Genomic DNA, 72,089 nt, shown 5'->3' with positions numbered 1-72,089 from the left:
TAATATGGTCCTCACCCCCATTTTCTCTCCATATCCCTTCAACTCATTACCAATAAAAAAAATCTGTCTAACTCCTCCTTAAATTTATTTACTGTCCCAGCATCCACCGCACTTTGGTGTAGCAAATTCCAAAGATTCACAACCCTTAGGGAGAAGTAGTTTCTCCTTAACTCTGTTTTAAATTTGCTACCCATTAAACCCAAAATTATGACCTCTCATTCTAGACTGCCCCACAAGAGGAAGCATACCCTCTACATCTATTTCATTCACACCTTTTATTATTTTGAATACCTCAAATGCATCTCCTCCCATTCTTCTAAATTCCAGACAGTGTGGGCCTACACTGTTCAATGTCCCTTCGTACGACAAACCCCTCATCTCTGGGATCAATCTCGTGAACCTCCTCTGAACTGCCTCCAATGCCACCACATCTTTCCTCAAATAAGGGAACCAAAATGGTGCACATTTCCATTGCGGTCTAACCAACGCCTTGTATAATTGCTATAGTACTTCCTTACCTTTATATTATATTCCTTAATCTATAAAAGCCATCATTCCATTCAATTTCTGGACTTGCTGCTGTATCTGCATGGTAGTTTTCTGTGACTCATGAATGAGTATACCTAGATCCATTTGCATTGGAGCACACCAAAGTCTCTCCCCATTAAGATAATAGGTCACCTTCCCATTTTTTTCAACCCAAATGCATGACCTTGCACTCATCCACATTAAACTCCATGTGCCACATTTTAGCCCACTCTCCTAATCTATCTATATCCATTTGTAAGGTTCTTATTTTCTCATTGCAATTTACGGTCCTGCATATTTTACTGTTGTCGGCAATTTTGGCTATAGTGTCTTCTATCCCTGCATCCAAGTTGTTAATGTAGATTGTAAATAGCTGGGATCCAAGGACCAAGCCCTGTGGCACCCCACTAGATACATCTTGCTATCCAAAAACAAACTTATCCTGACTCTGTCTTCTGACCATCAGCCAGTCATCTGTCTAGGCTATTAAATTACCCCTAATCCCATATGATCCAACCTAGTGAATTAACATTTAGTGTGGCATCTTATCAAATGCCAACTGGAGGTCCAGATAAATTACATCTGCAGCACCCCCATCGTTCGCTTCACTTTTACATCTTTGAAGAACTCCAGCAAATTAGTTAAACATGATTTGTCCTTCATAGAACCCTGCTGATTCTGATGGATAGCGTTTTGGCTTTCCAAATGTTCTGATATTACTTCCTTGATAACTGATTTTAACACTTTCTTAACAACAGATGTTAAACTAACTGGTCTGTAACTTCCCACATTTTGTTTCCTTCCCTCTTTGAATAAGGGCATTAAATTAGCCATTTTCCAATCCACTGGAACCTTTCCCATGTCCAGGGAATTTTGGAATACTGTAACTTTTGGATCTACTATCTCCACCACCACTTCCTTTTAAAACCAAGAATGTAGGCCATCAGGCCTGGGGTGTTGTCTGTCCACAATCCTGATAGTTTGATGAGTACCTTTTCTCTATTGATGGGATTGTTCTAAGTTCTACCTTATCTATTGTCTCTGACTTAACCGGTTCCAGTAGGAATGGTGCTACTGTCCTCTATCTTGAAAACTGAGACAAAGTATTGATTTTGCATCCTTGCCATATTCGTGTTCTCCACTACTAACTGTCCGGTTTCTTTTTCCAAGGGACCAACATCCACCTTAGTGACTCTCTTTCCTTTTATATACCCATAGCTTTTGCTATCCTTTTTGGTATCTTGTGCTAGTTTTCTTTCATAATTTACCTTTGGTCTTTTAATTTTTTTTATTATCCTTTTGTTTATGTTTGAACATTTTCCAATCACTGGTCTTTGTAATATGGTATACCTTAGTTTTTGACCTTATGTTTCCTTGTTTAGCTATGGATTTTTTTTTAACTGCCTTGTCATCTTCTTTTCTCACTGGGATATATTTTAGTTGTGAGGAACTGAGTACTTCCTCTGCCAGTACTCATCTGTTGTCTTACCATTTCTGCTTCCTGCCCAATCTACGTGGGCCAAATGTGTCCTCATGCCTATTTAGTTTCCTTTGTTTAATTCCAAAATACTACTCTGGGACTCTACTTTCTCACTCCCAAACTGAATTTGGATTCTATTGTACTGCAATCACTACTTCATAGAGGATCCTTAGCTATGATGTCATCAATTAATTTCTCCTCATTCCACAATACCAAATCCAGAGTAGTCTGCTCTCTGGGTGTTTCTTGGAGCAGTACGTTGTGGAACTAATCTCTAACACATTCAATGAACTCTGTCTCCAGGCAATTTGATTCTTCCATCTATGTGCATGTTAAAATCACCCATGATTATTGCAGTACCTTCCTTGCAAGCCTTTAATATTTCCTGGGTTTATACTGTGCCCCACTGTAGAACAACTGTTTGGGGACCTATAGATTACTCCTAACAAGTACCTCTTCCCTTTGTTATTTCTTATTTCTACCCAGACTGATTCCATATCTTGATCTCCCATGCTTATGTCATTTCTCATTACAACACTGACCTCTTCCTTCACCAACAAAGCCACATCACTTCCATTTCCTTTCAGTCTAGGATGTAGGTTTGCTCGCTAAGCTGTAGGTTTGATATCCAGACGTTTCATTACCTGACTAGGTAACATCATCAGTGGCGATCTCCAAGTGAAGCAAAGCTGTTGTCTCCTGCTTTCTATTTAAATCTTTCTCCTGGATGGGGTTCCTGGGGTTTGTGGTGATGTCATTTCCTGTTACTTTTCTGAGGGGTTGATAGATGGCGTCTAGATCTATGTATTTGTTTATGGCGTTGTGGTTGGAGTGCCAGGCCTCTAGGAATTCTCTGGCATGTCTTTGCTTAGCCTGTCCCAGGATAGATGTGTTGTCCCAGTCAAAATGGTGTTTTTTTTCATCCATGTGTAGGGCTACAAGGGAGAGAGGGTCGTGTCTTTTTGTGGCTAGCTGGTGTTCATGTTTCTTGGTGGCTAACTTTCTTCCTGTTTTTCCTATGTAATGTTTGTGGCAGTCCTTGCATGGAATTTTGTAGATGACGTTGGTTTTATCCATGGGTTGTACTGGGTCTTTTAAGTTTGTTAGTTTTTGTTTGAGAGTGTTGGTGGGTATGTGTGCTACTAGGATTCCGAGGGGTCTTAGTAGAGTGGCTGTCATTTCTGAAACTTCTTTGATGTATGGTGAGGTGGTTAGGGTTTCTGGCTGTGTTTGGTTTGCTTGTCATGGTTTGTTCTTGAGGAATCTGTGCACTGTATTTTTTGAGTATCTGTTCTTCACGAATACGTTGCATAGGTGGTTTTCCTTTGTTTTCTGAAGTTCGTCTGGGCTGCAGTGTGTGGTGGCTCATTGGAATAGTGTTCTGACACAGCTTCATTTGTGTGTGTTGTGGTTGCTGGTGTAGTTAAGTATTTGGTCAGTGTTTGTCGGTTTTCTGTATACGCAGGTTTGTAGTTCTCCGTTGTCCGTTCTTTCGACTGTGACATCCAGGACTGCGTGTTTGTTGTCAGTTTCTTCCTCCTTGGTGAACTTTATGCCTGTGAGGGTGTTGTTGATGATGTTAAATGTCTCTTCTATCTTGTTTTGTTTTGTGATGACAAAGGTGTCACCTACATAGCGGACCCAGATTTTTGGTTTGATGGTTGGTAGGGCTGTTTGTTCTAGTCATGTGCATTACTGCTTCTGCTATGAATCCTGATAACGGAGATCCCATGGGTGTGCCGTTGGTTTGATTGTAGACTATGTTGTTGAAAGTGAAGTGGGTGGTGAGACACAGGTCCACTAGCTTCATGATGTTTTCGTTGGTAATGTGATTGATGGTGGTTGGGGTGTGTGTGATGGTCTCTTCTAAAAGTATGGTGAGTATTTCCTTTGCTAGTTCGATAATGATGGAGGTGAACAGTGCTGTTACGTCGAATGAGTTCATTGCTTCATCTTCCTCTATTTTGGTGTTTTTGATGATTTTTAGGAATTCCTGAGTGGAGTGGATGGAGTGCTGTGACTCGTCTACTAGGTATTTCAGTCTTTCATTCTGAAATGCTAAGTACCCCTGGATATGCAATTCTCTGACCTAGTCTCCTTATAACCATGTCTTAATAATCGCTACCAAATTGTACCGTTTTATTTCTACTTGCGCAATTAATTAATTAATTTTGTTTTGAATGCTTCATGCATTAATAGAAAAAGCTTTTAAACTTGTTAAATTTCCCTACTTTTTTATAATTCCTTTGTGCATAAAGATATTAATCTGTTCTGTCCCTCACCTTTATTGTCTGGTAAGCATCTGCCACATCTGAAACCTGCACTCTTACCTCCTCCTTTAAGTTAAGCTTTCTAATTTCCCCAATGACTGAACCCTCCCCATCCACATCCAACCCATCTCACCACCACCCTCACAGCCTTCGCCCCCACACCCCCACCCCACCCCAACTCACATTTACTTTAAGGCCCTCTCTTCAGCCCTAGTTATGCAATTCACTCAGACTCTGGTACCAGCATGATTCAGATGAAGACCATCCCATCAGAACAGGTCCTCTCTTCCCCAGTACTGGTACCAATGTTCCATGAATTCAAATCCATCTCTCACTTTTGCTCTTGCATGCTATGGCTTCAAGTTATAATAACACCCTTTATAGCTTGGTGCCATACTTTGTTTTATATTGCCCTTGTGAAGTATCTTGGGACAACTAATTACATTAGAGGTGCTTTATAAAATATAAACTGCTGCGGCATTAATTCCTTTTATTCATGAAAGGGATCAATGTATGGTTAATGTCGCCCAAAAATAACAACAGACAGTAACAAATAAATGTCTGCCTTAATTTACAAAGCAAAAAAATAGAAATGCTGAAAAATTAAGTTCAATATATTGCTTTAATTATTATATGTACATCCATAGAATTCATGTATATTTTGTTTTAACTTTATTGGGCTTTTTACAGTTGGTTTGGTCAAAAGGATAAGGGGACATGCAGTAACGAGTTATTTATAACTTTGATTTCAGCTTTCTTGGAACTCAGTGTTGCATTAACTGCATTTAATAATCCTCATACATCATTGTAAACAAAACAGTCATGCCCTCACACGTTAACATTAGTCTTGTTTTCACACTTCATCATTTTCTAGGTGTTAGATGAATGTTAGAAAAATACTACGTAGAAATCTAACATCAAAAACAGTGTAAAATGAACTGATAAGCAGTTTATAGCTATTAATTTTGGGCTTGATGTTATTCTTCTGATCTTCAGTCCAGGTCATCTTATTTATAGCTTCCTGCAAGACGGGACTGATGTAACCTAAAAGATTTTTTAAAATGTAACTGCTGTCTATTGCAAAAGTATAGAAAATCTTGCTGTGCTTTATAGCCTTGAAGAAAGCCATGTGTTGCTTTACACAACTCAAAATGATGTCTTGGAAAAATTTAAGTGAGGGTCACCAAACCGGAAATGCTCACTCCAATTTCTCTCCATAGATGCTGCCAAAGCAGCGGAGCTTTTCCAGCAATTTCTGCTTTTGTTTCTGATTTACAGCATCCGCGATTCCTTCAGTTTTTGTCTTGGAAAAATTGCCTGGCTTCTCAATCTACTAAGTGGGAACCTCCAAATTAGGCACTGTGTAAAAAAAAAATCCTCAGTATACATCTCAGTTGGAATGTAAATTTGGTTGCTAAATTATGGGCATTGGTATTCCAGTTATAATTATGCATAAATTGCAAGATTACTTACCATCGCATCAATAAATTACAATTCAAAATCAGCAAGTAAAAATAATTGAAGCTTCAAACATTTGTTTTAATTGTATACCACTGTGAAATGGGATCTCTTGCCATTTGAATCCTCAGAATTGCTTCTTTTATTTCTTTGAAGTTGTGCATTAAATTGCACAAATTTATTTTACTGTGCAAGTAAAGACAAAAGACATACTTACATAAATCTGCAATCATTGTTTTGGTTAGGAGAAAATTACTACCCTTAACAATTTCTGTAACACTTTGCCTGCACATTATCTTCTCTATTTATGCATACACAATAGCATCTTGAGATTTTGAAATTATTTTTCCAAGCATTGTATATTTCAAAGCCTTTTAAAAATCAAAATATATGTTATCATGCCCAAGTTACATAACGTAAATGAGAATAAGCAGAAAAGTTGCAGATAATTAGGTAAGTGGCAACTTTTGCATTCAAGTAATTTTCTGAATGCTTGCAAGCACCAATATTTTCACATTCAAGGTCAAAAATATTGGTGCTGGCGAACATTCATAAAACATACTTGAATGCAGTCATCACCCAATTAATTATGTAAACATTTCTGCTCATTGTTGAAATAAAGGGAAACAAGAAACCAAAAGTAAAATTTCAAATAAAAATAATTTAAATAAAAGCTATTTTTGGAATCATTTCTGATTATGCATAAAATATAAACTTTACATTGGGAAATTATAATACAGACAATGCTCCAGTTTAGGAATGGTTCCTGAATGTGAATAAAAATTCTGTTTATTTATGGTTCAGCTAAGAATCAAACTGATGCAAGAAAGAAAAATGGAGAAGAGCTTGTGTAAGTTTGCTCGCTGGGCTGGAAGGCTCGTTTTCAGATGTTTCATCACCATACTAGGTAACATCATCACGGAGCCTTCAGTAAGCAGGACGTAACACCAGTGAAGCGCTGGTTTTATGTCCTGTTAATATTTATGCGTTTGGGTTTCCTTGGATTGGTGGATGTCATTTCCTGTGTTGGTGATAGCTTTTCCTGTTTGTTTTTTTAGAGGTGGTAGATGGAGTCCAGATCGATGTGTTTGTTGATAGAGTTCCGGTTGGAATGCCAGGCTTCATAGAATCCTCACGTGTGTCTCTGTTTGGCTTGTCTTAGGATGGATGCATTGTCCCAGTCAAAGTGGTATCCTTCCACATCTTAAAGGATACTAATGATCATGGGTTATGTCTTTTTGTGGGTAGTTAATGTTCATGTATCCTGGTGGTTAGTTTTCTACCCGTTTGTCCAATGTAGTGATGTTACAGTTCTTGCAAGGTATTTTGTAAATTATGATTGTTTTGCTTGTTGTTTGTATGGGTCTTTTAAGTTCATAAGCTGCTGTTTTAGCGTGTTGGTGGATCTGTGGGTTACCACGATGCCAAGAGGTCTGAGTACTCTAGCAGTCATTTCAGAGACGTCCTTGATGTATGGGAGAGTGGCTAGGTTCCTGGGCATGTTCTGTCTGCTTGTTTGGGTTTGTTGCTGAGAAATCAGTGGACTGTGTTCGTTGGGTACCTGTTCTTTTTGAATATGCTGTATAGGTGATCTTCCTCTGCTCTTTGTAGTTCTTCTGTGCTGCAGGGGTACTGGCTCATTGAAATAATGTTGTAATGCAGCTTTGTTTGTGGGGGTTGGGATGATCGCTTCTGAAGTCAGTAGTCAGTCTGTAAGCATTGTTTTCCTATAGGTTTGAAGTTCCCCATTGTTCTACTGTGTCATCTAGGAATGACATTTTTAGATTAGATTCCCAACAGTATGGAAACAGGCCCTTGGACCCAACAAGTCCATACCGACCTTCCGAAGAGTAACCCACCCAGACCCATTCCCCTATCTTATATTTACCCCTGACTAATGCACCCAAAACTATGGGACAATTTAGCAAGGCTAACCTGCACATCGTTGGATTGTAGGAGGAAACCGGAGCACTTGGAGGAAACCCACACAGTGAAGGGGAGAATGTACAAACTCCATACAGACAGTTGCCCAAGGTGGGAATCAAACCCGGGTCCCTGGCTCTGTGAGACAGCAGTGTTAACCACTGAGCCACCGTGCCACCCTAAATTTTGGGGTTGTTTACCTCCTCTTTTGTGAAGTTTATGCCAGTAAGAGTATTATTGATGGTCTTGAAGGTTTCCTCTAATTTGTTTCATTTAGCGATGATGAAGGTGTCATCCACATAGCGGGCCCAGGTTGGCATATCTGTTGTTCGAGTCTCTGTATGACTGCCTCTGCTAAGAACCTGATATCAGAGATCCCATGGGGATTCAGTTGGTTCGTCTGTAGGTTTTGTTGTTGAAGATGAAGTGGGTGGTAAGGCATAGGTCTACTAGCTTGACAATGCTGTCCTTGCTGATTAAGTTGGTAGTGTTTGGTGTCTGTGTCTTTGGCTCTTCTAACAGTGTAGTTGATGTTTCTTTGGCCAGGTTGATGTTGATGGATGTGATCAGGGTTGTTACGTCAAAGGAGATATTATTTCATCTTCTTCTATCTTGGTGTCTTTGATGGTGCTCAGGAATTCTCGAGTGGAGTGAATGGAGAGGCGAGAGTCTTCTACTAAGTGTTTTAGTTTTTGGTATAGTTCTTTGGCTTATCTATACATTAGTGTTCCAGGCAGTGAGACTATGGGCCTGAAGGGTCTCCTGGTTTGTGAATTTTGGGTAATCTGTAGACACATGGTATGTTGGATCCATCTGGTTTCATTTTTTAGAGAATTTAGAGAAACAGAGAACAGCCAGGGAATTCCTAGTGGCATGGCAGTCATCCACAAATTCTATCAACAAACACATCGACCTAGACCCAATATACCGGCCACTGCAGCAGACAGCAACTGACAACCGGAAGCGGCAGAGACAAATCACTATAAATGCCGGAGGAATCAGCACAGAAGCGCTTCACAGAAGGCTCCCAAGCACTGAGGATGTCACCTAGAAAGGGGACGAAACGTTTGCAACAAAAACTCCCAGCTCGGTGAACAGAGCCATAACAAGAAGCCTGTCTTATTTAGATCTCCAGATTTCTGAAGTTTTTTGAGTAATGCTGTGACTCGGTTCTCTAGTTGTGTGGTCACCAACTGATAGTAATATTGACATCTGCAAGTGGTGCGTTTGCTTTCTCAATGTAATCTGTTCAATTTAAAATGACTGTCAGGCATTCTATGTATGCAGTTGGGATAACAATGTGTTTTTTACATTTTTTGGAGTCCTTCTAGTGCTTTCCCTTCTTGTGTATTGAGTGTATTTCCTTCATTTCTCCTGCTTAATGTTGGTACGATTGTCTGTCTGATGGTTTGCTGAGTTTCTTCTGTGAATTCTACCTTGCAAGAATGTAATGAATACTGCATTGGACAAATAGGCAGAAAACGAGCCACCAGGATAAATGAACATCAGCTAGCCACAATAAGACATGATCCACCATTAGTAGTATCCTTACGCACAGATGAGGAAGGACACCATTTTGACTAGGACAACATATCCATCCCAAGACAAACCAAATAGAGATTCACACGAGAATTCCTGGAAGCATGGCATTCCAACCGGAACTCTATCAACAAACACATCAATTTGGACTCCATCTATCACCCTCTGAGAAAAAGAACAGGAAAAAAACATCACCAACACAGGAAATGATATCACCAACTCAAGGAAACCTAAACATATAAATACAAAGCGGACCATAACACCAGCTCTTCACCAAAGGCTCACTGGTGATGTTATCTAGTATGGTGATGAAATGTCTGAAAACGAACCATCCTGAAACTCAATCTCAGCTACAAATCTTCTCAAAACCTGCTAATAGCTTGAGTGTTGAACAAAGATTCTTAGAACCTCAAAATCAAAATTTGTTTCAGAAAGGATTGAAGCAACCTAAAAGGTTTAATGATAGTTAATGCTGAATTAAGTGACCCCATAAGTGCTGGGACACCCTCTGTTGAGTAGACTGCTAAGCCAACTTAGAAGACCTGTCCTGGTTTTAATTAATATTTAATGCAATTTATAGTCTGCATCTATTCACAACTTGTCAGTGAATAGATGTTCAACTAATGCTTATTCTGGATCTTGGAATACAAAGAAATAACATTTACTTTTACTTTCCTGAAATACATAAGATCTAAAATGCATAAACAATCTTTCTGTTGTAAACCATAAATCACTGCAATTTCTGATTTATTCCATATTTACTTAAAAGGTACCATTGATGATTGGGATTACAACAAGGTAAAGGCTGTATCTTTCAACTTACTGCTTCAGCTTTGGTTTTAAACAAAGATGAACTAAAAATTGCTACAGTTGCCTAGGTATTGCTTACAACTGCAAAACAACAGAAGACATTTACAACTGCAAAACAACAAAAGATTCTCCTGCTCCTTGGATGCTGCCTGACCGGCTGCGCTTTTCCAGCAACACATTTTCAAAACTATAGGTTAACATCGATTATTTCATTTTTATTCATTTCAAAGAGAGTTTTGTGACAGGTATGATGGTAGGTAGCAATTTAGCTATTTTGATTAAAGTAAGGAAGTTAATGATAGCATCAAGCTGAAAAGCAGGAAAACATACCACATGCCAAACATTACTGGTAATCCAAAGGATTGGGAACGTTCTAATAATCAACAAAAGGTAACCAAAAAAAAAGCAAGAAGATAAACTGAGGGTAAGTTTGCAAGAAAGGTCAGAAAGGACAGCAATAGCTTCTTTAAACATAAACAAGGAAGAGGGAGGATAAAATTAACACAAGCCCCTTAAAGAACAAGATTATGGAAATAACAATGGGGAACCAGAAAATGGCATGGGGATAAATACATATTTTACATCAGTTTTCACAGTAGAAGACAAGAATAGTACTCAAATTTATTAAATAGTTAAAATGGGAAGAGAAGAGAGGAAATAAATACAATAACTATCAGAGAAAAAGTGCAAGAGAAACTAATATGTTTAATTACTGATAAGTCCTTTGAACCTGATGGGATGCATCATAAGATAATAAAAGGAAGTAGTTACAGAGTTAATGGATGCACTGGTAGGAATCTTTCAAGAATTCTCAGATTCTGGAAAACTGTCCTTGTTATACCTTTATTTAAAAAAACAACAAAACTATAACTATAGGCAAGTTAGGTTAACATCGATTAATGAGAAGATGGTAAAGAATATATCATAAAGGAGTCAATACCATTATATTTATAAAAAATCATGATATGATCAAGCAGAGTCAGTATGGCTTCACAAAGAGGAAATCATGCCTGACAAATTTATTACAATTCTTTGAGGAGAAAACAAACAGGATAAAGAGAAAGCACTATGAAGTGTTTATAGTTGGGCAGATATTTAGATTTTCAGAAGGCATTTGATCAGGTATCACACACATTAGGCTGGTTAATAAGATAGAGGTAGTATAACAGTATGTCTAGAGGGTTAATTTGTTTTGCTATCATGCACCGCCCGCGCAGCAATAATCTGCTGAGTGACACCCAGTTTGGGCTCCACCAGGGCCACTCAGCTGCTGACCTCATTACAACCTTGGTTCAAACATGGACAAAAGAGCTAAATTCCAGAGATGAGGTGAGAGTGACAGCCCTTGACATCAAGACATTTTATTGAGTGTGGCATCAAAGCGACCTAGCAAAACTGGAATCAATGGGAAACACGGGACAAACCCTCCACTGAGTGGAGTCAAACCTGGCACACAGAAAGATGGTTGTGGTTTTTGGAGATCAATCATCACAGCTCGAGGACATCTCTTCAGGAGTGCCTAGGGCAAACCATCTTCAGCTGCTTCATCAATTAACTTCCTGCCTTATGGTCAGAAGTGTTTATGCTTGCTGATGATTGAACAATGTTCAAAAACTTTTGTGACTTCTCAAATACTGAAGCAGTCCATGTTCAAATACAACAAGAACTGGATAATTTTGAGGCCTGGGTTGACGAGTGGCAAGTGACATTCATGCCATACAAAGACCAAATCACGACTATCTCCAATAAGAGACAATCTAACCACCAACCTTTGACATTCAATGGCGTTGCCAACACTGAATCCCACTGCCAACATCCTTGGGGTTACCATTGACAGAAGCTCAACCGGACCAATCACAAACACATAGTGACTACAAGAACAGGTTAAAGGCTAGGAATATTGTGATGAGTGACTCATTTCCTGACTCCCCAAAGAATGTCCATCATTTACAAGGCTCAGATCAGGAGTGTGATGGAATATTCTCCACTTCCTGGATGGATGCAACTTCAACAACACCCAAGAAGCTTGACACCAAACAGAACAAAGCAGTCCACTTGACTGGTACCACGTCCCCAACCATTCACTCCCACCACCACCCATGCTCAGGAGCAGCAGTGTGTACTAACTACAACATTGCAAATTTGTCAAAGAACCTTAGACAGGACCTTCCAAACCCACAATTACTTTTGTCTTGAAGGATAAGGGTAGCAGAATACATGTCAACACCACCACCTGCAAGTTCCCTTCTAAGCCACTCACCAACCTGACTTGGAAATGTATTACTCTTCCTTTATGGTTGCTGTGTCAAAACTCTGGAATTCATTCCTTAATAGCATTATGGATTAATCTACAGCAGGTGAACTGCTGTGGTTCAAGATGGGAGCTCTCCACTAGCTACTAAACAGCAATAAATGCTGGCCAGTCAGCAATGCCCACATCCCATGAGTAAATAAAACACAAAGATTAGAAGACAAAGTTGGGACAAGTGCGTATTTTCAGCAAGGCAACTTGTAACTACTGGAGTGCAACATGGAACAGTGCTGGGTCCACAATTAGTATTTATTAATGACTTGGATGAAGAAAGTAAATGTACCATCGCCAAGTCTGCATTTAGCAAAAATAGGTGGGAAGGCAATGCGGAAAATGACAAAGAGTCTGCAGAGGGATAAAGACAGGTTAAGGGGAATAGACAAAAACTTGGCAAATGCAACATGAGAGAAAATTAGATTATGCCCTTTGGCAAAATGAATAGAGGAGTTGAGTGTTATTTAATTGGAGAAAACCACAGACAGCTCCAGACCAAAGGAAGTTGTAGTCCTCCTCCATAATTCACAAAATGATAGCATATAAATTGGAGAAGGAAACTGTGAAAGCAAATTAAAAAATGTCATTTATTTCAAAGAGAATGGAGTATAAAAATAGGGATGTCTTAACAAAACCCTAAAGTGAGGATTGCAGATGCTGGAGAGTGAGAGTCGAAAAGTATAGCACTGGAAAAGCACAACAGTTCAGGCAGCATCTGAGGAGCAGGAGAGTCGACATTTCGGGCATAAGAACTTCATCCGGAATGGGGCGGGGGGAGGGGGCTGAGAGGTAAATATGAGGGTGAGGGTGGGAGTGGGGTGTGGGGAAGGTAACTGGGGAGGTGATAGGTAGATGCAGGTGATAGCGATAGGTGGGGGCGGAGATAGCAGGGAAGGAAGATGGACAGGTAGGACAGTTCAAGAGGTGGTGCTGAGTTGGAGGGTTGGACGTGGGATGAGGTGGGGGGGAATCTTCTCTCCCCTCCCCCCACTGCCACCACCTCATCCCAGATCCAACTCTCCAAATGCACCTTCCAGAAACTCTTACCACTTTCCTTTGCATCAAGGACATCTTGGAAATGACTGTCAGACTACTCAGACCTCTTGGCAACATGGTAGCCACCAATACACTAAAACAGCAGCTAATGAACTTAAAAGACCCTATACAGACAACAAGCAAAATGAACGTTATTTACAAAATACCTTACCAGAACTGTAACAAACACTACATTGAACTAGCAGGCAGAAAACTAGCCACCAGGATATATGAACATCAATTAGCCACAAAAAGACATGACCCACTATCATTGGTATCCTTACATACAGATGAGGAAGGACACCACTTTGACTGGGACAACATCCTAGGACAAGCCAAACAAAGACACGCATGAAAATTCCTGGAAGCATAGCATTCCAACCTGAACTCTATCAACAAACACATCGATTTGGATTTCATCTATCATCCTCTGAGAAAAAGAACAGGAAAAGACATCAGCACAGGAAATGACATCACCAACCCAAGTAAACCTAAACACATAAATAGAAAGCAGGCCAGAACACCAGTGTTTCACCGGAAACTCACTGATGATGTTACCGAGTAGGATGACAAAACTTCTGAAAATGAACCTTTCTGCTCAGCAGCAAACTTACATCCAGAACCTCAACCTGAACTACAAATCTTCTCCAATCCAAGTTACTCACCTTCTCGTGGTACTTGCAATAGACAGCCCTGGATTCTGATTAGCCAGAGGGCCCTGGAGATGGTTTTTTCCACTCCGAAGGTGATTGGCTTTGAGCAAGGTCCACCAAGAGTCACTTAAATTGTTGGGCAATTAGTTTCGAGTAGACAGGCAGGAGGTTTGAAGAACACAGCGAGCCAGACAGCATCAGGAGGTGCAGAAGTCGACGTTTTGGATGCAACCCTTCTTTAGGACTCCTGATGCTGCCTGGCTTGCTGTGTTCTTCCAGCTTCCTGCTTGTCAATCTTGGATTTCAGCATCTGCAGTTTATTTGTCTCTAATTAATTTTGAGTGACTTTCCCAAAGGACATGACTCGCGGTTTCCACTGACTTTCCATTATGTGTGGGAGACTCCTACAACCCTCACATAATACTAATCTAGGAGTGATTTGTGTCCAGTTTTCTTAGGTAGGGCAGGAAGTGGACAAATATTCAAAACTAAGTGTTCTATTATAATTTAACTTTCATCAGGGGTACTAACAAGCTAAACTCAAAGGTTCGAACTAAGCGTTGGCATAATAGATCTGTTTAATCATTGAGATAGGCGATGTACTGGCTTTAGTAATAGAAGAAAGATAATCAAGTCAGCAATTTGAGCTGTATTAACACCTATTTCTTAAGGAATAACACACTGTGGAATTGTAAATGTCAAATACTTAGAGAAAAATATCTTTAAGTACAAAGCCAAACTCACCTTAACTAACGAAAAAGTGTGTTGGAATGATGTTTGTGAAAAACTCACTGTGATAAAAATAACTAACAGATTTAAACCTGCTTTAAAATTCAAGCAATGTGTTTAACATTATACAAATCTACCAGATTTGCCTAAAATCACAATTTTAATTACTGAGATGGTTGAAATAGTTGGACTTAACACATGGATCGATCAGACAGCACTGAAACTAACCACATGGGTGAACATCCTCTCTATTGTACAGTAACTATAATTCAAGGATTCTCACAATCAACTATAAAATACATTTCGAATAAGGGTTGAATGAAAATAATGGAGTAATGTTTAGACAATATAACAAAACTAAAAAGAGTGACATCTTTAAATTATTCTTTTGTGAATACAGATGAGAAATGTTCATTTAAGACCTCACCCACATCCTTTGGTTCCATGCACAGATTGCTCCTTCATCTCTAATGGACCCCACCCTTTCCCTTGTAATTCTCTTACTCTTAAAGTACTTATAAAATACCTTGGGCTGTTTCTTAATCGTTTCTGCCAAGGATATTTTGTGGCTCCTCTTTGCCCTCTAACTTTGTTTTTAAGGACCTCATTGCCCTCTAACATTTGAAGAATTTCCCCTGTTTTTAATGTGCAGTACCTAATGCATGTTTCCTTCTTTGTCTTTATCAACTCCCTCTTTTCTTGAATCTGTTGTCCTGATGATCCATCCTGTTCCAATGAGTACCGCTATTGTCAAAGTCGGGTCTGGAATTTGATGCAACGTAGGCTTATTACTTGCTGTTAGGGGCAAAGCTCAACCAAAATGCCTGTAGTGAGGTATGTTTTTAATTTCTGACTGGAATTTTGGAATATTAGAAAATGAGTATGCTACTTATCCCTTCTTCCAATAAACTATTAGACCATGATTCTTCTTGCTGCACGTTCCAAATAAAAGTCTGTCAATCTGAGTCTAGAAAATTTAACACTTAATTGATTTTTTAAGCTATTTTCCCAATTCACTAATCTGTCAAAAGTTGTCTTAATGTCTTGTCCAGTCCTGATCCCTGTTGTGGAAGCACCTACTCCTGTGACATAGCACTTTTTCCTCATTCTTCATGGGGTGTAGGCATTACTGGCTGGAACAGTATTTATTCACATCCCTGACTGCCAAAGATATAGCGATGGTAAACCATCTTCTGGAACCACTGTAGTCCTTGGGGTGGAAGTACACTCATTGTGCTGTTTGCGAGGAAATTCTGGGATTTTTACTGGCTGACATTGAAGGAAGGGCTGAATAGTTTCAGGCCAGGAAGGCATACGAGTTGCAGAGAATCTTGCAGTTGGAGGTGCTCACATATATCTGCTGTTCTTGTCCTTCTTGATGGTCAAGGTCATGGGACTGGAAAGTAAAGTGGTGTCTTTGATCAAACTCCACAGCCAGTATGATTCAGAACAGCTGGAGAGAGCAGTAATTTGCCAGGTTAAGTTGGTTCAGTTGTTAGTTTAAAGATACCACTGAGTAAAAAATGAGGTCTGCAGATGCTGGAGATCACAGCTGCAAATGTGTTGCTGGTCAAAGCACAGCAGGCCAGGCAGCATCTCAGGAATAGAGAATTCGACGTTTTGAGCATAAGCCCTTCATCAGGAATAAGAGAGAGAGAGCCAAGCAGGCTAAGATAAAAGGTAGGGAGGAGGGACTAGGGGGAGGGGCGATGGAGGTGGGATAGGTGGAAGGAGGTCAAGGTGAGGGTGATAGAGGGAGGAAGAGAGCTTCTTCAAGGAAGGCATCCTTGTAAGAGGATTCGCAGTAGGTTAAAATCTTCGAGTAAAAAATGAGGTCTGCAGATGCTGGAGATCACAGCTGCAAATGTGTTGCTGGTCAAAGCACAGCAGGCCAGGCAGAGATGCTGCCTGGCCTGCTGTGCTTTGACCAGCAACACATTTGCAGCTAAAGGTACCACTGAGCATTTTTCTAAATTACAGTTACAATATTGGGTGCAGAATTTGCTGTACTTGAACAGCTGTACTTGAGCTTGCTAGTTCTGTAACACAGGTCTACAGTACTATTGACCATAAGAGACATGAGCAGAATTAGACCATTCAGTCCATTGTGCCTGCTCCACTACTCTATGGGATGAATACAGACCTGATCATTCTCAACTGCACTTTACTGCCTTTCCCCGCTAAACATTGATCCCTTACAGACTGGAATAACTCAGTTTTGAATATATTTAATGACCAAACATTGCAGCCCTCTGTGGTAAAGAATGTTGAGGACTATTTGGGTAACTCCTTCCATTGGTGTCACATCTGGTGGGTTCATCCTGCTGGTGAGATAGGACAGGGCAGGACAATATCAGTTAAGTGGCATTGCCACTATGTGGCCAGGTCTTCCACATTTGAGGTTTGCAGCATTGCTGAGTTTATCCACTTGGAAGCATCCCTCTGATGGGGAGTTGTACTGATGTGGTTCAGTATATCTTGGTTCCTCCAGCCCCAGGCCTGCACTGGCAAAATTCCTCTTATAGATTATAAAAGAATTTCAAAAATTTTTTCCAAGTTGCTTTGGATTCATCGTCACTCAAACATTGGAAACATTATTGCCTTGATGGCTGATCATAGAGTCATAAAGTTATAAAAATATACAACACGGAAACAGATCCTTCGGTCTAACTTGTCCATGCTGACCTAAATCTAGTCCTATTTGCCAGCATTGGGCCCATGTTCCTCTAAACCCTTCCTATTCATGTACCCATCCACGTGCCTTTTAAATGTTGTTGTCATACCAACCGCCACCACTCCCTCTGACAGCTCATTCTGAACATGCACCACACTCTATGCCCATTAGGTCCCATTTATATCTTTCCCCTCTCAAGTTAAACTTATGCTCTCTGGCTTTGGAGCCCCTACCCCAGGGAAAATACACTATCCATGCTCCTTATTATTTTTTAAATCACTATAGGTCACTCCTCAGCTTTTGATGCTCCAGAGAAAACAGCTGAGCGTATTCAGCCGAGCTTTGCAAAGACAGATGATCTGGAAATTCAAAACCTAAATTAATCAAATATCAAAGCCTGGTTCACAGCCCAAACACAGAAAATTCATTCATCTTGCATTAAATACTGTAATTTTTCTTAAGAGCAAACATTTGTTTCTGAAAACATTCATCTGATAGGCAATTTATTATTGTAATACATTGAAATGATAAATTAACAAACAAACTATGCTCCATCAACATATAGAAAGCAATGCCTTCATTCTATATTATAATAAGATGTCAAGGAATTTACTCATGCAACATGTTAGGAATGCTGGGATTAAAAATAGTTAGCTGTTCAATCCAACCGACTGTTCTTTTTAGAAAAATGCCCAGACATAGAAAGTGGAGATAAATACAAATTTTGAAGCCAAAGATGATATGGTAATATGGTGGTAATGTCACTGAATTGATCATACAAAGGCCAGGCTTTCATGTTCTCAAACTTAAATTCAAGTTATAAATCTGGAACATAATGGTGACCGTGACAGAATTGTCAATTGTTGTAAAAACCCATTTAACTTAACAATGTCATTTAAATAAGAAAACTTGGTTGACTTTTAAATGCTCACGTAAAACATCCAGCAAGCCTTTCAGTTTGGTCAAACTACTTTATAAAGGAATGAAACTAATGGACCATCCAGCAACAAACTTAAGTAGCAGAAACAACAACACACTCAGCCTTGTTGGCTCTGCAAATTACTCCTTTTTACAACTATGACAGTGTTTCTGCGAAAATTAGGACAACTGTCCCTCAATCCAATACTCTTAGAATCATTCCTCCTAGACACCATCATCACAATTTCACTTGCAAGGCTTTCCAACTGGTGGTTTGCAGTTGGGAGGAGAAAATGACCCTTGAAGTCCTTCACATTAACTCCAAATTCATGAAATCTTGCAGCATCAATTAAAGAAAAACAAGCAAAATATTACAAATTACCACCTATTGCACTCAGTTGCTAAATGGCTTTGAAACTTGGACTGCACATAGACATACCTCGAGGCACATGAAAAATATTGTCGGCACTATTTCCGATGAATCTGTGCATTAGGTGGGAGGACAGGTTTATTAACATTAACATCAGTATCATTAAAGGAACCAATAAGTCAGCCTCCAAGCCACGATCAATAAAAGCCAACTCCACTGGACCAGTCAGATGTTTCGGACACCTAGATGCCGACTGCCCAAAGCAAATGTACTTTGTCCAACTCAAAGAATGCACCATAATGAAATGAGGCCAAAGGAAGCTTTTCAACAACTCGTTGAAGATTTTACTCAAGAAATGCAACATTGATGTCAACACATAGGAGACCCTCATTCAGAAGAAATCAAATTGGAGGAAGGTCCTGCATGAAAGGACACAACTTTTTGAGAATATCCATCAGCAAGAGGAAGCACAGAAAATGACGAGACAAAGGAATTCCAGCAATCTCATGGCTAAGGGCCAATTCCACCTCCCAGAAACACTGGCCAGAAGCATAGCCACAGATAATTAACCACACAAGAAACCACAGAGCCCAGGATCAGTGACGCAGAATTTTCTAGGTGGACAATGATATATTGATCATCAAATTGTCAACTTATGTAATGGGTGATTAAAGGTTGCTATTTAAATATGCTGTCTCTTTCTTTGCAGGGCTTAACCATTGCTCATTACACAGTCATATGACCTGAGCTGGACACAATAGCATAGCAACTTTCTGTAAACCCTTGTTATAAATGTCTCAAACTCTTATGTTTTGGCCTGATTCACAATTGTCACAATTGTCTGCATCCTCATTGATCACACTATTATCCTATTTTCTCCCTTCTTTCCAATAATGTGACATGCACACGTGGTTGTGTCGTGATAGTGTGGGAGAGAAAAACTCGAGATCTGTCTCCCAAATGTGAGATCTGCCTGTGTGGGTAAAGTGATAGCTGGAGTAATAACAAGCCAACTTAACTTAGTTATGTAGAAATCTTGCAGTGTTCCCTCATATTCACTGATCCCGAATTCCATAGGTCAAACAGTGCATTCTGAGAGACATTTTGATTGACAGTGGTGAAGAGAAGAGACTGTTTGTTAAAACCCTCATTTCCTGCAAATCCTGGTGGGGTGCATGAGGGTATTGCACACTGTTGTTGAACACAAATTAGTTAGGTTTAAACCAAACATACTGAAACTGATGGCTACACTGTTAACTGTCTTTAATTTGTCTCACAAAGAGAGAGTTTGGTGAAATAGAATATTAATTGTGTTTCAGGCATTGGAAAGTAACTTTCTTTTTGTAGCAAGGGTTTGAGCTATTCACCATTTTTTTGAAGTATCCATGTTTCATGCAAACATGAACTCAAGCCAATGCATCATGGAATTAACAGAAACTACATGTCGATATTTTAAAATCTGAAATATTCTGGTGTTGGTTTCAAATATTGAAGGCTCATATAAGTAGGTGGCATTCACACCATAAAAATACTTGTTTTTATTTTGATGCTATTTTTAGAAAAAAGAAAATGATGGAATTAACCAATGCCCAAAAACATGTAAGCCCTCTTTAGATGGAAAACGTCTTTTCCATTTTTTGAAAACACTTTGTGGCAGGATAATTTTCTTATCTTTAAACCAACCTTCAGCACTGTCAAACTTGTTTTTAATATAAAGCTGTCCTTGGTCTCTTGTATACTGCCTTTTTTTTTCAGAAAGAGAGAGTTAGAATGATCATTGAGCTGCAGTATAGCTTTGTAGCCTTTAGTCTTGCTGCAGTTTTAACTTTAGCTCTCAACACCAACAAATTTTTAGATGACTAATAGGATAAAATCTTTTCACAATTATCACATTGCTTTTATCTTTTCAGCCTTTAATGCCCACTTACTGCCATTAGTTTTTATTACCCATATAATGTCACTATAATGTGTTGACTGGTTCTGCATGTTAGCCCATGCAATAGATACAAGAGTTAGGTTCTTATTGACAAAATGTCACAAACTTCCATAAATAGATTGAGTTCTGTGCTGACTAAAATTACAAACATTGCATACACAAATTTGAAGAAACTATATTGATTTTGTTACACAGTGACTGCAAGTGAACTGGCACATAAAGACTGAATGTCACTGGCTTAAAGGTACAGAATTATCTGGAAGCTATACTACACCATTTCATTATTGATGCAAGTAGATTTTGCAGGAGTGACTTAGCAAAACATATGGGGAACATGAACAGATAATGCTCACTCCAGGGTACAATACCTTCCAGGATCTTTGGTTCTGGCATCATATTTAATGGTCAGCTGGACACCACTGGACTTGTTGCAAACCAGACGCTTCTATACAGCATATGGAGATTGCCTCCCCCCTCATTGAAGATGTTGCACATGAAGCAGAAGCTTGCCTTGTGCTTTAGCGACATCTCATTACAGGTGTTGTTGGATGGCTTAAGAGAAAATGTTAAGATCTTTTCCAAGGTAATGGCACCAGTAGCCCTTCCATCAAATCCCCTAACCAGAAGCATGACAGCTTTGAAGATCAATGCCACTCACTGACGCACAAGGCTTCACTGAAAGAAAACAAATATTTGCAGCACACAACAGTGGTAAGGGGCATCAACTTCTCTCTGTTTACTCGTGCTGTCAGACACTCAGTTTAACTACACCACTGCTCAGGCATCTCATAAAGACTGATTGGCTGCAATCATGAACAGTGAATACTAGAAGGCTCTTCTTCTCAAAGTATAACTCTTCCTGGTACTGTTTTATAAGGTGATAGCCCTGAAGGGGTTAGTACTCATGCTATAACTATCTTGGCTTTTACAGATTTATCTGCACAAGCGTTGGTCTTAGTTACTAAACCTGATCAAATATAGTTGTCTTTATTGCAATAAATGATGTAATAAACATTCTGTTATCCAGAAACAGTGTTTCAATTATACATATTCTATGGTGGTGTATCTTCTATCATTAGTCACTCGATAGGCCTGAGAGAAAACAAAGACAAAAACGGTTTGGTGGCAGCAAAGTACCAGAACCAACCCTTACTCAATATTGTACATTGATAAAGTTAGCAACTATCACAAGATGCCAACCACGATCATCTGTGAAAATATAAGCACAATACTACCGATCCACTAATGCTCATCATCTAGTATGCAGTGCATGTTCACAAAGTGCTCCCTCACACATTGCTATTCCATTGGGCTGCTCACTCAGTCAGAGCCACATTGAAATGGTTTAACCTGAGAATTACTATGCCACAGCTGAGGTGAGACATTGAGAAGGAGATTTCTTCCTGGTAACCTCTGCCTTGTGCTGTTGCCATTGCTCTGCATTGCAAACTGGCCATCCAGCCACCTGATCAGACCAACTCCCACTGAAGCACTCTCAATTCTTCAGCCTGGTTGCAGGACATGCTCATCCATGAAGTGAAGAGGGCTAATAGCAGCAGAAGAAAATTAAAATCCTCGCCCTCTTAAAAAGTAGGAAACAGAGCTGGCTGGAGAAGACTGAAACCATTCCTACAGCAACAAAGGACAAAGGAATTAGCTCAGCAACTCAAGCAATATTGTAAACATTGATAAGTTGAGGGAATCTGAAGCACTTTCTAAAATCCAAATTTGTTGGTATTTACCAGTTAAGATAAGACTGACAGTTAGTTTTAAATTCAGGGACAGAGGTAGCAGCGGTGTACAAACTTTTGTTGAATAACTGTATTTAGTTAATCAAGGAAACTTCATTGAAGGAAGTGCACTTCTATTGAATTCCAGGTCCGTGACAGACGTAGAGTGTTAGGAGGCATCTATAGGGATAATAGACTGGGATCTAAAAATCCAAAGTACTGGAAACTGCTGCTTCCTCAGTACAGCAAATTCATCCTCAAGAATTCCTCACACTTTTCTCGACCCTTTAAAGTCAGTGTATATTCCTCTCCAAAAGGCATAGTTATATACTTTAGTCATCTTCATATTAGACAGATATTTTATTTCAAACTTTTGTTAAATCTGACTTTCATCTTCATTCACAGCCCACAGAAAATTCATCTTTCTTCAAACTCCTTCAATATTCCCCTTTAAAACCTAACACTCTCCTCTGAATTTTAATGGTAATTCAAAGTGATTTTATTTCGAAATGGATCGTGAATTGGGGACGCATTTAAGCAATGTAGCTGTTTCTTACATTTTGTTCATGCTGACATCCGAAGAGATTGAGTACTCTGTAGCCACAGCACAACAATTGAGTGACTTAGTCAAGAACTAGAAAAATTCATCCAGTGAAGATTGCGGAATACGCATAAAAGGAAGGATTTAAACACTCCCCTTCCTATTTGCAAGTCTAATATTCATTTGGTACAAAGTGATACATCCATTAGTTTAGATCACTTATCAAATAGATTACACATAAAATGTAATACTTAAGAGTGGAAAGTGCTGCATACAGAGTGAAAAATGTTCTGTTACACTTGAAACATCAATCATCTAAATGGGCATGGTTTTCCAGTTAATGAGGTAGTGGGAATACTGGCAACCATAATGTGTTTATCAGGTGAGAATCCAGAAATCAGATCTTGTCATAAGTGATAAAACCATTGCAATTTAGTTCTCCCTCCTGACATGATGAGTTTCTGATGACTCCCTCTTTAGGTAGCAAGAATCTTCTCATTAATTGCACACGTCACTGGCATTAATTTAACTGGCATTAAATTAACTCCTGCCCAATTAAGATACTTGATGCCTCAAAAATCTTAATCACATAAGCTAAGCATGTACTTTAATCCTGTCCTCCAGTCTGAATTAGTATGTTATTTGGGTTGAGACAGCCAAGGCTTCTCAAGGTGTTCTGTTCTTTACTTTTGCTATAACCTCTACAAATGTTGAAGGCTTTTTAATGGGGAAAAAGGCAGGATAATGTATCCCAGGCCCATTATTTCCAACTGGAGATTGACAATGCACCAACTTTGCAAGTATTAGAATCAATAATTAAGGAGGCAATGACAGAACATTTGGAAAATCATAATCTAATCAAGCAGAATCAGTATGACTTCACAAAAAGGAATTTGAGTCTGACTAATTTATTAGAGTTTTTGGAAAAAGTCTCAACCAGAGTGAGAGACATCAGTAAATATGTTGTATTTGCACTTTCAGAAGGCATTTGACAAGGTATCTCATAAAAAGCTGTCATAAAATAAGAACCCACAGTGTTGGACGTAGTGTATTGGCATAGGTAGAGAATTGGCTCATGGATAGAAAACAACAAGTGGGAATAAAGTGTTCTCAGGTTGCCACCTTTCTTCAGATTGGCAATCTGTGACCAGTGGGATTCATAAGATCAGTGCTAGGACTGCAAACTGTTTAAAATATTTATAGAGTCATAGATTCATAGAGGTGTACAGCATAGAAACAGATCCTTCGGTCCAACTCATCCATGCCGACCAGATATTCCAATCCAATCTAGTCCCATCTGCCAGCACCTGACCCATACCCCTCCAAACCCTTCCTATTCATATACCCATCCAGATGCCCTTTAAATGTTGCAATTGCATTAGCTTCCACCACTTCCTCTAACAGCTCATTCCATACACGTACCACCCTCCGAGTGAAAAGGTTGCCCCTTAGGTCTCTTTAATATCTTTCCCCTCTCACCCTAAACCTATGCCCTCTAGTTCTGGATTCCCCCACACCATGGAAAAGACTTTGTATAACAATCCTATCCATGCCCCTCATGATTTTGTAAACCTCTATAAGGTCACCCCTCAGTCTACGACGCTCCAGGGAAAGCAGCCCCAGCCTATATAGTCTCTCCCTATAGCTCAAAACCTCCAACCCTGGCAACATCCTTGTAAATCTTTTCTGAACCCTTTCAAGTGTCACAACATCTTTCCAATAGGAAGGAGATCTTAATGACTTAGAGGAAGGAAGTGAATGTATTGTAGCCAAATTTGCTGATGACATTAAAATAGATAGTAAAGCAGGCTATGAGAAGGATATGAACAGTTTTCAGGGAGATATTGACATGTGAAGTCAGTGTGTAAGTTGGCAAATGGAGTGTATAATGTGGGAAAATGTGGAGATGTTCATTATGGAAGATGGAATAAAAGAACAAAATATTATTTAAATGGAGTGAAACTGTAGAAAACTACAACACAAAGCAACTTGGGGATACTTTTAGCACAAAAGACAGAAATCCAGCACTCAGGTCTAACAGACAATCAGAAAGGCTAATGGAATGTTGGTCCTTATTTTGAGGGAGTTGGGATATAAGTGCGAGGAACTCTACAAAGATGAGAGGTGATTTCATTCAATTATATACATATGGTAAGGGGCTTAACAGGGTACATGCTGAGAAGATCAGCCAGCATAGTCTCAGAATGAATTGAGGCATCAATTTAAGACAATGATGAGGAGAAATTGCTTCTCTCAAAGGGTTGAGAGTCTTTTGAATTCCTTGCCACAGAGAGCAATGAGGGCAGCATCTTGTGTATATTTAAAGCTGAGATGGTTAGATTTTTGGTCAGTTGGTGAACTAAGGTTACGAGGAAAAGACAGAAAAGTGCATTTGAGAAATGTCAGATCAGCTATGATCTTATTGAATTATGTTGTAGACTTGAGGGGCTACGTGCCCTACTCCTATTCGGATGGCTGTACTTTAATGGACAGGATTAGGAAATAGTCACATGAGCAAAGAAGGTAAAATAGGAGCATGTTCATCTAAGGAATGGTGAAAGAGCAGTTTGATAATTCAGGAGAAGTTGTTGGTTGGCATGATTCTGCATCAAAAGTGATATTCATAGAATCCCCACAGTGCACAAATGCATTAGGACCAACTAGTCCACACTGTCCCTCCAAAGAGTAATCCACCCAGACCAACCTTATTATTCTACATTTCCCCTGACTAAAGTACCTAACCTACACATCCTTGAACACTATGGGCAATTTAGCATGGCCAATTCACCTAACCTGCACATCTTTGAACTTGTGGGAGGAAAACAAGGGACTGGGAGGAAACCTATGTGGGCGCAGGAAGAATGTGCAAACTCCACACAGACAGTCACCCAAGGTTGGAATCGAACCCAGGTCCCTGGCACCACTGAGCCACCGTGCCAACAATAGTGTATGTGCCAGCAGCTTACACAGCATATGCATACTGTTTGCACAGAGTGCATGGTGATGAGAGAAAAAGAAGAGGGGAGTATTACTCCATTGTGCATAAGTGGACTCAATTCAGTCATTTCAGTGTACTGCCACAATCAGTCCAAGGGCTGGGCCATCAATCAGTCATCTGGAGAGGGGAGGGGTTAACCTCAGCCAATCAGTTGGTCCAATACAAGTTCAGAGATAATTTCATTTAAATCAGGGAAGTGGGCCAGGTCAGTTGTAAAATTTTTTTAAAGATCAGTTTGTCAGTTGGGGACATTGAAGAAAACTTTTTATATGGACTAGGTCACAATTGGTGGGTGGCAGAATGGCCGGTTAAACAGGTATAAAGAAATGTAGAAACTATCTTTCCACTTAGAAGATGATTTTATTTAACAATTACATTTTGACACTTGCAAAGTAAATTATAAGTTAATGACCGAATGTTACTTTGCCACAGTAAGCCAGCTGATGTCATTCTTGAATGGGCTCCCTCACTTACAACTAGCAGCCAAACCAAGGGCAAAAATATTATTTAGTCTACAAAGGTAATGTCGTCAAAATTATGCAAGTATCAGCTATGTCCATGACAATCTTATCCAAGTTGAAGCGTAAGAAAGAGGAAAGCTGCAGGTTTTTATAAAGTTAATAAGTTCATGGGCTTCATTGAAAGCTGAAGTTAGCCATAGATAGTTGTCCTTGATTAGATTGTGGCGATCCTTATTCCATAGTCCCTGCATGATGAACAGGTGGGGAATAGAGGGATGTAGACCAAATGCAGGCAAATGGGATGAGTTTAGAATGGCATCCTGTCCTGGATTGTTCTACTTGATACAGTGAAAGCTTTGTGGGAATACAATCAGTCAGGGAGTTGCAGAATTTTCTGCATTAACAATGAAGGAACTACACTACATCTAATTCAGGAATGGTGTATAACATGAAGGCGAGCTTGCTGGTGACAATGTACCACTACATAAAAAAAGGTAAGTATAATACATCTGAAAAACATAACTATGAGGAAAAACAGAGAGCAGACAAGGTGAAATATTGATGTTTAAAGGCAATTGACAACATGACCGTGAAATAGGAGAGAATTGAAAGTAGGAGACAAGCTGTGCGTGCAAAGGAGAGCTTAGCTAGACAGAGACATAAGTTTGAAAATATGATTTTGAGGTGTTGCCCGTTGAAGCAAGGATTCATGCTGTTTTATTTCATTCAATTTTTCATACATTCTCTCAGATCAGTTAGTACATAGAATATGCAGTTGCAGTATTTGTGATTTGAAATTGAAGAGATATTCCCTCTATAAATATTTATGAAAATATCAAGTTATTTTATGTATGATTGTTCTCGCAAGCAATTCAATTTCATTGGCAGTAAAACAAAACAAAGTTAGAAGGGGACATGGCAGGAGCAAATGAAAGGGAAGGTTGATCTGTTGATTTTATAAGAACTACAAATTAGAGTACTACAAGAGTGACAAGGAGACATATGACATGTATAGGCAGCTGGGATCAAGTGAGTTCTGTGAGTATAAAGTGTGTCAGAGCACAATAAAGGATTAAAATCAGGAGGACTAAAAGGGGACACAATGGCTTTAGCAGATAAAGTAAAAGAGAATCCAAAGAGATTTAACAAGTACATGAAGGTGAGAAGAATAGGGCCTCTTAAATAGCAACAAGAGATGGATGATATCCTAAATGAATATTTCTCATCAGTATTTATCAAAAAAAAGGGTATGGATGCTGGGGAACTTTGGAAATAAATAGTGTTGTCTTGAAGAGTGTCCACTTTACATTAGAGGAGATGCTGGACACATTTGGTAGATAAATCCCCGGGACCAGATAATGTGTAACTCAGTAGCTTGAGGGAAACTAGGGAGGAAGTTACGGGGTCCCTCCTGGAGATATTTGTATCATTGACAGCCACGGATCAAGTGTCCAAAGATTGAAGGGTGACTAATGCAATGCTATTATTTTTAAAAGGCTGCAGGGAAATGCCTAAATACAGACTGGTGGGTAAGTTGTTGGAAGAGATACTGAGAAATAGGATCTACAGGCATTTAGAGAGGCGAGGACTCATTTGAGATAGTCAGCATGGTAGCGAGTTTTGAGAAGATTTGTAGCTCAGGTTGATGTTCTGGATGTAGGTTTGCTCACTGAGCTGGAAGGCTCATTTTCTGACATTTCGTCACCATACTAGGTTACATCTTCAGTGAACCTCTGGAGGAAGAGCTGGTGATGTAGCCCGCTTTCTATTTATATATTTGAATTTCCTTGGGTTGGTGCTGTCATTTCCTGTGGTGACATCATTTCTTATGGTGATGTCATTTTCCTTTTCTTTTTCTCAGGGGGTGGTAAATGAGATAGTTTAAAAATATGAAAACTGGGTAGCATGGGAAAGTTGGGTTGAATGGCCTGTTTCCATGTTGTATTATTCTCTGACTCTATGAAATTTGGATGAAGATAAATCCACATTGATATTTAAAAAAAGGGAAAATGTTCAGCAAGAGCAACTTAAAAGGAAGTGGTTGGAGTTCATAACAGAAACTTGTTGACTATCGTAACACTGAAAACATACCAATGGCAACTCATGAGGTACACTGTCCTAGACATCTTTTACCACACTGGAATAACAGCCAAAGATGCATTTTTGCATATCATTACATGTTCACGTTCTACACTTCTTGCTGCTGCAACATTAAAACAAATATTAGTTCACTTTTCTTATTCGCAGATATCATCTATTCGTGAGCATTTCAATGTTCTCATACAGTATTGATTCCATAAAGAGAAAAATTATGTAATTAAAAATAAAAACAGTATAGCCCTGAAATGGTACATACATGATACAGTAGATAATCTGTGAAGAACTACAAAAGAATGATTAGAGGACATCCATGTTATGACATTTATTGAGAAAGAGACTTCAGGAATGAATAAAGTTTAAGATATATTGTACAGAGATGTTGATGGAGCATTTTGTTCTGTAGCTCCGTGGGAGGGCATATTCTTCAGGGTTTGGATCTTCTCCTGCACTGGTGAATTCCCCATCTACTTTTTATTTTCCTCCTCTTCCACCGGCACTGACACTTACCAGAAATTTTATTTTACTATTGTTAAGAAATTGTCCTAAAATGTCCTTATTTGAAACAGGCCCGAACACATTTCAGGGTTGCTGGAGTGAGGCAGAAGTTATAATTATCTGCAGTTTTGGTTCATGTTTTCCTCATTAGTTATTCTTTAAACCCACTTGCTTTTCAGCTTCAATGCCAACAGAGAAACACCACTTAGATTATTGCTGTAATTTGCACAGGTTGATACAATGGGCAGGATTATTGCTCCCACTTGGGGAAATTTCCCATGCAGGGGCAGGATTGGTGGCCCAAGGACGACATAACTTGCAAATGCACTAGAATCTAATGAAGGATAGTCAATGGCCTAGTAAGATTTATTGTCAGAGGCCAACTGGAATTTTTCAGAAAATATTGTAAACTTTGACACATATGTTGAGAATTCCAGTAGTGCTGTTCTACTTTCAGCAACAGTATTTTTTTTTACAGTTCTCTTTTCATGCCTCAGTGCTGCAGATATTAGAGATCTAAAATAAAAACAAAGCGCTTGTGAAACTTAGCAGATCTGGCATTATGTGCCAAGAAAGAAACAAAATTAACAGTTAAAAATCAGACTGTTCTTTCAAGCAAAATTAACTTTCAATGAGAATCAATGATATCTTTGTCCCTCTCGTTCAAATATTATTGACATCCAGAAGTCAAAACCTCAGGTGACAAAAGTTCATCTTCTTTACAAATATTTAATTCAGACAATCAAATATTCAGTAACTCTGGAGGAAGTTAGGTTTTAATATACTTAATAAAATGATAGGAAGAACTGATATTGCAATAAAATAATCTGAAGCTGACCATATTACTTTCAAAAGGATTGCTTGCCGGACTTCCTGAGGAAATTAATAGTGCATCAGGAACAGAGATTAAATAAAATTAACATAAATAAAACTTTAATTCTGAGGAAATTCATGGAATTGAAGAGCATAAATTCTGTGAAACCTGATGGTTTCTATCCAAGGGCGTTAAAGGAATTGGGGAGCACATTCTAGATGCCCTGACTATAACCTTTCAGAGTTCCCTAGATAAGGGAATTGTCCCTCTGGTTTGGAAAATTGCACACGTCTCTCCATCTTTTTAAGAAGGGTGAGAATGAAAAACCAGGGAATTACAGACCAGTTGGCTTCACCAATCATTGGAGTCTATAATTCAAGGATAGAGCAACTTGAAAGTGTCTTTAGTTAATCACAGAGAGCCAGGATTGAACAGCTAGGTCATACGTGACAAACGTCACAGAATGTTTCAAAGAGTGACTACAGCAGTGGACAGGACAATGTCTATGCATGTTATTTATTTGAACTTTCAGAGGCATTTGATAAAACCCCATATCAGAGATTGTTATCTGCAGTTGAAGCCCATAGAGTTGAGGGCAAATTACTGACATAGCTGTGAAATTGGTTGAGTGGCAGGAGACAGAAAATAGGAGACAAATACTTAGGTACTCAGATTGGCAAGATGTGACCAGTGATGTCCTACAAGAATCTGTGTTGGGTCTCCATTATATACACCATTTTTTAATGACTTTGTTAATAGCATAAAGAAGTCACATATCCAAACTCACTATGATAAAGTTAGGCAGCATTGTAGACAGTGTCGATGACAGTCTACCAATATCTCTTGTAATTTTAAAATAAGTGAATGGATAAAACTATGGCAGATGAAGTTCAATGTAAGCAACTGTGAGGCTCTCCATTCTAAACTGAGAAATATTTGATCAGGGTACTTTCTAGATGCTATGAGAGAAATACATTGGATGTCCTGAGGGACTTAGGGGTTCAGGTGAAAAAATGCATAAAATGTCACAAAAAGATGCAGAGAATAATCAAGAAAGCTAATGGAATGATGGCTTTTAGGTCTACAGGACTGGAGTGTAAGGAAGCAGAAATTTTGCTTCAAATATAGAAACCCTGCTTAGATGCCACTATGCCGTAGGAAGGATACATTGGCCTTAGAAGGAGTACAACATAGGTTTACAAGAATGATACCTGGACATCAGGGTTTAAGTTCTAAGGAGAGATTGTACAAATTAGGCCTATTTTTTCTTTGGAATTTCAAGGCTTAAGGAATGACCTCATTTAAGTTATTGAGCTTTAATCAGAAATGGCAGGGTAGATAAAGATAAACTCATTCCACTGTTTGGGATTTCTAGAACTAGAGGCATAGTCTGAGAATTAGACGGTTCAGGAGATATGTTTAGAAGCACTTATATAATTATAGAGACATACAGCTTGGAAATAGACCCTTTTGACCAACTCATCCACATCGACCAGACATCCCAATTTGATCTAACTGCATTTGGCAGTATTTGGCTCACATCCCTCTAAACCCTTCCAAATGATGTACCCATCTAGATATCTTTTAAATGTTATAATTGTACCTGAAACACTACTTCATCTGGCAGTTTGTTCCATACACACATCACCCTATGTGTGAAAAAGTTGCCCTTCAGGTCCTTTTGTAAATTTTTCCCCTTTCACCTTTAACCTATATCCTCTAGTTTTGGCCAATCCACCTTAGAAAAAGATCTTGGCTCTTCACCCTTATCCATGCCCCTCATGACTTTATAAATCTCTCGAAGGTCACCTCTCAGCATCAATGTCTATAAACAAAAAGGTGGTAAAGGTTTGGAACTCTCTTCCACAATTGGCAGTGGATGCCAGATCGATTAATTTTATATCTGAGATAGATACATTTTTGTTAAGCAAAGGTACTAAAGGTTAAGGCAAGTATATGAAGTTAGGCCATAGATTCGCCATCATCACATTGAATAGTGGAACAGACTTGAAGGGCTGGGGCCTACACATATTCTTATATTTCTAAATTTCTCTTTTTTTAATAATTAGGTTCGGATTGAGAAAAAATATTCGGCAAACGACTGATTTGCAAATCAAAGCTCCTGACCCACAATGGATCTACAAATTAACAATTGCCTTTCAAATTTCAAATGCTGGATTAGCTGTAGCACAGATGCTATGAGACAATTCCAGCTTTTTGTAATGTTTGAAGATTAATGTTACCACATAGAAGCACATGCTCCAGCATAACCCCATTGATGGAAAGGCAGCCAAAACTGTTCAGCGAAAAGGGATTTAAATTGGACCATTCTGACCTAAAATCCACAACTTGAACATGACTAATCCAAATCAAAATTCTTTGTTGAAAGAGAAATGAAAGAAAGACAATCTGAGGTGGAGACAATTGAGGCATCAAGGAAAGTTAAGAAAACTACAATTTTAATATTCATAATTTACTAACTAGTTAAAATTAGAGATGACTTTGGTATGCTATATTTTATGTTCTGTAATTAGCTTTTAGAATCATTATCAGCAACCTGGGAAGTATGACATTTATTTTCAAGCCCTGTGGTCTGAAATTAAACATCTGCACACCACAATACATGACTGTTCATTAGCGAACAGATGGAGGTCCCTCAGGATAAAAACAGATCAGGCAGGTACTTCTTTAAAAAGGAAAAGAAAGAACTTCAAGGATAACTTATTCAAATAAAATGGCTGATTTGTAAAAGAAAATGCCAAATACCATATCTTAAAATGAGAAAGCATTCATAACTGTTCTGATCCCAACTGATGGTAACACTGAACAAATCAAATCTCAAAGTAAAACCTGGTTTGATGCACTGTAAGTTCTTTTTTGCTTGGTTCCTGTGGTAGTCAGCCTCTGAACCTATTGACAATGTATTCTAGATGCACTTTTGTCAAAAAAAGCTTATAACACAAAACAGCAACCAACATTAATTTTGCACGACATAAAATAACTAGCTGACACTATTATTACAGACATCAGCAATGAAGATTTAACCTTATACTCTCAACAATCGCACCAGGTGCTCAAACCTCAATGAAGGGATATCCTGTTTCTACTTTAAAAGTTTGTTCTTCATCATTGGCATTGTTGTACTTCTCTGTATTCAATTGTTGCTATTTTCAGTTTAACGTCTCTTAATGAGACCCTTAAATCTACTAACAGTTCATTTATTTCTTAACATGGCTTCCTTAAACTCCTTTTATTTCTGTTTATAAAGCTCTCTCCTATGGTGATGAAACCACTTACGCTTATTTTCTGCCTAAACACATTGGATACTGCTAAGCCAACAGCACCTTTGCTGCCATAGATCCCTCTCTAACAGAAATATTCAGACTGCCTGAACTTTTGGATGGCTCTCTTTCTAAATGGGGATCTGTTTCTGACTCTGTCTCCTTGTGTCATAGAATACCTTGTTGCTAGGCAACAGTCCTATTTTATTTCCTCTCATCTATCCATGTTATTTTCTAAAGCACTGAACTATTTATCAAAAGTGTTTTGGTGACTCATATAAATGCAGCATATAAATATAAGTTTTTTTTAAAAATCCCAAACACCCTGTTACCACTAATGGAACCCAAATGTGAAAGAAAGTGTTTCCTTTCTTAACCCACATAGAACTAATCCAATCAACCTTAAAGCTATACATAATTCTGTTTATCATAGAACATATATTTATTAATAATCTTCAAATAACACAAAGGTACTAATAAGAATATTAGCTGGTGTATATAAGAGCTTTGAAAAAAAAAGTGCATTAAGAATATGCACACTTTATATCATGGAAATCATGATCACAGACCTCACAGTCAACATTCTCCCAGGTATGAAATTTATGTATTTAGAATAAAAGTATTCTTACCATAGTAGACATTTTGCCCTAATACATTATCAATGATTTTCCATAAGCTTTGACATTGAAAACCCTTGTTACATAATGTTTAATACTGAATGATGGGAAGAATAATAAACCTTCAGATTTTGGTTTTGCCAAAGTTAATGACAATCTGACAAACAGTTTCTTCCCCCAAGCCATCAGGCTCCTTAACATAGTATGATCAGACCCCTTCCCATCTGAAATTCTTCGCACAACTTTGAATTGCTGCTGGAAAAATGCCTATTACTTATCATTCTTCTATTACACTGTAACTTGTTTTGCACTTGTGTGTTTTGCACCTCTAATGCACTTTATGCCGTGTATGAGTGTGTCGTTTGTGCTGTCCATGTAGCACCCTCAGTCCTGGAGGAACACTGTCTCATTTTTACTGTATTAGTTTTGTATGGTAGAAATGACAAATAAAAAGATACTCTACTCTAAATGTGTGTCCATCATTGAAATTGTTGCTACAAACAGAGGCATCTATTCATGTTCCACATTTGTGGGGGAATTGTCCCAAATTATTAGGACCATTTGTGTTTCCCAGCAAAAGGTCCTGTCAAACATATTTTTGGCTAAAAAGAAGAAATATTCTTTTTACTAAACTTAGGCAATTGATTGCAGGGAATGTTGAAAGAACAGAATTGTATTTCTTTGTCAAATGTTGGAAAAATATTAAACATAAATAGCAAGATAAACATGGAAAACACCTTACTGTCTGTAGGTGGGTCTACTTTGATCTCTATTGCCAAACGTTCCTTAAAACATCCAGTTACCGTCACTGCCTTAATTTTATAGGTCCCCTTCAGTAAGATTTCTTCTGTACAGATTAATCGATATGATACAGCAGGTTGATCTCTATTTGCAACTTCTGAATAAAACTCATATTCTAATTGTCTGCCATATGAAGTTTAGGCTTTCTCGCTGCTCGATCTAAATTTATTGGCAATTACAAGCTTCTCTCAATTCCGGAACGCCTGTGTCTGTCCTTTTGCTGTCAAAACACTGCACATCCCTACTTATTCTGATGCATTTTTGGGCTGTGATCTTTCTTGTTGAGCTTTCTCTATAATACTTCTATCAGGCTGCCTATCAAACGGCCTTTCTACCATGCAAAGTTTTTGTATTCCTAGATGGATCTCCTCAATCATTACTCAAACTGAACTAAATTCTTTGTTCCCCTTTTGCCCATCAATATTCTTCACCTCTTTTTATTTTCTTGTTGGCTATTTAACCAATTTTGTATTTGCTTCTTCTGGTTACTACACAATTCAGGTTTATACAGACGCTCACTGGTTGAGATAACTTTTTCTGCTTATCATGATCGTTGACATCTTGCAGCATGAGACTCTCCAACATTGGCTCTAATTTGCAGAAAATATGCATATATGATGTGTAATATGCCTCAGCATTATTTTCTCTACAACATTCTCCATGTTTAAAAATTCACCATACATCTCTGTTACTTGTGAGGAATTTGCTTTTATGATCTGATGGCCATGGTGTGCTAGAGTTTTGGCACCATATCCCATAATTTTCCCAGACCTTCCATGCCACATACTGATACGTCTTTTGATAAATCAAATTAGTAAAACTTAATTCTCCCCAGATTTGCTTATGCAAATCATAAATGCTTTCTGAATATTTTCTGAGATTTCAGCCACAACAAAATTTTTCTTGGTACCACATAGTGCATTAAGGTTGGCAGAGTGAACAGCACTAACAATGCTTCCACTAGGACTGGAGTATCACCACATGGTATGAACACAATTTTGGTTTATGGCTTATACCTGTTGATGTATAAGTTATTACCACTGAACATTTAAGACACAGCTTTGACAAAGGGTCAGTTAGACTCGAAATGTCAGCTCTTTTCTCTCCTTACAGATGCTGCCAGATTTGCTGAGATTTTCCAGCATTTTCTCTTTTTTTGGTTTCATATTCCAGCATCTGCAGCAATTTGCTTTTATTTACAGACACACGTTCAACTTGCAGTTTGGCTGGGATGATCTGCCAGTATCTTGTGTAAAATTTCATCAATTACTGCCTGATTTCTTTGGCACAAATTGTTTTTGCATACTCCCAGTTAATGGTAATACTGGACAAGTCATATCACAAAGAGATTATGTTCTCAATGATATTTATTGTAGACACAACTCCAGTGAAGTATCTTTCCTATCTGCATTTTAATATTTCATACTCCACAGAGAAGGATTCAAGCATCTCCTTTCAATGAATTTCTGCACATTCACCAGGTATGACTCTTTCTCTTGCTATGTCTCCCCAAGACAGAGGCACAGTACGATGCATTGACATTTTTTGTTAAACTTTCACAAAAACAAACTCAAGGCTTTTTCCAGCTACATGGACTACTTTGAGGCTGCTATACAGCATATCTCCAGATTTGAAACTTTCTTCTGAACTAACCTGCTTCTGGCATCTTTCTATTAATTATAAAAGTTCAACTTCATAGAACACTTTAGCATTTACTTCACCAATTAACTTGTCATTTAGTTTAAACTATGAGACGTTTTGGAACTATTTCTCATTTGAACAAGGAGGAGTAGGAAATTCAGTGCCTCAAGCCTGGTCTGCCATTCACAAATGTTATGAGAGATCTGTTTCCACCATATTCCCCATTATGTCTGATAATCTTTCACTCCTGGCCTGCCCAATAATCTATCCACTTCTGCATTAAAAATATGAGAGAACTCTGCTTCCGTCACTTTTTCAGGTAGAGAGTTGTCAAGTCTCACATGTTTTTGTGGAGTGAGGAAGAAAAGAAGAATCTAATCTCGTCATCTGAAATCCTGAGAAGGTTTGGAAAGGTAGATATGTTGCAATCAAGCTGCCCCTTTCTCTCTAAACTCCAGCAGATATAAACTGTGCTAACCAACCTTTCCTTATAAGACAGCCCATCATTCCAGATTTATTTTGGCAAACCTTCCCCAATAGCTTCCAATGCATTTACATTCTTCTTAAAATAAGATAACCAATAATATATACAGTACTCCAAATGTGCTTCTCTCCCACTCAGTACCCTGTCTGATTGATGCATAACTTACCTCCTGCTGCATACTAATCCCCCAACAATAAAATTATAATATTTTAATACATGTCTGAATTACTTTGGTTTGACCCTTCAGAAATATCAATTCCACTGAGGTGAAACCAAAAATCACTTTATCTCTATAACTCAGGTTCCCAAATATAAACTCAAAACTATTCATCATATAACTCTGAAGGGATGTTCTACAGTGTTCATAACTACTTTATTTAAAGTACTCCTGTGTGCCAGAAGTTGCCATTTGCAAATTCTCCACAGCTACCTGCTAAAAATCTAGCTGACATTTCTAGATGCATGCTAAATCTCCATAACCTTCTTTACTAAAGCAAGTTTGTTACTTTAGTTTTGCTGAAGGTAGTAGCCACATCCACAAGATCTAACAATATTTATTCCTGTGTCCCATGCTTCAGGTCGATGTCAGCAGTTCATTAAGTTCATAGGTTAAAAGAACACTTCCAACTAGGCAATGATATTTGATGCATATCGCCCATTGAAATGTGACATATTCAACAAAGGAGTCCTATTCATCATCCACATCTCCAGCATCTTTCAACAGTGACTTTAGTTTTTGTATTAAATTGTGAGCACATTGTATGTACAACTTTCAGGTTCTCTTCTTGTTAGCCGGATCCACTTACCTCAAGAAGTCAATGATACTTTTTGAACATCTTGATGAGAAACAATTGGGTTCCACAATGAAATAGAATAATGATGTCATCCAGTCACTTGCGTAATTTATTGCTTGACCAAAAATAAAAGTTTTATCATTTTTGTGTCCAATCCCATCTTTGCCACTTTACAAAGACTTACAGCATTACAGGGCAGCTACTTGAACAACACTACCCAGAGTGGGGCAAGAATGGACAGACTATACAATGTGACAGTACTATGGCTTTCAGTGATGTATTTTGTCCTTTTTTTTATGAAGACAGGTTGAGACAGAGGCAACAAGCTGTCTGTTCCAAGGCAAAAAAGTAAACAGCTTGTGAGACCTTTTTTGCTAAAGATGGAACAATAGAAGCAGCACAAAAAGATGGGGTCAAGCTCCCACAGAACAAGGATTTTTGTTTAACTTTCAGTAACTATTGAAGTTTGGGTGTTGCTAAACATCTCTCCCTGAAACAGTAAAACGTCTGAGTCCTCTCTCTGCTAGAGGTTTTTGTGATGTTCTTTCCTCCTAGACTGAACATTTTATGTGAGAGAATATATTTTGCTGATTTTGCCTTTGCCAAGGGTGTGTTTATAGAATGTGAATATTTAGGACCAACTAATCAGTGGTAATTAACATGTACATTGTCATGTTAAGTATTTCAACTGAGTTACAGTTAAGTTCATTTTTTAAAAAAAATCTTATTTTGTCTGTATTTTAACAGGACTGTAAGAATAATGTGTGTTTTGCTTCAAGCCTGGTAGTTTGACCAATTGATTTGCATGTGGAACACAACGTCTTCCACTTGCCCTTTAAAATAAGAAAAAAACTATCTTCTTAATATATTTTGAGAGGGTTTGGTCCTGTCCAAAGAAAACTTAGAAAAATCAGCAGTAAACAGGGTTAAAAGGAGAGAAAAAAACAGAAAATTAATTGTTCTTTCCATGAATGTGCTTAGTATTTGGAACAAAATAATTGAATTAACCACCCTAGTACAGGCTCAGGTGTTTGATATCATAGTTGTTCCAAATATAAAGAGATGAAAGCTGGGAATTAAATTTTCAGTGGAATTTGATTTTTCAAAAGGAAAAGCAGGAAAGGGTAATGGGTTCCATTGTTTGTATGGGTTGGAATAAATATAACAGCAAGAAATTATCTTTGATTGGGAGACAGACAAACCATTTGGGTGGAAGTACAAATGAAAAGGTAAAAACACTCTGATTGTAGTCTATAGGCTCTCTAACAGCGACTATTTGGCAGGAAAAACTTTTTTCACTCAATGTGGTTGGAATCTGAAATTCACTGCCTGTAAAAGTAACAAAGGTAGAAAACCTCATGACATTTAAGTATTAAGATATGCACTTGCACTGCCAAGGCACATATAGTTGAGGCCCAAGTGCCAGAAAATGGGAATGGAATGGTTTGATGGTTTTCAATCAGCATGGATACAATAGGCCAAAGGGCCTTTTTCTGTCCTGTTGACTTCATGACTTTATGAGGATAGAAAACAAGTCAGAAGACATAAGGGTATGTAACAAAAGCAGCACATTGAAATTCATACAAATTCTGATAGTCAGATGAGTGGAAGTAACCAGGAAGAGGAATTCAGAATGTGTACTCAGGATTGTTTCCTCGAATAACATGCGGCAGATCCAACCAGAGATCTGATTATTTTGTACCTTGTGATAGGTAATGATGCAGTTTTTAAAAATGATGTAAAAGTATAAGATCCCCAAGGAAATAGCATGGTAGAATTGAGCATCAAGTTTGAGGCGGAGGAACTTGGGTTGGAAGTAACTGTAAATATAATGGCAATTACAAAGGAACAAAGGCAGAATTGGCTGGAGTATACAATAAAGGTGATTCAAGAATAATGGCAGAAGTTTAAGAAATACTCATAGCTCAAGTAAAAGATATAACCCAGTAAGGGAAGAAATTTCTAGAAAGAGATAGCCTAAGTTATTAAAAATAGAAATAGTTATAGAGATTATGCATGCACTGAGAGTAATTGTCCAAGAATGCTTAGATTCTAGAAAAATCCCAGTGGGCTGGAAAACTGTCAATTTACCTTTATTTGCAAAAGAGATTAAAAAACAGGTAACTATAGGTAAGTTATTTTAACATCTATTGTCAGGATAAAGTTAGAATCTAGAATAAAAGACTGTAACAGCATAATATGTTGGCTTAATGAAGTGAAGATCATGCTGTAAATTTACCAGAAATCTTTGAGAATGTGAGAAGTAAGACAGGTAAAGGAGAAACAATGGACATAATATAGTTGGATTTTCAGAAAGCATTTGATAATGTACCACACACATTAGGCTGCTTAAGACAAGAACCCATGTTGCTGGAGGTAGTATATGAGCATGGATGGAGAACTAGCTAACTAATAGAAGGCAGGAGGTTGAAATAAGGTGGACATTTTCAGAATGGCAACCCGTCGCTAGAGGAGTATCACATGAATCAGTGCTGGTGACACAATTATTTACAATATACATATACTCATGACTGTGATGAGAAAAATGGATGTCTTGTTAACAAGTTTGCAGATGATATAAATAGGTGGGATGGCAAGTGGTGAGGATGACATAAAGAGTCAGCGGGATATCGGCAGATTATGTGAGTATAATGTGAAGGAATGTGAGTTTATACACTTTGACCTGTATAACATTTCATCTGTTATCTACCACCACCAAATCACCTGCATTTCTAATTGCTCAAAATATATGAGGCTTGTAAGCAGGTTTACCCTTGAAAGACACCACAATACATAGCAAAATATGGAGGTGCCCAATGAGTGAAACATTGGTCCTGAGTAGAATTGACATAATTACTGATTCTTTCAGCAGCATATGCAGGAGAGAAAGAGTCTGCGATTATTGCAACATCAAGCATTCAGTACATAAGTAAATCAGTGAGCCATTGTTTAAGCCTATTGCTGAGGCAGAACCAGGAAACCTACTGAAGGAAAAGGGGATTTTTTTTTGCCGGTGTGACCTTTTCTTGGGACTGTAAGAGAAGGCTGTAAGGAATGGGAGACAGGAAACTGCAACAGGGGTGAGTGGTGGGAGAAGGTGGTGAGAGAGGGCAGCTAGACAAGATTTAAACCTGTCAATGTAGTAATACTTAATGAACTAAGATTCAGCAAAACTTGAAAACATTCAGGTCATGAATTCTTTGCAATCATGGAATGTCTGTTTAATATCTATTGTGTGTTGGGAGTGGGGGTGTCAGGGAAAGGTGAAGTGGATAGTATTGACACGAAAATTGTCAATTGTTTAATCTGAGATGCATTTAAAGGAGGAACAACTACCTGGTTAAAATTTTCCAGTTTTGCCCATAAGCAGTGGAATCACATTTGTTATGACCTCAAACATAAACAGAAATTGCTGGAAAATCTCAGGGAAATCTCTGAAGAAGAGTCACTAAACTGAAAACATTAACTTTACCTTCTCTCCACAGATGCTTCCAGACCTGCTGAGTTTCTGATTTCATTTTAGATCTTCAGCATTTGCAATTCTTTGTTTTATTTCATTTGCAATGTCGACAGCTTGAGGAAGGGTATGTTTAGGATAATGGACTTTTTGAAGGTAGAAGTGTGTCAGTTTTTCAAAAATCTTTTGTTGCTAACTTGTGTTTGCCCTGTATCTATTTGAATATTCTGGTGTCCATTTAGGACCTCAATACATATGTTGGGTGGTTTCTGTAACTGAACAAATTCTCCACAGTCCTTAAAAGCAAATGATGCCGAATGAATGTTTTTTTTAAAAATTCTACACTTGCCAATGCTATCAGGTGACATGAGTACAAGCAAACCAGTAAATGTGTATATGTTCTTTTCAAGCATGCTCAAGGTATTGCAATGTTGCCAGAAAATTTATGATTGACTTCAAAATTAGCCAAAGAACTGAAATGGAACTGTCCAAAATGAATATGTATATGTCATGAATTTGATTCCGCATATAGATACCATTAGAGGTTTAATGGCATGAACCATTCCCTTCAGCAGTCTGAATAATTTAACTTCATTGAAGTTGTTTTTGCATTATTTAAGCAGAATAAACCCTAATCTTTGGTTTTGCAAAGCTATTGTGAATAGGGTTCCCAAACACCCTTTGCTTTGACCAGGATTCTAATGGAATTGAAGAGTTGTCTCCTAAATAATGTTGCTATTAATACAGGAGAAATAATCCCTATTTCTGTGGTTTGCACATGCAAATTACTGTCTTGTGTCTAGTAACTTTATCCTCTATCCTTGTCCTATTAACCCCTCATCATTTGGAACGCACCACTTTATTGCCTGTTGAAAACAACTGTATAGTGGGGGAGAGAGAGAGAAACACAAACTGGGGAGGGAAGAAAGGTTCATATTGGCTTGTGATGACATTGTTGTATTATCTCAGGAAACTGATAGCTTTGGTGCTTATTTTTGAAGCCCTGGCTTCCTGAAGTAGTTTCCCAGATGGAGATGTGAGAGGTTTGTTTGCGAATTTCATTAGGTTTGATTTAGGTATTTGTGTATACTCATTTGTAACCTGGTTTTTGTACATTGAAAAGTCAAAAAGCAGTAAATAAATGCTCAGAAGATATCCACACAAAAGAAAAATGCTGCGGGTGTTGAAAATCTTAAATGAAAGTAATAAATATTGGAAAAACTTGCAGAACTTGCAGCATAGGTGGTAAGAAATAATTAATGTTTCAAATAAATGACCTTTCATCAAAATGCAAGCAAGGATATTTCCATTGATGTTTTAATGAACCAGTAATGTATACTTGTTATTTCCCCTTGCAGTTGAAATTCAGAGTTATTTTTTACTTTGGTGTTGTCTATACCTAAACATATGTTGTGCACTTTCATAAATTATTTGCTTTACAATTCAATTTTTTTAAAATCTATTTTAGGTGTGATGTAAGTAAGACAGCTAACTGAGGAAAATACAATACTATTTGTCATCAGAGGTCAGGATCAAGCCTCACACAATAAATTCCGCATGACCATATAATCAGATGATCAGTATTATCTCAAATCATGTTTTACAGCTCTGTTTGGATAGAATGTTAGTTTATTAAACATTTGAAACTTTAAGGACATGGCTGGCCAGTCAGGTTGTTTCAATGATGGCAGCTGAACTAGATGGTCCTCTTGTAAGTAACTCCATGCAAATGTAGGAAGAGGCAATGGCTGATTAATCCAGAGACCCAGAGAATGATTCTGGGATCCGGGTTCGAATCCCATCTCAACAGATGGTGGAATTTGAAATCAATAAAAAAAAACTCTGGAGTCAAGAGTCTAAGGATGACCAAGAATCCATTCTTGACTATTGGAAAACCCCATTTGGTTCACTAATGCCCTTTAGGGAAGGAAACTGCCATCCTTACCTGGTCTGGCCTACATGTGACTTCAGACCCACAGAAATGTGGCTGACTCTTAACTCTCTTCTGGGCAATAGGGATGGGCAATGAATTCTGGGCCTAGCCCGCGATGCCCTTATCCTGTGAATGAATGAAAAAACGTCAAAGCATTCATAAGTATGACTGTACCCTGGAAGGTGTTTCAACCAGTTCCTATTTTACAAGCCTATCTTTTGATTTGTTTTAAGTACTCTGTAGTTCAAAGTGTGTTTGCAATTAGAAATACAGAAACAAATATTTCTGTGAGACATTGTTCTATGTAGGAAAAATTAAGAGTTGAGCTTCTATGGTGGAGGGAGGGAATGTTTATTAATGTGATGCCAATCAAGTGATTTGATTTGACTTTTAATTGACTCATTTACTGAGATACAATGAAAAGTATTGTTTTGCATGCTAACCAGACAAATCACGCCTTTCATAACTGCAGCAAGGTAACAGAACAGCATGCAGAATATAGTATTACAGTTACAGAGAGGTGCAGAGAATGTCCAACTATAATATGAGAGGTCCATTTATTAGACTGATGATAGCAAAGAAGAAGCTGTTCTTAAATCTATTGGTACCTGTTTTCAATATTTTGTATCTTCTGCCTGATGGAAGAGTGTATAACCAGGATGGGAGAGGTCTTTGATTGTCATAGATTCATAGTCATAGAATCATAGAGATGTACAGCATGGAAACAGACCTTTTGGTCTAACCTGTCCATGCTGACCAGCTATCCCAACCCAATCTAGTCCCACCTGCCAGTATCCAGCCTATATCCCTCCAAACTCTTCCTATTCATATACCCTTCCAAATGCCTCTGAAATGTTGCAATTGTACCAGCCTCCACCACTTCCTCTGGCAGCTCATTTCATACACTTACCACCCTCTGTGTGAAAAAGTTGCCTCTTAGGTCTCTTTTATATCTTTCCCCTCTCATCCTAAATCTATGCCCTCTAGTTCTGTACTCCTCTAACCATGCCTCTCATAATTTTGTAAACCTCCATAAGGTCACCCCTCAGCCTCTGATGCTAGAGGGAAAACAGCACCAACCTGTTCAGCCTCTCCCTGTAGCTCAGATCCTCCAACCCTGGCAACATCCTTGTAAATCTTTTCTGAACCCTTTCAAGTTTCACAACATCTTTCCAATAGGAAGGAGACCAGAATTGCACGCATTATTCCAACAGTGGCCTAACCAATGTTCTGTACAGCTGCAACATGACCTCCCAACTCCTGTACTCAATACTCTGACTGATAAAAGAAAGCATACCATATGTAGAACATAGAACATTACAGCGCAGTACAGACCCTTCGGCCCTCGATGTTGCGTCGCCCTGTCATACTAATCTGAAGCCATCCCACCTACACTATTCCATGGACGTCAATTTGCCTGTCTAATGACAACTTAAATGCACTTAAACTTGGTGAATCTACTATCAATGCAGGCAAAACATTCCATACCCTTACTACTCTCTGAGTAAAGAAACTACCTCTGACATCTGTCTTATACCTATCTCCCCTCACTTTAAAGTTGTGTCCCCTTGTGTTTGCTGTCCTCATACTTGGAAAGTGTCTTCTTCACTATCCTATCTACCAGCGACTCCACTTTCAAGGAGCTATGAACCTGCACTCCAAGGTCTCTTTGCTCAGCAACATTCCCAAGGACCTCACCATTAAGTGTATAAGTCCTGATAAGATTTGCTTTCCCAAAATGCAGCACCTTGCATTTATCTGAATTAAACTCCATCTGCCACTTCTCAGCCCATTGGCTCATCTGGTCAAGATCCTGTTGTAATCTGAGGTAACCCTCTTCGCTGTCCACTACACCTCCAATTTTGGTGTTAGCTGCAAACTTACTAACTATACCTCTTATGCTCACATCCAAATCATTTATGTAAATAACAAAAAGTAGAGCTGACTGTTTTCCCAAGGCAACAAGAAGCATAGATAGTGTCAATAGAAGGAAAGCTGGTTTTCATGATGGACTGGGCTGCATTCACACCTCTCTGTAATTTCTTGCAGTCTTAGGCAAAGCAGTTGCCATACCAGGCTGTGATGCATCCAGGTAGGATGCTTTCTGGGTGCATCTATAAAAATTGTAAGTGGTTGTTTCGTCTTCTAAGGAAGTAAAGGCATTGGTGTGCTTTCTTGCCTGTATCATCTGTGTGGATGGCCCAGGACAGATGTTGGTGATCTTTACTCATAGAAACTTGAAGTACTTCAATACCCCAACCTCAGCACCACTGGTACAGATAGAGGCATGTCCTTCACTTCACTTCTTCATCCAGCATCAGTTCCTTTTGCTGCCATTGAAGGAGAGATTGTTGTCTTTACACCATGCCACTGAAGTTTCTCTTTCCTGTACTTTATCTCATTGTTGTTTGCTATCTGATTCAATATGCTGGCATCATCAGCACACTTGTAAATGAAGTTACAGCTGATTTGGCCACACAGCTGTGAGTGTATAAGGAATATAGTAAGGGGCTAAGTATGCAGCCTTGCAGAGCATCAGTTTTGAGGATTATTGTGGAGGACATGTTGTCGCCTACCCTTACTGATTGAGGTCTGTGGGTCAGGAAGTCCAGGAACCAGTTGCAGGGCTGGGAAAAGAGTCCTAGGTCACTTAATTTGGAGATAATTTTGATTAGAACTATGGTTCTGAAGGCACAGCTAAAGTCAATAAATAGGAGTCTGACATAGGTGTCCTTGTTTTCCAGATGTTCCAGTGATGACTGAAGGACCAGGGAGGTGGCATCTGCTGTGGACCTATTACAATGGGAGGCAAATTGTAGCAGACCAAGGCAATCAGGGTGGCTGGAGTTGATGTGTGCCATTACTAGCCTCTCAAAGCACTTCATAAAGATGGGTGTCAGAGCCACCAGGTAGTAGTCACTAAGGTATGTCACCTGAGCTCCTTCATCCTGGATGGAGTCAAGTATCTTGAGTGTTGTTGGAGCTGTACTCATCCAGGCAAGCGGGAAGTGTTCCATCATACCTCTGACCTTGTGCCTTGTGACATGGTCAACAGTTTTGCAGTGAAAGATGAGACATACGGTACAGGATTCCGGGCATCTGATCTTCTTTTGCAGCCATTAAATTAATATTGTTCATCCAGTTCGGATTCTGGTTCATAGTATTCCCAGGATCTTAACAGTGTGGGATTTGATGATTGAAATGCCATTGAGAGATGATTGTTAGATTAGTCCTTGCAGGGATAGGCGTTCCTGGCACTTGTATACACAAATGATATGTTCCACTTGTCATTCTTAAGCCTAGCCTTTGCCCAGGTTTTGCTGCATTTGGACATGGCCTGTTTCAGCATCTGCAGATTCCCAAGAGGAGATTGTCCTAAGGTGAAAGTTCTGAATTTATATCATTCTAAGAGTAACAAAAATCATTTGAGAAACTCAGCTAGTTTGGCAGCATCTGTGGAGAGAAAACAAGGTTAATGTTTCGGGTGTAGAGACCCTTTTTCAGAATATTCCCAGCAATTTCTGTTGTTGTTTCAGATCTCTAGCATCTACAGTTCTTTGTTTTTTTTTCCATTCGAAGTGAGACTTGAATGTGAATGGTAGAGAGATATATTCTGAGTAGGGTGGCCCAGAATGTTCAAGGACAAATGCCTCTTGGGCAATGTTTTTATCGAGCCTTTAGTATGTCTTTCTATGGGTTTCTCTCATGCATCCAGTTATGGAATTGATTTATGTCTGTCTTCATTTGAGATGACATTGACCTGTGCTTTTTCTTGTCCTCCACATGTTGCAGTGGTGAACTGAAACCATGATGAATTTATGATGAATTGTGCAGTGCATTGCAGGGTCGTTTTGACTGTGTCAATTGTGCGATCAACAAGCTCATCCAACACATTCTGCTTTCATTATTTGCCACCATATTTTAGTTGTATTTCCTGTTTTCTCTTTTGCAATTTCTTAGCCTTTTACAAGTGCTCTGTAGTACCCTGACCCTGATGAAATATGTATTTCTTGATAAATTCAGAAATTTGTCACAACTCTTTTCCTAATTTCTATCCTTTATTTAAATCTCTGGAAAATGGCTCCCTCTGTTATCTTCTATTATTTTTCTGTATGAACATGCTGTAAATAAAATATCAAAAATCATCTTTCACTTTCTCCAGTTTCGTTCCCAATGTTTTTCTAGTGTTGCCTCAAAACTAGCCACAGACACTGTCATTTGAGAACAGTTTTTGTATCTTTTCCTCCAGTTTGTCCTTGATATTCTGTAAAGAGATGCCAACACACTCAATGGATGTGTTGAGAAGGGGAACTTAATGCAAAAGGGAATCACAGGCATGAATCTACACCCAAACATTATTGACACAGCTCTCTGGATCTCCAAATGCAAAACTGCAGCACTATTTTGTTTTTATTACTTGCTAACCTTTCTGCTGAATTATAATTATGCTGTAGCATTTCAACTTGGTCTTTCAGTTACCTTCCTTAATGTTAATTATTTTGCTTTGGTGCATAAAGTTTGATTTTGAGTAAAGTACACTCCTGTGCATATTTTTCCCATTGGGTTTGCTGTACACATTAGCTGGCACAGTTCCCTACTTGGCAACTAACCATTTAAAAAACAAAAGAAAGAGGGATTTGGAATAAATTGACTCTGTTGGAAAACTTAATAGAATAATAGATTATTTTACGGCTAAATGGTTACTATTCCAATGTAATAACATCCCATACACATACCTTTGGCAAAAAGGCAAACTCAGAAAAACTGATAGCATTGCACATGAGACAATCAGCAAGAAAGAGACCGTGTAGCTGCTGGCAGAGATTCTAACCCTGCTGAGACACCAGCAACAACTGCTGAAAGCTAACCAAAAATCCTGGATCTCGTGAGAGCTTAACCTCACCCACTCAGGCTGCTTCTATTGTTCCACTTTGACAAAAAACAAGTTGCTTATCATTTCATGGAATGTTCATCACCTGTCCCCCAATCTCTCTCTAAAACAAATCAGGATAACACTCACCTCTTAAAGTCACAGTATCATCACAATATTATTTGAAAAGATATAAGATTTAACTCATCCTCCTTGGGCTGTTTTTTTTTGCTTCCTTCAGGATGTTAAGATTATTGAGTCACTTTTGAGATTTGTTACATCAGTGTAGATGGAAAATTTGGAAATTTTCTTCAACATTTCAGTCAAGTATTTCAATCCAAAATAGTTTATGTACTCTTTTCTTTTTTCAACAATATACTTTGCTAGATCAATATATCTCCTGGTACCCCTTAATTCAGTAGTCAGATAGCAGGGGAGCAGTCTGACGTTTTCTTGCAGTATTGCCTCCCTGGTCTGTGATGAGGAGACTGCCCCATGTTTATTCCAGATATCACAGGAGACTCAAAAGATAAATGGTTAATTGATGATAATTAACAACTTCATAGCTACTCTAAGGGTGTTATTTCTGCCCCTGACCCAAACTCCAAGAGAATGGCCTGGGGATGGGATAATGTTGGGAAATTGGCACACGAAGTAGCACCTTGAATTTTCATGCCTACCTACCTCCTTTCTCATCCCCATATCAAGGCAAAGATTCTCTCCTTGTTTATTTAGCACAAGATACACAAAATTAAGGACAAATCCAATCCAGCCAGTTGCCATTCCCATCAGTCTACTCTCAATCATCTGTAAACTGATGAAGGGTGTCATCAACAGTGATATCAAGCAGTACCTGCTCAGCAATAACCTACTTATTGATGCCCAGTTTGGGTTCGTCAGGGCCACTCATCTCTTGTCCTCATTATAGTCTTGGTTCAAACATGGAAAAAAAAAGCTGAATTTCAGAGGTGAGGTGAAAGTGACAGGCACTGTCATCAAGATCACATTTGACAGCGTGCGGCATCAAGAAGCCCTAATAAAATGATTTGGGGCTAAATTCTCCACTAGCTGGAGTCATATCTGGCACATGGTTAGATGGTTGTAGTTATTGGAGGTCAGTCATCTCAGCTTCGGGACAACTTTGCAGGAGGTCCTCAGAGTAATGACCTAGACACAAAAATCTTCATCTGCTTCATCAATCTGCCCTCCATCACAAGGTTTGAAGTGGGGATAATCACTGATGATTGCACAATGTTTAACACTGTTCACGACTCCTCAGATACTGAAGCAATCCATGTTTAAAGACAACAAGATCTAGACAATATCCAGGCTTGGGCTGACAAGAGGCAAATCGCGTTCATGACACACAAATGTCCGGCAATGACTATCACCAAATCAAGACAACTTAACTATTGTCTCTTGACAGTCAATGATATCGCCATCATTCTATCCCATACTATCAACATCCTGGAGATTAACATTGACCAGAAACTGAACTGGACCAGCCATAAAAATATAGTGACTGCAAGAACAGGTCAGGAATAGGAATATTACAGTGAATAACTCATCTCCTGACTCCCCATAGCCTGATGTTAAGTAACAGCAATTTGTATTATCTTTAAGAAATTCATCAAAGATCCTTAGATAACACTTTCTAGACCCACACGTTCTATCATTTATAAGGGCAAGGTTAGCAGATATATGGGAACAACACAGCCGGCCAGTTCCCTTCTAAGCCATTCACCTCCCAGACTTGGAAATATACTTCTATTCCTTCAGTGTGACTGGGTCAAGTTTCTGGAAATCCAGCCCTAAAGGCATTGTGACTCTAGCTCCAGCTTGTGTACTGCAGCAGTCCAAAATGGCAGCTCACCACCACCTTCTCAAAGGCAGCTAGGGACAACAAATACCTGCTGACATAGCCAGTAACACCCATGTCCCAAGAGTGATGCTTTTCTTTAAGTGAGTGGTTCATGTATAATTAACACGAAAGCTCAACAATTGCAAAGAAATTTACTCCGAGTTTCAAAGAGTTGGATTAACTGAGCCATGACTATTCTCCCTTTATTTCTAAGCTAAAACTGGACTGTTCATAATTTGAACAATCCTGAGCTATGTTGCCTGCTCATATACTCTGTAACACTATGTGCCTTTACGAGGGATTTGTTGGCCCTGTTTCTCTTGAAGAGGGGTATTGTAAACGTAGTTCTAAAGTGTCTGCTCCATGGAAAGCAGAGTAAGTAGCTTTGTTTTAAATTAGACAAAAGAAACATGAATGCATGGAGACAGGCTCTCACAGACACAGGGTTTTAGTTTTGCTTTCAGTTGTTGAAGTTGGGGTTTCGGAGATAAAGCTGCTCGATTCAACTTTCTATCTGCTGCTGCAAAAAGCCTGAGTTGTCTCTCTGCTGCTACATTCATTCTGTCAGTGTTCCTTCTCCTGGACTGAAGGAGATAGCAAGCAAGGGAAATCTGTTTTGCTGAATTTGTCTTTGCCAAGCGTGTGCTTATAGGATGTTGCTATACTGGAACAGTTGATGAGTAGTAGTTAAATCATGTATTGTTTGTTAATTATTTCAAAAGTGTTAAAGTTAAACTAATATTTTTTTGCTTGCATTTTAACTGTGGCATAAAAATAAAGTGTGTTTGCTTGAAGTTGAGTAGTTTGACCAATTGAATCACTTTTGGAATGCAGCGCCTTATACTTAGAGTCGTAGCGATGTACAGCATGGAAACAGACCTTTCAGTCCAACTCGTCCATGCCAACCAGATATCCTAAACTAATCTAGTCTCATTTGCTAGCACTTGGCCCAAAACCCTCTAAACTCTTCCTATTCATGTGCAGATGTCTTTTAAAAGTTGTATTTGTACCAGCCTCCACCACTTCTGCTGGCAGCTCATTCCATACACACACTGCCCTCTTGGTGAAAAGGTTGCCCCTTAGGTCCCTTTTACATCGGTCTCCTCTCATCCTAAACTTATGCCCTCTCATTCTGGACTCCACCAACCTAGGGAAAAGACCTTGTCTATTTACCCTATCCATGCCCCTCATGATTTTATAGACCTCTAAGGTCATGCTTGCCTTTAAACATACACTATACATTAGTTTTCACTTTATTTCGAACAATATACGTGTAACAATAAATAGATCAAAATAAGATAAATTTTAGGCTCTAGGCTTTCTCCTAGATAAGTTTTGAAGCATTTTGGTCTGGTCCATAGCAATTTCCTATCAGGAAGACAATCTACTTGCATCTCCATTAAAAACTGTCAGCTCTATCGCATGCTTCAACCCAACTGCTACTTCAGACTCAATTATTCTAATCCTCATTTGGTAAGATCCCATCCTCTGTCAATCAAAGTCCACATTCCCACAGCAGTATACTGCAGCCTGTCCAAATCCCTGCCAATTCAGCTCCAACATCAAGCCCTCGGCACATATTGCTACTGCCCTTTCAGGTCCCCACTTACTCTTCATCCACTCAAACATCAAATGTAACTTTTCATGTTTGTTTAAAGTATTTAATAGTCTTGCTTTTTCCCAGTTCTGTAATATTCTCCAGACTTACAATTGCCAATGTTCTAGGTCCTTGCAGTCATAACTATTATGTGATCCTGGCTCCCACAAAGGCCAACTGTTGTACACTGTGTCATTTGCCGTCTTGCCCTCACATGGTGGAATGCTCTCTTTAAATTATTAACCCTCCTTAAAATTGATCAATTTGACTAAACCTTTGGTCACTTATTTCTATTATCTCTTTTTTTTGTACTAATTTTTTTTGCTATCACAACCATTAAGCATCTTAAAATATTTTTTCCACATCATAGATACCATATAAATCCAATTCAGGATTTAAATAAATACATTAAATATAAATTTACTGCAATTAAAGGTGGAGCAACAATGAAAACTTCAGGTGGCTATAACATTGTATCCTGCACTCTGTTATCCTGATGCACTTGTATAGTACGGTCTGCCTGCAAAGCATGTAAAACAACACTTTTTACTGGACCTTGGTACATGTGAAGGTAATAAATCAAATCAAATCAGGTAAATAGATGTCAGGAGGATTTTGTGTTCAGAATTGTTGAGCAGCAACAGATGCAATTCAAGGGCAAATTGTACAATTAGCAATTCCAAACTCCAGAGCTATTATTTGGTCACAATCAAATGTGGGCCTTACAAAGGTTTCCATAGATCTATCATAACATTATTGAATATTAGTTTGTTAGCAACTGCATCTTATCAACTAGCTAATCAATAGAAGATATTACCATCATGTCTAAATTATTTTTGTTTCACTTTTGACAAGAGACAATGCAATGCCTCTGTTGCTTACTGTACGCATTTTGTATTTGCTTAGTGCGTCTGCACTACTTTGTATTTACACTGCATTTGTACCTGTCTGCCATTCTTTAACATTAACACACAATTGTCTGGACTCTCCTGACATCTTATTTTGATTTGCTTCCTGGCCAAAAAGGCCTGATACAAATATATGTTGTAATACAAGAAAGTATTATCTGCCAGATCACTCTAGAAATGCAAATACTGAAGTTTGTATTATTTTGATATTCAGCACTAGTTAAAATCATACTATAGGTTATCAATGGACATATGTCAGCCTTACTATATTTAGAACAAACTTGCCTAAAGACATTTATTTGGAAGAATACGCTTTTTATTTAATGAATGGGCAACTGATTAAAAAATTTGAAGGCTCATTTTCATGAGGACCATTTTTCATCAATGTTAATTGTATTCCAAATAATGCTGAATTCAAATAGTCCATCTATTTTCATATAAAACCACCGAGAAATCAATGCTTTATTTTCTTCTGCCTATGCCTAAAATAATTGGATTTAAGAAATAAAAAAAAGAGTCGCATTTATTTAAGATGATTAACTTACAGTGCCTTCAACGATCAGTGTATCATCATAAATTTTATTAATGTTCTGACTTTCTCTGGTTTTAATAAGACTGATAAAAGAGCATAAGAGAAAGTAAAGACTGCAGATGCTGGAGATCAGAGTTGAGAGTTTGTTGCTAGAAAAGCGCAGCAGGTCAGGCAGCATCCAAAGAGCAGGAGAGTCGATGTTTCGGGCATAACCCTTTGTCATCTTCCTAATGAATGGCTTATGCCCAAAATGTCAATTCTCCTGCTCCTCGGATGCTGCCTGACCTGCTGTGCTTCTCAAGCAACAAACTTTTGACTCTGATAATAGAGCATCTTCATTGTAAAGCTCAAATTTAGTTACTTTAGTAAACATAGTTGTGGGAAATTCAGTCAGTTAGAAATAAGGATAAAAAATTAAATACTTAAATTCAAATTCACAGAAGTACTCTATGTTGATGCCTTCATGTTATGATTTTGAGGATCATCAGCATCAGCACATTCAAACAGAAGTCTTCATAGCTTGTTGAATACTGACATTAACAAGTTAAATTGAAGCACAGACTAGATAATTAATAGTATTGAAATAACTTTATTAAAATAACTGAAATGTAAAATAACAGTACAAGCAAATAACTGAAGGCAACAACTTCAATCTGTTGTTTGTCTTTATGATTAGGCACAGAATTACTTGCAATTTAAGAATTAATTGAGCTGAACCAGTTCAAAAACTCCACAACTTCCATTTACCAGTAGTCCTTTATGTTGGAATCTTTAAAAGCGTTTTTAGAAGTTCTGGCACATAGCTTTCCACGGTTCTCTTCATGTTATGTCTTCACAGAAATCACACAGTTTGTTCAAACAGGAGTTTCATCTTCTGAATACATGATGGCTGCACACTCATTTCTACACAGTTAATCCATAAATTGATTCTTGATAATCAATTCCATTATTTTGCACACAAAGGTGTAGTTTAAGTGTCTTTTGGTTCCTTGTCTCTCAAATTTTCACTAGGGGAATCATCTGTCTCAAGGTCAGTAAATCATGATACCTTTTAAGATACATGCGCATTCATCATCAGCATATTCTAGCTTGTGACCATAAATTATAAAGATCTTATTTTCCATCTTCTGCTGGACCACTCAAAGCATGACACTGTACTGGATGTATGCTCCTCTGTTTTCACACAACAGCTAGAATTTAGCCCGGATACTAAGTATCTGAGGAAAATAATGTTTGTGCATGACAATTATTTTAATAACTGACAATTGGATTCTTCAATAATATGATTTCCATGCCCAGTTTCCTACGCTACTGGAGTTAACGTAAGCATTGCCACATCAATTAAGTGACTTGTAAGTGCAAACTCATATTTGTGTGTTTCTATTTTACCTACATTTCACTGGGGCCCAATTGCTAGCTCTGAATAGTTTCAAGTATTTTGCAAATCATTTTTCTCAAGACTCTTATACACAGAATACATATCATCTATCTCTGATGATTTCTTTGCTTTGAGCCTTCTTAGCTTGTTAAAGCTTCTGTTGCATCCCAATCACATACATTGAGGCCAATTTTAACTCATTCCATTGGTAGAAATGGATAGTGGCAGCTCTAAAATTAAAATGGTTCACATACTGACATATTCCCTTTCGCTATTATTTAGCCAAAGATTTTATAAGGGAACTGACATTTTCCTGAAGGATCAAATTACAAGCATCTCAGCTAAAGAAAAGACTATTTTTTGAATGTATCCTCTAATTATTAGAAGTAAATGAGCAAATATTATAATTAGCACATATTAATGATTAGATTACTTATAGTGTGGAAACAGGCCCTTCGGCCCAACAAGTCCACACCTGCCTGCCGAAGCACAACCCACCCAGACCCAGTCCCCCACATTCACTCCTTCACCTAACTCTACGGGCAATTTAGCATGGCCAATTCACCTAACCTGCACATTTTTGGATTGTGGGAGGAAACTGGAGCACCTGGAGGAAACCCACGCAGACACGGAGAGAATGTGCAAACTCCACACAGTCAGTCGCCTGAGGCTGGAATTGAACCCGGGTCTCTGGTGCTGTGAGGCCACCCACACAAGAGAAGTAACCATCAAATACACACTACACGCATTCTCAGCTAAAGTATTTGATTACTCTTGCATTTTTTACAGAAAAGATTATGTGATAATGAAGTGATAGCTGACAGTCTACAACTTTCATGATCTTATTCCTTATGTTACTGCGGTGAATGTAAGAATGAGATATATGCTAAGTAATACTGAAGCACTCAACGAGCTAGTAGGTAACAGGTGTTGTAATACATTTTCACACTACAATCACAGGCACTTGCATGTCTAGGCTCAAGCTAAGTAATTCAACTGTGCTGCAAAACACTTTCCTCAGTGTGTCATAATGAAAGTGGACTCAGTCAGGTGGTTTATACCATTAGGCCTGTGACAAGGGAATGATATCTTGAGCATGGCCCTCTAAAATATGTCTGCTGCAAGACATAACACATAAGAAGGACTTGTAATTCTCAGAACAACAGGGCAAGGTCATCACGTACATAGTTCCTTAAGCTGTCTTTTCATGTTCATGATCTCCAACATCCAGGATTCTTGACTCTTAGTCTCTATATTGATTCATGGACAAAGCAAAAAGTTAAAAAAGAGATATGCATGAAAATTAGAGACAGCAATCCCAAAAACAAGAATGATAAAGCTGTATGGTAGCCATGAAGAAGCCAAATTAAAAATCACACAACACTAGGTTGTAGTCCAACAGGTTTAATTGGAAACACACTAGCTTTCGGAGCGACGCTCCTTCATCAGGTGATAGTGGAGGGCTCGATCGTAACACAGAATTTATAGCAAAAATTTACAGCGTGATGTAACTGAAATTATACATTGAAAAATTGATTGTCTGTAAAGCTTTTCATCTGTGAGAATACAGTCTCCAAAACAGACCCTAGGATCTGCCAACCTTCCCATCAGGACCCTATGGTTTATACTAACAGTCCCTTATCTCCAGTGCAGTACTGTTACCACACATGATTTGCTCCCTTCCTTCTGATTGGTACCACTGACTCATCGCCAGCAGCCAAAGACTGATCTTGTCCTGGTGCACCTCCACAGAGTGCAGTCCCAATGAATTAACTGAAATTAAAATCAGAACCACTGGCTTTATCACACTCTCCACAGATGCAGTCTGACCTAATAAGTATCCCTGATAAAGAGCTTATGCCCAAAACATCAATTTTCCTGCTTCTCGGATACTGCCTGACCTACTGTACTTTTCTAGCACCACACTCTCGACTCTGATCTCCAGCTCTGCAGTCCTCACTTTCTCCTAATGGGTATTGCCAGTATCTTCTGTTTTTAACTCAGCAAGGTCAAAATCAAAGCCGAGACTGTCATGACCCATACAACTCATCTGCCCACTTAATAGAAAATTACAACCTACCTTCCACTCCTTTGTGGCATTGGAAAACCATAATGAGAATTTAAGAAATTATAAAATAAATTGGAATTTATAGTTTGGTTTCAGTACAATCCAAGCTAATATGGAACTCTTTAAAAAAGAAATATCTGAATGTAATATATTTATGCACTGTCACTTTCAATCAGTTTCAGTTGGATTCAATCTCCAGATTACATTAAGCCAGTCCATTATACCCTTAGGTCTCCCTAGACATTTACTCTTAAAAATCTCTTGTTATTACTGGCTTTGTGTATTTGATCCTATCATCCCATAATTGATTGACCTTATAGATAAAAAGGGTAAAAATTAAATATCGCATTATATTTAATCTCGGCATTTACAAACAGAATAAATACTTCCTTTGAAGAGAGTACATGCATAATCATTCAAATCCTTCTGATGCCTAACAATCCCTTTATCATACAATTGAAATGTGTTCCGATGTCAAGTTTGCGTCTTATCATCCTGCTTTAGGTAAGCAAAATCTTTTTATTTACCTCAATGGAAGTCTGTCAAAGAGCAGATATGAATCGACACATGAGCTATTAAAGAAAGTTAGCTATTGTAATAGAATGTGAAATGGTATTATTAAAATTAAACTAAGTTAACCTTTAGAGACACAAATATTTGATACAGACAGTAAATTCAGTCAGGGAAATCTACAATTTTGCGTTCTGGGACTGAATTTAATGACTAAGGTAATGTCACCACTCACCATCAGGAAACTGGATGGTAGCTGCATCACATTCCTGGAAGCCCCTGTGGGATCGCATGCCCATTTGGCAGTTCTCTGCCTGCTGTCATGCCTCTTGTGCCTTTGAAGAGAAGAGCCTGACCTACAGAGCTGCTAGGATGGCAGCTCTTCGATTTAGGTAGTGCTTTTTGTGTTGGAATTGTGGAGTTCTCCTTTCATCTGATGTTCACTCAGCATTCCATATTTGGTAATTCCTATGAAACCTCATTTAACATTGTTACCTTAGTAACTAGCATTATACAAGCATAAATAAAACATACCAAGTATCACACTGTATTGTATATGCAGGTAAGAGAAGGTTTTATTCTTTGGAGGAATGAAAACAAACCTTCAAATGGAAATGGGCAAGTGGACAATGGTCATCTTTGCATCATGTGTAACTGCCCATGGACATTATCTGAGAGGGTTTACACTGAGAGGTGATTGACACAGCAGATGTGGCCAATAGCCCAAAAGAATGTGTATCAGTAAGGATAGGTGGGGAACAACCATCTTCATGAGGAAAGGCCAGGAGTTTTTCTACATCTACTTGAGAGAGAAAACAAAGGCAGCTGCCATCTAAGAAAGCAAGACATCAGGAACATCTGTGCACTGCCTTTACTTGATTTTACAGGATGGATTCAGGATCAGTGAAGCATTCTTATTTGTCACACGTTGTTCATTTCCTTTCCTAGCCTAATTAACCAACACACCAGATCTAAAATGCTGCTTCTCAATAAACTACCAGACAATTTCAAAAAATCATCAACTGTCAAATTGGGCAATTGTGCATTCAAACCCCTCAAAATTAAGGTAGTACTGTCTAAGGCTGGGACAGTTACAGGCCCCAATGCAATAGCGTTGGTGGAGGTCCATGAGGAACAGGAAAGTAAAAGGTTTTATCAATGTCACTTTTTCACTAAGAACTTGCTCACTACTGTTCTGTTTTGACTTTGCCAAAATCACATTGGTCCTGAGTTCATTGCAGCCTTGGTCCAAGCATGGAGAGTTGCTCTGGGTTTCAGTCACCAAGAGACTTCAAGGCAATTTTTAACCAAGTGTGGGCATCAGGAGGCTTTATAACATTTGCAATGGATTTTAGACTCTGATCCTTTGTTCTTTAAAGTCCAGTGGCAAAACACTTCTGCTTCTTTAACTTTATGACAACTTTTGATCCTTAAATACATTCCTTCAGTGATGCATTTGGTCCATCATTCCGACATGTTGCATGTCTTTTTAAAATTTGCTGGAGAACTTTTCAAATAGAGGTTGCATTACAATCCAGCAAGAAAAAAATGGCAGTGAAAATATTGATTGGACAAGAGAGAAAACATTATATATTCATCACAAACATTACTGTTCTTCTCACTGGGTCTTGAAAATCTGCTTTCAGCATGGAATTAGTGTCATTAGCAGAGAGATGGGGTAGAATGCTACACAGATACAATTTCCATTTTAACTCTAGCTACTCTTGGCTCCATTAAGCAATCATTCCACTTCAATTTCTGTTGCAAATCTGTGCCCAAATATCAGTGGAGAATCATGGTGGTCCTTAGTTACAGTGAGGGATATGATTAATTTTATCAACAATATGAGTTGACCAACAAGGTTCCATTCAAACTAGATACATACCAAAAAGAGCAATTTTTGTTGACAAGTGTCAGAAGAAGAAATGAAGAGACAAGATATTTTTGTTGTATTGCACTGCTTCTGAGCACACACTGGCTGGGAGTACTTTGGTGAAATGACAAAATACCATTGTAAATATTATTGGTTCCACAGAGTGAGTACCCCAGGCGGATAATCAATTCGATTATTCAAATAGCATTTGGTTCTGATTGAAATCGCACCACCACAGTAGCAAAGCAGGATCTCCAGAGTTTCTAAGGCACAACCATTTTTAAAGTTTTCTCCAGTTTTCTAAGTGTAACCTATGATCTCTTTTAAAGTAATCCTTAAAACTGATGTCTTTCAGCTGGCATTTGGTCACCTATCCTCCTATCACTTCATGTCAGTCGCTGTTGAATTTTGTCTGATTACGCTCTTGAGATTGCATGGCGATGTTTGCCAAGTTAATGGAGCTAATAAAGCAGCCTGTTGTTGATGTTGTTGCAATTCACATTTGATCCAAAAGTACACAATTATTATAATTTGATAGACTCAGGAAGGCAACTCATTTGGAAAACATAGGGCAGAATTATGAGGGCTCGGGCAGAATTTGTTGAATCAGGCGAGCTGTCTGGTGAGGCCTATCACGAATGAGGAGCATCTTGTTCCATCTTTTGTGCATTTGCAAAGTGGTGAGGTGATTTTCTTACCAGGCTACAAATTAGGAGAGGTTATTGCTTGATAAATGCCTTATTTATGGCCCAATTCACCTATAAATATTTGACTTCCTAACTTAACACACGTACCAAACAAGCAAGTCATTGTGAATTGAAGTCAGAATGTGCACTTGATGACTTCAACTCACCATTGGCTATGTGGAGCCTCCATATTGTTCAGCCCAAAACATCATCTTGGAGCACAGTCAATGGCTGCCAGCCACCTGATTCCCTTATCTACAGACATTGGCCAAAACTTGCCAATACCTCATGCCAATCATGGCATCCATCTGATACATTTGTTGGCAGGTTAGGAAGTACTGACTTGTATTGCAGGGTATTCTGGCAATTAGCACTGAAAGACCGCAGGAGGGACATTTCACACATGTAAGGAACGGTCCTCTGCTGGTGGTTCTGATTTAATTTCAAAAATTCTGAACATTGAACCTTAATTGGTAGGACCAGATTGCATTTCAGGACTGCTCACTTGCTCTCTTTACATTTGCTCACTTAGCACATGACTACGTACTTGCAGTTTCTATTCCTTATGACAAGTTAGACAAGGCAAGACATCAGTTAGCGTGTACTTCAGCCAGAATCAAAGACTAACAGAGTGTTGTATTGTGATGAGTTCTTTTACACAGACCAAGAGACAGGCTGCTAATCATGCTTTTCAGAGGGTGTTGTCTGGCAAGGAAGGAAGAATCTTGATGGATAGTGCACTAAGATGTCAGTTTAATACCTACAGCATGTGTGCGCTGCCTGCACAACTAAAACATTGCATGTGTATACAAACAATTGACCATGTTGTATCAGGGTGGGGACTAATCCTCTGTCTAATCAAATAGGGGTGCTGTTGGTTAGGGGTATCTCAGTATCATCGGTCAGGGGCACAATCCAGTGGCTTGACCATGGTCAGTCAGCAGAGAATCTGTCTGACTGCATTCCAAAGAATGGGTAACTTTTAGCACATAGGGCCATCAATTCCCCAATTGGGGAATTGTATATGATCAGTTGGGTAGCCGCAAAGATGACAGTAGGGATCTGATCGGTCATGTCTTGGAGCTGCTCGAAGTTGGTCAAAAATCTGGGGTGACTGTCTGTCCATTTAATGGAATGATGGTAAAAAATGTGGAACATCAAACATTTGATGATATATGAAAATTATTCATCCCAGTTTGGCATAAAACAAAATGGGAATGTGGTCAGATCATGGCTAACACACCATGGTTTTCTTGCAATTTTAAAAGGTTTACAACAAGTTCCCACATTAGAGTTTAGTTTAGCAATAGTGCTCTGTACTATTGGAGCAGGCGATGTGCAATAGTTGGCTAAAGATGAGGAAGTGAGAGAGGAGATACAGTCATCCAAAGAACAATGATGAGCTAATTGAACTGGAGGAAGCTCTACTTGTGGATACCAGAGTTCAGTTGCATCAGGCACAACAAGCCAGACAGGACTTGTCTAACACCTTGTTCTGGTAGATGCAAGTTGGGTGCAGAGGCCCATCATTGATTGTTAAGGTCAACATACCAACATTTACTTCATATTGTGGGTACAAACTCAGCCTCCCTTCAGTTCCTTTGTGTTACCTTTCGCTGGTGCCAATATCAGCTCATATTTGAACTGTCTCACTGCTTGTCAATATGTAATGTTACCCTGGTGGACAAAGACAGGATGCAGGTGACCACTAATTATTGAGGAACAATAACAGAGATGCAGAAAAGGCCTTCAGACAGAAAAATGTCTGGCCTGATGTTTAAACAATGATGAGGGAGAGGGAGTGGTATTGCACATGTGAAGGTACGTTTGCCGGGCTGGCTATGTGCCATGGGCAGAGTTAATCTGTGGCTGTTGCACCATTACATTGCTGGAGAAGAGCATTGTCTCAGCGCATTGTGGCCTTTCAAAACAGTGGCGGGGCAAGGGAGGCTGGTGTTTTGGCAGGTATCCAGTGAATGGTGACTTGTTCTGGGAAAGAAGATGATAAAATAGAGTTAGAACTGAACATGAGGGATGTTATAGGTGCAGGATAATTAGTTAATGAGGTGACTTTGGTAGGAATCCCTTCAAAAGACTAGACAGGACCTGCACATAGCTTAAAATACTTACATTAATTCCTTTGTGAAACTTTGTCAACAACTGAATAGAGAACTCTGAAACTATGAAATTGAAGATGTTTAAGTGATTATACATTGTCTGAGTCAAATGCTCCTGTTTTGTTTTAAAGTTTCTGTTTGTAAAATTACACTGCTTTTCTCTGTCAGTAGATCTCCAGCAAATGCATTTTCAGAAAATGTTCTGTTATTGCTGGAAGAAAGGAGAGAAGAACAAGGTAGGCCTTAAAATTGTCCACATCCTAATCTATTATCTTTTATCTCCATGTGTTTGGGTTGACACTTGTAAGTTGTTGAATTATCATTAAATATAAATTTCCTTTTGCTCTCATTCTATTTTTCATCATATTACAATTAGGGAAAGGTATGTTAAAGTTGAGATTTTATTTGCAATTAGGACTCTCTTTGTCTTCAAAAGGCTTGGGTTGCTCCATCACAGAAACAGAAATCAAACATGAAGAAAGCTTGTGTTCAGTCTGTAAAGCTGATCAGACGGCTCAAGACTGATGTTTAATTATAGAAGCTGCTGTGCCTATGATTGGATGGACTTTTTTTCAGTTTCAGGTTTGGGTAATGCCTAGAATACCTTGGGCAGAGGATGGCTCATTAGTTAGCACTTTGCCTCACAGTGCCAGGGACCTGAGTTTAATTAAAGGCTGAAGCGACTGTCTGTGTGGAGTTTGCATGCTCTCTCTTTGACTCTGTGGGTTCCCTTTAGGTTCCCTGGTTTCCTCCCACAGTCGAAAGATGTGCAGATTAGGTGGATTGGCCATACTAAATTGCCCATAGCGTCCAGGGATATGTAGGCTAAGTGGATTAGCCATGGAAAATGCAGTGATGTGGTAGGGGATTGGTCTGGGTAGCATGCTCTTTGGAGGGGCAGTATGGACTGAATGGTCTGCTTCCACATTGTAGGGATTCTATGATTTGAGAAGCTTTGTGCAGTTTAGAGTGATGATACTGGTATTCCAGACCCAACAGTTGCAGACAAGTTTACATATCTATGTGAGTACCATAGTGAGGAATAGGTCAGATCATCTACCCAAGAAGTAAGGGCAGGAATAAGCTATTCAACCTTTTGAGCTTGTTCATCATTTGATAAAGTCATGGCTAATCTGGTTTTGCCCAAACTTCACTTTCCTGCATCCCCCACCACATAGCTCTTGTTGATTCAAACTCCATGTAACTGAGCTTTGAATATATTTAATGACTCTGCCTCCACTGCTCCTATGTGGAAGAGTATTCCACTGACTAATGATCCTTTGAGAAAAAGAAAACTCAAGTTTCTTTCCTACCTATCTTGATATCATCAGCAGATGTAGCTGCCACACATTCAATCACTTTATCAAAATCTTTGATATAGTTTGTAACTCGTTGAGGTTCCAGCAATGATGCCTGCAGTACATCATTAGGAATAGATTGCCAACCAAAAATGACTGATACTCCACTTCTATCCACCCAAAGGACAAACATATGCTTTATAATTCTCATATCAAATCAAAATACTATGGTTACTGGAATCCTGAAAACAGAAATCAACAGGAAATAGTGGAAATACTCAGCAGGTCTGGCAGCTTCATTAGAGAGAAGAGCAGTTCTGAATCATTTCCTGAAACATCAACCCTGGGAGAATTTTTCCAAATTTTTAAAGTGCTAATTTGACACCCTTATCACTGAAATAATTTTCCCAACTGCCCGCCAAACAACTTGTTCAGCACTGACATGTGAGTGAGGGTTAATATCTCACTCTGTCACAGCCCCCGATATTGGCAACTCAAGTCAACAGAAATGGCCAACCAATCACAGTCCAGCAGCTACTGGGTCCTAACGTCTGCCAGTTAAGGCAGATTTTCAGGGAATCCAGTGTGGCGGTCAGGGATTTGGGAGGAATGTGGAAAGTCAGAGACAAGGTAAGGGGTGTGCGGCTTTCAGCGGCCATACCCTTGCCCATTGTCCGCGCCTCTAATTGATCCCAGGTTAAAACAATTGGACTCCACTCATCGTCAACTTGGCAGGCAGATCACCATGGCTTCCCAGGTCAAGAAACAAATCACCTTTCCACCCATCAACGAGGCAGGAAATTGAGGAGGTAGTGAGCCAAGGCCATAAAATGACTACTAATTAACAATTTAAAGACCTTAATTGCGGGCAAGTCAAGGAAGTCACCCTTGGACTTTTTCACCCAGCACTTAATTGTTATAATGGTGAGAGTTCATCTTCAGGGACAACTTATTTCCTCTCCTTATGACCTCCACGGAGGAGAAAATCAGGTCTCTGTTTCTCTCTCCTCAGATGCTGTCAGATATGCTGAGTGATTACATCATTTTATTGTTTTACTTGCATGATTCTTAATTGCTTATGTAAACTATTATTCACATACTATAATTAAGGGCAATGTAAACTTAAAAATAATAACTATTACAAATATGGAGTCAACTTCAAAATATCAAACATCTGTGGGACTACTCGAAAACAATGCAGCGTACTTTCTTCAATGGTGCTAAAATACAGGCTCAAGAAACATCTCATTATTTAACAAAAGGAATAGCAAATAGTAGCTGCTCTGCTGATATTAATTTAAGCCTGACTGGAAGGCTGTAATACTCATTAAACAAATTGCAAATAATATGATCACTGAACAGGGTTAAATATGATCAATAAGAATCTAATACTGTATATTAACCTTTCTCTGTGGGTTCCTTACTGCTGTTTTACTCCTTTCTATCATGTCATTTGTTTATTAGATTATAAAGCAGAGACTGTGACAAAAATAACATTAAAGAGCACAATTTAAAATACCCAGAAATGCATGCTCACTGTTGCAAATCTCAGGACTTCAGCATTAAAAAAATCTGAGAATCATCAATCAGTGGCCAAGAAAATCTGGCAAATAATACAAGAAAATCAAAGGACAGATTTCATAATCGTACCTCATTGATTCAGCTTCAGTAGACTTTGCCGTCACAGGGGTCTTGCTCTCTGTGAAATTAAGCAATTCAATCCATTAATATCTAATCACAATTCTTTCATGTAATTTATGCTGTGTGAACAAAATACATGGATTGCAAAAATGATTTAGCTTGATCATGTGGTAATGTCTGTGCAATGTCATTAGTTAAACTATTCAGCTACAAACTGCATGTTGCTTTGATCATTGTCAATATGGATGTTTTGTCAACCAGACCATTACAATCCAAGGTGTGTTCTTTAATATTTGGCAATGGAGCTTTTAACATTTCCATGGATTGAGGATTTTCTCAGAATAACATAGATATACATTGTGTAAAAAGGGATCAAATATTTTCATGAAAATTTCAGATGGCAGTATTAAAATGGAAACAAGCATAATAGACTGGATTTAATGAGGATGAAGGGTCTTATTATATCAATCAAAGAGCCCTACATTGCCTCTTTTAGTGAAAGCCTGTCACTGCCCAGTTAATTTCGCAAGTGGCATGCAATTTAATGAACTCTCCCGGGAATCAAGTCCCACCCACAGCGAGCTACTGTCCAAACGAAGGCTGGCAGTGTTAGTGAATGGCAGTGCTAACAGGAAGGTGACAGTCACTGCCAATAGGACATTGAGGTCTGAAACCATGGCTGCATTCCAACTCACATGTGAGTGATAGGGGAGGGGTGTTGTAGGGGAGGGATCTCAGGGGAAGGGCACACTGTCTGCAGCAAGGGCAAGAATGTGCCTTTTTGCGAGGGAATCCCCCACCCACCCCAAAGTCTCCAAGTAACTTCACAACTGTTTGCTTCTTGTATTTCACTCACACCAGCCATTTGCCCACTGCTGGGCTAACAGTAGTACATTGAAATTCATAGAGCACTGTATTCAGATGCTCAGGTCTTTCTTCCTCCTGGTTTTGACCTCCATGAACCCCACTCCCAGTAGCTCCGACTGCCTTCACCCTGTCTCTAGCAAGTCCCTATTCCCCGAAAGTAAATATATACCTCCTCCACCAAAACCTCCAGTGCAAAATGTGAAAACCTGAGAAACTGCTTTACTGCATGCTATGCCAGAATTTGATGTTTCTCTGGCTAGATTTACTTCCCCCACAACTACCAGTACCTACTCCAGCCACAACATCCCTCCCCTCGAGACAGTTCAGGCTCTCTTGAAGTGATGCTTGCCACTTACATAATGTGTCCACATTGAAGTAACACTGGCTAGAATTTTAAAGCCTTTAAAAAACAAGCAGCTCAAAGATGGATACTACCTACATTACAATGAGCATGTGCTGGTTAATTATGCATCAGGGTTTAAAAGGCAGATATCACCCACTTAAAATAGAAATTAGACTTTTTGTTTTCTTTGACGAAATGTGTCTTTGGATCTCTCTTCCTGAAAAGGCGTTGAAGGCAAATTTTGGTATACTGTAAGGCAGAGGTAGATAAATGTTTATTAAGCAAAAAACGGAGAAAGGTTGTCATGGATAGAGAGAATGTTTATTTCATAGGATGTGGCCATCACTGGCCAGGTCAACATTCATTACCCATCCCTAAATGCCCAACAAGTTAAGAGTCAACCATATTACAGTGAGTCTGGAGTCATATGCAGACCAGACCATGAAAGGATGGCAGATATTCTTCCCTAAAGGAACAGACACAACACCAGATTATATTCCATCAGGTTTATTTGGAAGTACAACCTTTAAGAGTGCTGCTAGCTACCTGATGAAGGAGCAGCACTCCAAACAAACAAACCTCTTGGCTAAACCTGGTGTTGTGTGATTATTAACTTGATCTGTGCCAAACCAATACAGGCTCCTTCACATGAAAGAAAAGATGGATTGCAACCATCAACTGATGCAATTAAATGTAGAATAATTAGGCTAGCTCTTTACTGAATTCAAATTGTACCATTGATCATAGTAGGATTTGCACCCATACCACTTGAGCATTGGCTCAAGACTCTGGATTGCCAGTCCTGTGACAGTACCATGGTGTTTCCACTTTCCCCTAATGCAGATTTGAGATTCCAAACAAATCAGCTATGGGTTCAATAAACGATAAAGTGTCTCAAGGGGTTGAATGACATTTTCTATTCCTTGCTCATATTTGTGTATTTATATCATGATCCTAACATGTCTTTGTGGACTATCACATTTACTCCACAGAAAGACAAACGGATTTGCATCAAATGGCCATAATTTTAAGCTGAAGTGGCATCAGCTTTAATGAGAAGCTTGGACGAGTGACAAAGTCATATAACACAGGATTGGTTAATGACACTTTCCTTGATACATTTTATAGAGCAATGAGTGCAGCTAACAAACCAAGAACGTGGCGTCATTTTCTAATTTCAGTTAAAATGCTCATTAAAATTTATGGTGCAGAAGGAAAAAAGAAATTAGCATGCCCCTTGTATTCATTGACTTGTTATTTATTAAAATGGTTTAGATGAAGTAATAACTAAAAGCTTGTGAAAATACAGGACAGCCAATGGAGCAATGCACATTTTTCTTCTGTTAATTTGGAAATGAGTCTGGAAAATGTTTTCAGTTCAGGCAGAGGTAACAAAAGTTGTCTATCTGATCTGAGTCAACCTCCATCCAGTTTCAACAAATAAATTCCATGCATATGCTGATCCAGTAATTATTGGTCATCCCTAACTACACTTGAGCAAGTGGTGTTGAGCGGCCATTCTAAACCATCACTATCGACGTGATGGAGGTACTTTAGTACTTTGTTTTCAGAAATTCCATATATTTGATCCAGTTACAGCAAAGAAATGAGATTAGAGTTCCAAGTTAGGATGGGTGAGTGGTTTGGAGGGAATTTGCGGGTGGTGGATATCCCACGCACATGCTGTTCTTATTTTTCAGGTGGTAGCTCTTGCAGATTTGGAAGGTCCTTTTGAAGGACCTTGGTGATTGCTACAGTGCATGTTGTCAGGAGTGAACACGAACCAATGTGTGCTGGTGGTTGATGGAAGGCCAATCAAGCATGCTGCTTTGTTGAGCTTCTTGAATATAGTTTGACCTTATCTCATCCAGCAACCAAAGCACACTCCTGATTTGTGAATTTCAGATGATGAAAATTTTTTAGAGAGTCATGAAGTCAGCTCGGCATTACACAATATCCAGCCTCTGACTTCCCTTTATAACCAGTGTACTTGCATGTCCAGCCCAGTTAAGTCTTTACCAAATGATTGGGAAGTCAGTGATGGTCATGCCATTTTATGTCAAAAGGGGGATGGTTAAATGCTCTGTTTTTGGAAATGACAAATTCCTGGCACTCAAGTGTCACCCATGTTGTCCAGATATTCCTGAATGCAGGCATGGACAGCCTTAGTTTCTGAGGATTTTCAGATTTTAAATAACAGTGCACAATCAGCCAAGATACCACTTCTGACCTTAAGACAGAAACAAGTTAATTTATCAAGCAGCTACTACCTAAAGGAATTCCCTAATGTTCTGAGATTGAGATGGAGGATTCCTTTCTGCTAAGGAATTCTCAATGACTTCAGTTTTGCTACTGTTCCCTCATGCTCGCTCAGTCAAATGTTTGATGTCCAGGGTAGTCACTGTTTATCAACTTTTAATAATTCAGTTTAATTGAATCAAGGATGAGATAAGATCCAAAGCTGAGTGTCCCTGGCAGAATCCAAACTGAGCATTGGTGAATGATTTGTTGTTGAGCAAGCATAACTTGATGGCATTGTTGATGAAGGCTTCCATGGCTTTGTTAATGACTGGGAGTATACTCATGAGGCTCTAACTGGTTGGGTTTGATTTTACTTGCTTTTAATTGCCAGGGGTCACTTGTTAATTTTGTACTTTGATGAGTAGATCTCAGTGTTGTAGCTTGTATAAGGGCATGACTAGTTTTGGAGCATGGGTACTACTGCTGAAGTGTTGTCAGGGCCTTTGGTCTTTGCTGCATCCAGTGCTTGCAGCTGTTTCTTAACATTACATATTATGAATTGAATTGTCTATAGACTGGTATCTGTGTTGGTGGGGTCCTCTGGAGGAGGCCGAGATGGCTCACTCTAATTGAAACATGGACAAATCCTCAAGTATTCTGTATGAAATGTACTGAGATAGGTGTCTGGCATACATGGAGCCTATGTTGCATTATTGCCATTATTGTTACGATCAGCATTACCCAATTTTCAGGTGTATCTGGTGCATTCCTAATATAATGTTCTGAACCTTTCATTTTCAAATTTAGCAATTCTCAACTTGTGACCTACTATGTGAACTATAAGGTGTGACAAATGAATCAACTTAAAGCAATGAGCCTATTAGAATTCTGCATGTTTCTGTGAAATATAAGTAATCGTTTTAACCATGTCTGTAGCATTCTAATACACAAACTCTTGATTGATTACGTCTTTTACATTTTAGGACATCTTATTGAATATTTCACTGTTAGCATAAAATCTTTCTGCTTAGATATCTACCTGAATTATAACCAATATGTCTAATAGTCTGAATTGCAACGTATAACCTCTATCACCCAGAAGGATAGGATAGCAGATGTATGGGAAAATCACCACCTGCAAGTTCCTCCCCAAGCAATACGCCATTCTCACTTGGAACTTTCAGATTCCCTCATTGTCACTGTGTCAAAACTTCCACTCTTGCAGCATTGTGTCCTACGTTGCAGGGACTGCTGTGACTGAAGAATGCTATTCATCACCATCTCTGCAGGGCAATTACATATGCGCAATAATTACAGTACTTGCATTTTATTAACATGTTTCTTTATTCAGTCTCCCACCAATATATCCCGTGGAATCTGTGGTGTGTGTTACCACTTCTATCTACTGCACATTTAAATAAAATATCAACTGACAACAAAATGAAAGTCTCACTTATGCTTTCGAATGTTGGGATGGCATTATCATAGATTATACTCAGATTTATGTGGCATTTTATTTCAAGTTACACAAGCTCCAATTTGTCCAATCTTTCTATCAAGAACTAAAGTAACTATGACCACAATTGCAAGCTTGTCAGCACGAGAATTAGGAGTGAGATGAAATAAACATCTTACTATCAAACCTGCAGACAAGGGAGGCACGGTAGTAGTTTGGCGCACCGACCTTTACACCACTGAGGCTAAACACCAGCTCGCGGACACCTCCTCCTACTGCCCCCTTGACCATGACCCCACCTCCCACCACCAAACCATCATCTCCCAGATCACCTTAGGGGATCTCCCATCCACCGCCTCCAACCTCATAGTCCCACAACCCCGCACCGCCCGTTTCTACCTCCTGTCCAAAATCCACAAACCTGACTGCCCCGGCCGACCCATTGTCTCAGCCTGCTCCTGCCCCACTGAACTCATCTCTGCATACCTCGACACGGTCCTGTCCCCCTTAGTCCAAGAACTTCCCACCTACATTTGGGACACCACCCACGCCCTCCACCTCTTCCATGATTTTCGCTTCCCCGGTCCGCAACGCCTTATCTTCACCATGGACATCTAGTCCCTGTACACCTCCATCGCCCATCACGAAGGACTCAAAGCCCTCCGCTTCTTCCTTTCCGGCCATACCAACCAGTACCGTTCCACTGACACCTTCCTTCGACTGACTGAACTGGTCCTCACTCTGAACAACTTCTCTTTCCAATCCTCCCACTTTCTCCAAACCAAAGGAGTAGCCATGGGCAACCGCATGGGCCCCAGCTATACTTGCCTCTTTGTAGGAGAGATGGAACAGTCCATCTTCCGCAACTACACTGACACCACCCCCCACCTTTTCCTCCACTACATCGATGACTGTATCGACGCTGCCTTGTGCTCCTAAGAGGAGGTTGAACAGTTCATCCACTTTACCAACACCTTCCACCCCGACCCCAAATTTACCTGGACCATCTCAGACTCCTCCCTCCCCTTCCTAGACCTCTCCATTTCTATCTCGGGCGGCTGAATCAACATGGACATTTACTATAAACCGACCGACTCCCACGGCTACCCAGACTACACCTCCTCCCACCTGCCCCCTGTAAAAACGCCATCCCATATTCCCAATTCCTTCGTCTCCGCTGCATTTGCTCCCAGGAGGACCAGTTCCAATACCGAACAACTCAGATGGCCTCCTTCTTCAAAGACCGCAATTTCCCCCAGACGTGATCGACGATGCTCTCCACCGCATCTCCTCCACTTCCCACTCCTCCACCCTTGAGCCCCGCCCCTCCAATCGCCACCAGGACTGAACCCCACTGGTCCTCACCTACCACCCCACCAACCTCCATATATATCACATCATTCGTCGTCATTTCCGCCACCTCCAAACGGACCCCACCACAGGGATATATTTCCCTCCCCTCCCCTATCAGCGTTCCAAAAAGACCATTCCCTCCGTAAGTCCCTTGTCAGGTCCACATCCCCCACCAACCCAACCTCCACTCCTGGCACCTTCCCCTGAAACCGCAAGAAATGCAAAACTTGCACTCACAGCTCCTCCCTTACTTCCCTCCAAGGCCCCAAGGGATCCTTCCACATCCGCCACAAATTCACCTGCACCTCTACACACATCATTTACTGCATCACTGCACCCGATGTGGCCTGCTCTATATTGGGGAGCTAATTTGCCTCTTAATTTTTAGAAGATGTAATTCTTACTTCTTAGTCTGGCAGACAAATAACTTCAAACTTTAATTAAATTTATATTTAAAGATATAAAACTTGTCTGTAGCATATTTTGCCGAAATGCTCACAATTAGGCTGCCTGTGCAGATGTCATATAATGGTTTATTTTATTGCTTAACTATGAAACAATATGATATAGCTTCCCAGAAAGCAGAAAGCTAACACTTGTTTTTCAAATTAAAATGTGTGTCAATTTTAGGCAATGCAATTGTCACCTGATTTTTCTCCAATCAAAATTTGCTGTCCATATTGTAGTAGAGTCGAGATTAGAGTGTTGCTGGAAAAGCACAGCATTTCAGGCATGATCCGAGGAGCAGTAAAATCGACGTTTCGGGCAAAAGCTCTTCATCAAGGAATACAAGCAGAGAGCCTGAAGGGTGGAGAGATAAGTGAGATGTGATGGGGGGGAGAAAGTAGCATAGAGTACAATAGCTGGGTGGGGGAGGGGATGAAGGTGACCCGGGAGTTGCAGTGGGAGAGGGACTCCCTGAGATTCTTGTAGAGAGAGGAGTAAAACTTTTTCAAGGCAGACATCCTTGCAAGAGGATTCGCTGTAGGGTTAAAATCAATTAGGTAAAAACAATGACTGCAGATGCAGGAAACCAGAGTCTACCAGAGTCTGATGAAGGGCTTTTGCCCAAAACGTTGATTTTACTGCTCCTCGGATACTGCCCGAACTGCTGTGCTTTTCCAGCACCACTCTAATCTACACTCTGGTTTCCTGCATCTGCAGTCATTGTTTCTACCTTGTCCCTATTGTAGCAGTCAATTGTTCCACATTTGGTTAACAACAGTCTGTTTACGATTGATGCTCACTCTGCCTGATTGGGAAAGCCTGGGTGTGGGCTTTTAGAAAAGTAAATAAAAACTATAGCAGTTTCTGGATGCAAAGAGCTATAATTGTGTGCATTTTTGGTCTCCTTATCTCAGGACAGATGTTCTGGCTATGGAGAGAATGCAACAAAGCTTTAGTGGACTGATTTCTGGGGTGGAAAGGTGAGGACTGCAGATGCTGGAGATCAGAGTCGAGAGTGTGGTGTTGGAAAAGCACAGCAGGTCAGGCAGCATCTGTGGAGCAGCAGAATTGACATTTTGGGCTTAAACCCACCATCAGGAAAGGCTTATGCCCGAAACATCAAATGTCCTGTTCCTTGGTGCTGCCTGATCTGCTGTGCTTTTCCAGCACTACACTCTCGACTCTGATTTCCAGGATGTCAGGACTGACGTAGAAGAAAAGATTGAGTTGGTTAGGATTATATTCAAAGGCGTTTAGAAGAATGAGTT

The sequence above is a fragment of the Hemiscyllium ocellatum genome, chromosome 6, assembly GCF_020745735.1.
Source record: "Hemiscyllium ocellatum isolate sHemOce1 chromosome 6, sHemOce1.pat.X.cur, whole genome shotgun sequence".
NCBI lineage: Eukaryota > Metazoa > Chordata > Chondrichthyes > Orectolobiformes > Hemiscylliidae > Hemiscyllium > Hemiscyllium ocellatum.
Note: the sequence above shows the minus strand (reverse complement) of the source record.